General features: G+C 36.1%; 1 protein-coding gene across 1 annotated transcript; it reads right to left on the reverse strand.

The window, feature by feature from the left end:
* Positions 1-12,985: 12,985 nt before the first annotated feature.
* LOC131876693 (uncharacterized) lies at positions 12,986-53,290 on the reverse strand. The gene is made up of 3 exons (XM_059222149.1): positions 52,942-53,290; positions 20,504-20,796; positions 12,986-13,117 (listed from the first exon to the last, which is right to left on the reverse strand). The coding sequence occupies exons 1-3, from the start codon at positions 53,288-53,290 to the stop codon at positions 12,986-12,988; spliced, it is 774 nt and encodes a 257-aa protein (XP_059078132.1).
* Positions 53,291-72,089: the final 18,799 nt, after the last annotated feature.

Consider the following 72,089-nt stretch of genomic DNA (forward strand, 5'->3'; position numbering starts at 1 on the left):
ACTCTATTCCGAATCTCCACAGTGAGGTTTTGTATTTCATCGCATAGCTTCCTGGAGTCTATAATATATTTTTCACCATCTCTGATCACTCCTTCAATCCATTTCTGTATGGCCCCTATGATGCTCTTAGCTCGCTGAACTTGATTCACTAGTTTCTTGTTCTCTGGTGAAGCAGGGTCAAAACTTTCTGAAGCATGCGATATGGGAAGTGCTCCAAAATAGCCTATGCTATCAATGAATTGAGCTAGAATCTTTATATGTCATTTCAGTTCTCTTTTCTCTTGTCCATCTTTTTATGACCTAGTGAGCATCTTCTTAGCTGTCACATTGAAAAGGTGGTTATCAGAGTCCCTACTCATGTTTCCAAGATCCACTTTGGTGACATCAAAATCCTCTACATTTATTTCCTTATTCTCATCCTTGGGCTTATAGGAAGCAATTTCAGCAATCCACCTCCTGGTTTTTTCATTAGCATCCAATCTGGTAGTCATTTTGAACTTCTTCTGTTTGGGACCTTTCTCCATGTATTTGACCACCATGTCTTGAATTGGGATGCACACTGGGATTGAGCTCTGTTTCATGCTTACTGAAGTAGTTAACCATTTGGGAGTTGTACTTGAACTGGCCATTCCTCTGGTTACTTTAGGTGGCGGTGTCATGGCTACAGTGATTGCATGAGAATCCATGGTGTTGACAATGTCACTATCAAGGTCCTCAACCTCAAAAATCTGAGTATCAAGGATCTCATTTTTTACCTCTGTGTCTTTGACCTGGTCCATTTTCTTCTCTACAACACTCCGTGACCTTGTATATCAAGGAGCAGAAAAGTTCAAAGTAGGATTAAGCTCGTGCTTGGTGTGAGATGACTTCATATTTTTACCTGCATGAACAGGCATAGAAGTGGGGTTAGCAAAACGTTTTGGGGAACATAGAGAAACCACATTATCTCCTCCAGGATCAATCTTGATGCCTAATTTCATTGCTCTTTTCTTATTAACCCAATCGGCGGTTCTCTCCAAGACTCTTTTTGTTCTGAGTTGTATATCATCCTCTTCTTCCACATCCCAATTAATACAAGATGTTTTGGGTTCAATTTGGTCTAGATATCCAAGTTCAAACAACTCTAGATAATCCTCTTCGATCTCACTTATATCAAGTTTCACTTGCAGTGAAACTACCTGTTCCAGAACCATTCTCATATTTGCTCTTTTGAACACTTCAAGCTCATCACAATAATCTTCCTAAAAGTTTTCCAGGTGTGGGATAGGAAGGTGTGGCATCAAACCAAGACTCTGTGAGAAACCTTTATTATCAAAACCCTTCCTTTCATGATATAGTGGAAAATAAAAATTCTTCAAGTCAGCTCCTATGCTCAACGCATCTGACGTTGAACTACAAGATAAAATGCCCAATTCAACAAAAAAATGATCCTCCCATTTATCTCTGGGTTGAGCTTTCTTAATTATGGTAGACAACTGCCTACAGATCTCAGCAAGGACAAAACAATCTAAACAAAAATGAGGAAGTCTGAAAGGCTTTTCTTCAAAGCAACCTACCCTTATATAACAGAAATGAGGAAACTGAACAAAGAAACTACCATATCTTTTCACTAAGCCCTGGTCATCTTTAGACATCCTTTTAGATTTCATGTTCTTCAATTCATAACACAAGTCTCCTAGGAAAGCATTATGTACTCTCTTAAAATCTTGCAATGCATTATTGTTTTGCAACATGGGGTAAAAGTCGTATACATAAACATCCCCTTCAGCAAGTTGCCTATGAATTCCCATTACTTCTTTGACACATGCCAGGCAATATATCAAATATGAGGACATAGAGAAATTTTTCTTGAACTTCTTTGCCATGCTCAGTTGTTCCCTCATGGAGTCAGGAATAAGCTCTACCCAGTCAAGGTACTACTTTCCTTCCAACACCAATTGCACATAATAGTAAATCTAGTCATCAAAGTTGTAGGCCTTAGCTGAACCTCTAACTCGGTGTAACAATAACATAACATCATGGATGTGGGGAAGCATGTGATTTTTGTTGGGATATTTAGGTAACCTGGAGCCACCCCTTTGAGGAACTTTCAACCAATGCTTCGCTATATTGTTCCAGTGTCTAGTTTTATCTACATTGAACTATGTGACTGATTTGGCAGGGGAAAAATTTGAGAACTTATAATCAAGCAATTTGAAAATAGAAGAAATGACTTCCTTGTTAATCGCGAGGAGGGTTTCACCATTATCTCTCTTGATAGTTTCAAAAATATGATCATATCTCACAATGCACTCCTTAACTAATTTTAGGCAAGGAATAGCAGGAGGAAAGGCTACCGCCTTTATGAGACCACTACTTAGAATTTCTAAACCAAAAGAACCATCAATTCCTTTAAACACACTTGCCTTCAAGACCTCTAAATTCTCTCCTTCAAGGTCTGTGTCATTGACAATGGGTTCTGTGCAAGCAAGATTGAAAATATTTCGGAAAAGGTGCAAAGTGGACTTCATAGTTCATAAAGAACAACCCTTATTTCTCCCAGAAAATTCTACTATGAGAGAGAAAAACAACTAAAAATCACTGGAGAAGATAGGAATCAAAACTCACCTTCACAGTTGAGACCAATCGAACAATTACCAGCAGACAAACCTTCTATCAAACACTTCGCAACAATGAAGAACAAGTTTCAAAAATTAATCACTTCATACCTTATAGCAAATGAAGTTATAAAAGTTCATTTAGTGCATTAATTTCGACTGTCAACTCAAATGTACCAAGCATTGGGATTTGACATCACACGTGTGTATTGAATGCATAGCGGCGCTTTTGGGGTAACCGCCAATTCCCAAAAATGATTACTTGCCTTGAAAAATTGGCTAGTTGATGTCACCCGAGGTATGGTAAGATCTTCATCACACTTAGCAATAAGTGCACCATCATGTCATTTAGTCCATGGGACCCACTTGATTTGAACATGCATGAACAATTTGAACTGACTTCATGAGGGTTCAGGTAGTTCAAAGCGTACGCTGCGCCAAGGAAATTTCCTTTGAAAAGATTAACTTTGTTAATCGCCATTGGCCTTTTGAACTTCATCGAACATGTTGAACATCAATGAATTGTTTGAACTAGGTTCAAATGGTTCATAGTTTGGAGAAAGAGGATATGAAACATCATCCATGACCGTGAAATAGAACTATTGCAAAACACTTGAGTGAATGTTAGCCTTAAAACATCTTAGACACAACTTAGAACCTGCGGTACCTAAATGAACATTATGAACTCTTTTCAAGATGGTTCAAGGGGTTCATGAGGTTCATACAAACAATTGAAACGTAACGCTACGGATTAAGAGATGATTTACAAGTGGATTAAGGATTGAACCAAGGAATTTTTAACAAGATAAAGTCTCAAATAAAATTTTGCAAGGCAACTTACTCTTGTTATGAGGGACGAATGACAAGGTAACATTGGCTCTGATTGGGGATTGTATTTTGTGAAAAATGCAAAGAAATCTAAATCTCTAGTTTCGCACAACAAAAATAGAAAAGAAAGGGGACAAAAGGACACACACCAAAAAGACACAAAAAAACCAACTAATCTACTATGTACAAGAACTCTTGATCGTATATTTCAAAGTTTATAGAGCTTCAGGTCTTGCCCATTATAGGTATAGGGCATAACCATTCCATCAGGATAATTTAGTTTGAATGCATTCGGTCCCACTACTTCATGGATCTTGAACGAACCTTTCCACAATGAATCAAATTTTCCATGGGCACCCTTTGCTTCTCTTCTCTCGTCCCACAACAGTACTTCATTGCCTTTTAGGAACCCTCTTGGTTGAGCTCTCATATCGAAGATTTTCTTCACCCTGTTATGATGTTCAGTAATTTTGTCCACTAACATTTCTCTTTCCTCGTCCAACTTCATCAAATACATGACTCTCTTTTCTAGAGCATTATGGAAGGAGTCCTCAATTACGGTTTGAAGCCTCACTGCTACCAATTCTAGAGGTAAAGAAACCTTTGCACCAATCCATACACCAGCTCATAAGGTGCCATTCCAATTGCTCTTTTAGGGGTAATTCTATCTGCCCATAAGGCTTCATATAACTTTTTATGCCAATTCTGGGCATTATCATCAACTAACTTCTTCATGATTGCTACCAAGTTCTTGTTGCTCGATTCTGCCAACCCATTACCTTGCAGGAAGTAATCAGAGGAGTGTGAAAGAGTAATTTGATGTTGATAACAGAACATGGTCAATTCCTCAGAAGAGAAATATGATGCATTATTTGTGACAATCTTATGAGGGACCCCAAAACGGACTAAAATGCAATCTTTGAGAAAATTACATACTACCTTTGAGTTCGCCTTCTTAGTGGGGACAACCTCCACCCACTTAGTAAAATAATCTGTTACTGTCAGAATATACATATGGCCAACACTGGAATGAGGATTTATTGGACCAACGAAATCAATACCCCATTGTTTGAAAGGTTCATCCACTACCACAGGCCTTAAAGGTAGAGCAACTAATTGTGGTTTTCTAGAAAAGAGTTGACATTTTTCACATCCCTTAACATAAGTATATGCATCCCAAAACATACCGGGCCAATAAAAATAATTTCTTAAAATATTAAAAGCGGTTACTGAGGATGAGAAATGTCCACCACAGGCTTCATCATGATAAACTTCTAGAAGCTTCCGCTATTGAGGCTTATCTACACATCTCAAATAGGTACCGTCCAAACCTTTTTTGTACAAAACATCTTTCCAAATAACATACTTAGTTGCTTTTAATTTGAGATTCCTTTGTTCTTTAGTTGACAAATGACCCGGGCAACTACCGTAGGTCAAGTAATAAGCTACATCAAAAAACCATGTATCTTGCAACCCAATGAATAGAGTCAATGGTAGCTCTTTTTCTGTCTCCATCTTATTCTCTGCTATCAATTTGCATAAGCCCCATCCTTTAACCGTATTTGTAGGATGAATATCTAGATCATATTCCTGAATTTTGGTTGCCCATGTCGCTCTTTTATTGAGTCCAACTTCCTGCTGAGTCAAAATACTTTTCACTACAGAATTTGGAACAAACACCATAGAGTGAGAATGTAGAGTATAATACCTAAATTGTTTAACTGCTTTAACCATGACAAAGGCTTGTTTTTCTGAGAGTGAGTACTTAAGCTTGTGTTTCTTAAGAGGGACACTCATGAATGCTATAGGTGCTTCAGTCCCAGATTCATCTACTTGTAATAATATTCCCGACATTGTATGTTTTGGGGCATAACAGTATAAGACAAAATCCTTTTTAAAATCTGGATTGATGAGGGTTGGCGCATTGGCAATTGAACTCTTGATCTTTTCAAAAGATTCTTTGGCTTCATCGGTCCATTTAAAAGGATACCTCTCACTCAACAAGCTAATGATGTGCTTAGTAGTTTCTACAAATTGAGGTACAAACCTTCTCAAGAAATTTACTTGACCAAAAAATGACCTTACTCCAATCCAATTTGAAGGCAAGCTGAGATGTTGGATTGCATTGACTCTTTCTGGATCAATCTTGACACCTTCTTTCGAAATGATGTGCCCCAATAATTTGCCTTCAGTTACACAAAAAACTGACTTTTTTGGATTCAAGGAGATATCATGCTCTCGACAATGGTGTAGAACTGCTCTCAGATCTTTGAGATGATTCCTCCTATCTTTAAAAAACATGATCAAGTCATCTAGGTAAACAACAATAATTTTGTCACAAAAATCCCTAAAAGAAGAATCTAGGGCCCTTTGAAAAGTTACTCCGACATTAATCAAACCAAAAGGCATACGATTATATGCAAACGTTCCCCAAGGGGTGATAAATGTTGTCTTTTGTTGTTCATTTTCTGCAACACTAATTTGATTGTAGCCAGAAAAACCATCTAACATTGACATCATTTCTAATCCAGCTACTGTCTGCAAAATATGGTCCATATTGGGTAAGGCATAGTTATCCTTAAGACTTGCTTAGTTCAGATTGCGAAAATCTACACAAATCTGAATTTCTACATTTTTCTTCCTTACAGGTACTATATTGGCCACCCAAGTGGAGTGATGAATTGGATATATAATTATGGCTTTTAGCATTTTATCTACCTCCTTACAAATTGCTTCTGCCATCATGGGATTGAAATTTCTCAGTTTTTGTCTAAAAGAAGAAACACCAGGCTTCAACAGAATTTGATGTTGAAACTGACCATTCCTAAATCCCTTCAAATCATCATAAGACCAAGTGAACACATCAATGTATTCTTTCAATAACTCAGTGAGCATTCATTTCTCCTTAGAAGAACAACATTTGCCGATTGTTATCATTCTACGGTTAGATTCATCACCAAGATTGATCTTTTCACAACCCACCTTATTGTCATTATCAAGAACTTTCTGACCAGTGAACATATCATTACGGGTGGAAAACCTCTCTAGAGTCACCAAACCTTTCAGGATTTTATTTCCCTTAAGCTGAATGAAACTCTTATCATAATCAATACCGGGATCTGGGCAAAATTCTTTACACACATCTTCAGAACCCTCAAAATATGATTAGACAAAGGAATGGCTACACTCCATGAAATCTTTAATCTGAGCATCTGTATCAAATACTTGCCAATGATTCACATTGTTAGGGACACTAGGCCTGCAAATCATTTCAATCCTATAAGAATCATTCTTAAAGTCTGGGTGTGGTAACAAGAGAGAAGCTGAAATGGCCAATGAATCTGCCCTAGTGTTTTGCTCTCTTGGGATAGCTTCAATTGAGAAAGCATCAAAAAACTCTATCTCATCCCAAACTCTATTTCTATAATGTTTTAGTCTATCATTCTTAATAGAATTGTAGACATCTAAAAATGGTCAACGCTTGCGGAGTCATACTTTAACATTGGTGCATTGCCTTATTTTAGGTATTTTTTGCGTCACATTAACATTTCTTCTATGTCGCGCACTTGGTCTTTATCATTTGCAAGCATTGAGTCCTTCTTCTGCATTCTTCATTTGTCTCGCTTTCAAATTAGGTCTTGTCGATAACAATTTTCAGTCATGATTTTGGTCGATCCTTATCAACTTGTCAATCTTGTCATTTTGCGATCGATTTGTCATCGATCGTCGTCCTTCTCAATCATATCAATTTGGATCAATTAGTCATTGTTCCTCATCAATTGGCACATTTATCAATCAAATCATTTATCAACATTGATCCTCTGCCAATTAAAATCATGATTGAATCGACATCAATCAATCTTACATCAAGACCCAATTATTGTCCTTGCATTTCTAATTTATCTTCTAGGGTTTCATGATTTATTCATTTAACCTTGTTTGTCATTTTCTCTCCATTTTCTCTTTAGGATAAATGATTTATTTATTTATCCTAAGTCTTCTTGTCACAATTAAATGTTTATTTAATTGGCTAATTAATTCCTCCTATTTTTGTAAATTAATTAATGAATGAGAAATTATTAATTAATTTACCTAATTTTCATCAATTTCCTAATTTCCAAGTCATCATTTCTAACCTAATTTTCTGATTTCTCCTAAATTCCTAAATGTCTATTTCTATTTCAAATTCTTGTCATAAATCCTTGCATAGCAATTTGTCACAAATTGTCATAAATCCTTGCATAGCAATTTGTCATACACTTGTCATAATTTTGCTATTCTTGATTTGAATTTCTATTCGAATCACTTTCATGCTAATCTGATCTTTTCTCCAATTTGTCTATAAATTGGATGAATTTCTTTAATCAAAGCCCCTGGTTGAATCAATCACGCTTCTAGTACCCTTATGCTGTCGTCTTGTCTTATCAATTTTGCTTTCATCTCATGCTTATGCACTTGAAGGTGAGATCCACAAACAAAGCTATTTGAAGGAGAAAGAAGGACAATGGAGCCGCATGAAGGAGACATCTGCATTTGGTTTGCTTAGTTTTCAATCTTGAATGTCTTGTTTTCATTGAGTGTTTTTAGGATTCTTGTCATTGCAATTGAGTTTTCGTGATTGAGCTATTCCAATTTGCTATTTGCTTTGATGATTTCCGAATTCCTATATACAAGAATAAACATTTCTTACCTGTTTAACAATCAGCTCAACATCACCTTTTACCCTAAGCAATTTTATGCCCTTATATTTGGCTTCATTCAACCCTAAAAGTAATGCCTCATATTTCGCTGTGTTATTTGTATTCTTGAAATCTAATTTAAAGGAAAAAGGAAAAACATTACCGTTAAGCGAAAGCAGAATTACCCCTGCTCCTGAACCAGAGTTGGCACAACTTCCTTCAAATTTCATTTGCCACAATTTGTCTTGTTTATCAACTGCTTCTTCTAATTCTTTTTTATCAGGTGCAAGAATGAGATAATTTCCAAATTCACATTCTTGGAACATAATCTGGGCTTTGGGATTATCACAAGGAAAGAATGTATATTTATTTTTCAGTTCAGGTTCAAGTTTGATCTTTTTCTTTCCTAGTGGAATCATAGCTTTTGACCAGTCCATCTTGATTTCACCTCCAAGATCTCTACAAAAAGTCCTACTTACAAGAATCCCATAACTTGCAGGAATGTCACCAACCAAAATGGTCAGTTTAACCCTTTTATCAGGACATGCTGCAAGCATTGCTTGAGCATCCTTTACCTGCCCAATGAGAGGGACCTTCTTCTCATCCATCGAGTAACATCTCCCAAATGTCTTAGTAAGTGTTAAACCTAAAGCTCTAGCAACAGATGATGGCATTATGTTATCTGACGCCCCTGAATCCATAATACAATTGCTAAGCTTTTGACCGTTCAGGAGGAGGGAGATATAAAAAGGTTCGGGCTTCAGAACTTCAGTGTCAAGCTTATCTTTAGCATTGTGAAAGACACAGGGATTAATCGAATCAGTGGGAGGGCAAGAAGCAGATGTAGGTTTTTTAGCGGCAAACAAATCATTATCAACCACAAGCTTATGCACTGAAGACTTTGAGGTAGGATCTCCTTTTACATATTTGACCAACTTGTCTAATTCTCTTGGGTTCAGTTTCAAATATTCGGCAGTGGAAAGTTGAACAATTGAAGTTTTGCAAAATTCAATTATGTCAAAGCAGGGAGAAGGAGAAGAATTATTTTTACATTCAATATTCCTTTGTAAAATCTTAACTTTAGGAGTCTTTGCATGAAAGGAAGAATCATTACTTGCTAGACCCTTACCCTTGAAATTAGTTCTAGTAGAGTTTGCCAAAGGAGCAGGTTGGGAGGTTCATTGATTCCTTGTAAGGATTGCACATGTAGGGTCTTCAAGAGTTACCAAAATATTACCACCTCTTTCTGAATTTGATTCATATTCAAGGTAAAATGATCTAGAGTCACCAGGTACTTCTTGAATCTTCTCTGCTCCAATGAATTCCCTGAGTTCATCCTTTGTGCTTCCCATTTGGATATGCCTTATCATATCAGGACAAGAATTCCCATCATGATTTGAGGTAAGATGAAAAGAGCACATAACACCTTTATCAGGAGGAGCCTCTATTTGCAATCATTGCGGGGCAGTAGGAAGTTGCAAAGTTCACCCATAATTATACTGGTTTGGTTGTTTTCTACTTATATCTTGATATGGTTGTGGGTAAGAACCTCTAGTTTTTAGAATTTGCCTTTTCAAGGCAATCATATCATTGACTAATCTTTGGACAACTAGATCAGTCAAAGAAGCAGAAGCTTGAGATTGACCTTAAGGAATTTGCACATCTTTTCTCCACTTCCCTGCTATTATTAAATCATCTTCAAGCTCTATAGCCTGGTTTTGTGCAATATCAAGATCAGCTGGCCTATTCCTTCTAAGATGGAAACCAACATCAGGAGGCATAGAGTTGATAAAGATACATTGTTGGTTATCAGCAGTTGGTCTTTTAGCCTGGGGAATTTTATGAATAGTCTTATTATACCTAGCCACATAATCTCTCATTGGCTCATGAATCTCCTTCTTCATTTGTGTGAGCTGAGCCAAAAGTGAGTGCTCATTATCAACCCTCTTGAACTATTTCTCAAAAGTAGTTTTCATTGTTTGCCAGTTAGTTATAGATCCTGCCTGTAGATGACTGAACCAATTTGCTGCTCCCTCGGTAAGAGTTTGAGCAAAAAGCCTACTAGCCACATCTTTGTGCTGCACTGCTAGTATCCCAGTAGCTACATTAAAGGAGTTCAAATGTTCTTCAACTGATATTTTCCCATCTCCATTGAACTTAGGTAAAACATCCCTAGCCCCTTTCGGAAGAGAATTATGAGCACCAAGAGCAAGAGGCCTGATTGCGGCACCCCATGGTTGGGCCATGATGAAAACAGGGTAAATAGTTACAAGAGGAGGAGCTTGAATTCTAGAAAGCATTAATGCTTGCCAGTGGCTAGAAGAGAGAGGTACTTTGGGAGTAGTTTTAGTAGGAGAAGAAGGTCTACTTTTAGCGTTCCTCTTGGGAGTGAAATTTGTGGAAAATGATAACCCTTGCAATTCTTCAAAAAAATTATCTACAACTCCCTCTCTCCTTTGTGATCTGGTATAAGGACCAGAATCCAGTGTTATTTCTTCTAGGATATCTAAACAACTCTTTCAACCATAACAACTTTCTTGGGTTATGGGAATTGTTAGAATATTTAATCTTTACTTAGCTTAGGTTTATTTTTATTTAATTTAGGATATTCCTTTGGAATTCCTACATGTAATTTGTCCTCTAGTACATGTGTGAGGACAAGTCATTTCTTTTATTTTCATTTATTAAGGAATATTAGATTTCCTCCATAAGAGGATGTGAACACATGGCACACACATTTTATGAATGGTGGCATTCATAGATTTGGAGTTACTTTGTAACTCCTCTCCTCATCTCTATTTAAGAGATGCCTCCTCTCTCATTTCTTCTTAATGACAATATTGTAAAGAGCTTCTTGCTCTCTCTCTCTCTCTTTCATTTTTAGGCATTGCCTCATTCATAATATCACAAGGGGTTTTTCTTTGCTTTTCCCCTTTCAAAAGTTCTTGTGCCTCCTTCTTCACATTTGGGTGATGCTCCAAGTTTATTGCTTTTCTCATGGTAACAATTACTTCATCATAAACTTTCTTGGATTAATTTTCCTTTCCTTGCTCTTTCATTTCCTTTCATGGTATCAGAGCAGGTTTCTAATCTTGTTTTAAGTTAACATTGATGAAGGTTACCATTCAGTGGAGTTCACCTTGTTGGAGGCATTCTTGAGAGGAGAAGAAGTTCTTTTACTAATATTTTCTATTGTGCAGGTTTTGGTTTCAAATTTTAACTTTTTTTTCAAACTTGTTAACAAGTTTGCCTGCAGGTTTAATCTCCTATTCTAGTTAGTTTTTTATTAAAAAGGGCTTTGGAAGGCTTGCCGCCAAAGTTCCTTCTTTCTAGTTCAAATTTAATTATTTTTAAAGTTTTGGAAGGCTTGCCGCCAAAACTCAGGTGCTAACTTCTTTTCCTGCATATTTTAGATTTCATATTCATTTAGTTTGGAAGGTTTACCGCCAAACTTAGTCTTCTTAATTTATTTGGTCGGCTTGCCGCCAAAACTAATTTATTATTAAATTTCATTTCTGATTCACTTGCAGATTTTAACTCTTTTTCTTGCTTACAACTATTCTGATTCAATTTGTTTAGATCTGCCATTCAGTCCTAACATCTTTATTTGCAGGTGTTATTGATAAATAAAAAGGATAATCTTTATTCAAACTTAAATTTGTTCTTCTTGTATGGTAGTATCTGTTTTGATTAAATTTTCAAACTTTATATAAAACTTCTCAATACAACGGCATCAATATATTTGATAGTACTGACCCAGTTCTATCCAGAAAATTATACACTGCAGAAATCTCAAATACTTTATCAGATGCTTTCAGAAAGTCTTAGCATTCCTCTCATTATTTTTTTTGTAAGGTTTGATAGAAAAGAAAGATTTAAATAAAGGAAACTTTAAAAACAAGAAGATTAAAAACCTCTGTAAAGGGAGCCCAAAACCAGTTACTGTGGCATTGTTGTTTAATCAACAAATTTGTTAAACTTATATCTTTGTCTTTGTCTCTGTAACCTGCAAAATAAACAGACATCAGTAACTGCTGATCAGTTGGATAAGAACTTTTATTTCCTTATTTCCTTACATCTACAAGCTCTATTTGATTTTGGATTAATAAACTATCTTCTGATTTAGCTATGATATATTGTATTTAGGTTTTAAGTTTTATTAATTTTAACTATATGATGTTTTCCATGTAAATTCTTCATAGCTATTCCAACAATTATTATAGCGATGGAACAACAGCTTTGCCTCTCACGATAGCACGCACAGAGTCCAGTAAAACTGTTTTGTATTAATATAAAAAAACTGTTTTGTATTCTTCATACCCTTCAAGCATTAGATATTCTGTTTAACGCATTTTAAAATTGTAAATAGATTGGGGATTGCCGAGCCTGAGTCATAATCCTTTGGGTGGTAAGGAGACAACCGCACTATTGCAGAGCCTGAGTCATAATCCTTTGGGTGGATTGCAAGATAGTGGTAATAGGAAAAACTAATATAAAAGCTCTCGCCAACCCTCATTACAAAACGCAAAACAAGATTACAGGTATAGCTTAAAAACTTCTCACATTGACTTGAGAATAAAGGAAAATAAAAGACCTCTCACATTGACCTCACGTTGCAGTAAAGCAGCTTATGCTCTCTTAATCAATCACCTCACGCTGCATTCACCCCAGGTTTAAGCGTAAGTTATCGCCTCCCCACAAAGGCGATGCATTATATGTCCATAAAATTTGCGGTCTAGTGGTTGCCTCCATTGTTCACTTAGAATCCAGAGGTTTAAGCGTAAGATATTGACATTGCTTAACCCGCAGGATCAAGCATAATAAAAAGATAAGAAGTTAAGGTCTGATTTACCAAGCTGAGTCATTCACCGTTACACCAAGTCATAAGTTCTCTCCTTGCAATCTCGAGCTGTTTTCATTAACACTGTGCGCTGCAAAATCATCATAATCTGTTACTTCTCTGTGCTGCACTGTGTATTCCCTGCAATTCATCATAATCTGTCTTTCTGTCACCTGTGCAGTAACGCCTCTGTCAATTTTTGTCATTCATTGCATGCAGGAGCCATTATTATTTTATTTTTTTGACTTTAACATTTCACGTTGAGTAGCTAAGTTTTATAATTTAAGTTTAAATTTTCTTTAATTTTAAAGTTTCCTATTCATATAAGTTTTACCTTACTTTATTTTAAATAAAAGTTTAAGTTTCTTTTAAGTAAAATCTATTTAAAATAAACTAAACTACAATTTAGTTTAGTTAAATATTAATTTATTTTTAAAAAAAAAAAGTTTATAAGTTTTTTAATAAAGCTTTCTCTCTTTAAAAAGTTTTTTTTTTCAATAATTTTATTTTATTATTAATTAAGATTTAAAGTTTTTTAATATAAAGTTTTTTAACTGAAATTAAAGTTTTATTAAAACTTTGAAAATTGCAATTTTTTTTGGTATACAAAAATTGTTATTTAAAAATATATATATTATTCAAATTTAGTTAGTTTTTTTAAATCAAGGAGGTTAAAGTTTTTTATTTTGTTTATCCAAGAGGGCATTTTTTTTATTAAGCATAATTTGTTCATTATTTTGCTATCATGTCTACATTAATTCCAGAAATTAAATTAAATAGTTCCAATTATCATTCTTGGAAAACACATATCTCGTTTATTTTTCGTTTCAAACACCTTTTGGATGTTGCGACTGATAAGACATTTGAACCCGCTACATCTGCTCCTCAAGCCGACCTAGATAGATGGAAGGCTCAAAATGAGGAAGCACTTGGTTTAATTGGTATTTCAATGGTTCCTGATTTGTATGTTTTAATTGGACATTGTACAAAAGCGCATGAAGCTTGGGAAATTTTAAAAACTACTTATGATAGCTCAAATGAATCCCGAAAAATTCAACTTCAAGATCAACTTGAAGATCTAAGGTATACAGATTTTAAAACTATGGATGAATTCTTATTAAAGTTTGATTCTGTTAATAGTCAATTAACTGGTTTAGGAGTTACTCTAGCTGATTTACGTTTAATTCATCTTATTCTTAAAAAATGTCTTCCTCGTCAATTTCAACAATTTATTACGAATATTCATGCTCAACTTGCTATTCCTAGCTTAGCTACTCAATTAACATATGATATTTTTCGTAATTTATTGCGTCAAGAGGAAGCTAAATTAATTCAATTTGGTACTCTTAAAAGTAGCGAACATGCCTTTATGTCTAAAAATCAAAATCATAATAATCACTTTAGATCCAACAATAATAAACATAATCATAATCATAATAATAATCATCATAACAATCACAAATCTTCTAATTATCAATCTCATTCTAAATCCTATCATAATAATTCTCATAATAATAATCATAATAATAATCACAATAATCAAAGGAATAATCCTCAAACAAGACCCCATTGCACATATTGTGGGAAAGATGGACATATTACTAATAATTGTTTTAAGAAACAAAATGGTAAAAAGCCCATGAATCAAAATAATCAAAATAATCAACATAAACCTCATTATAAGAAGGGTAATAATAATAATGGTAATTCATCTCGTCATGCATTTACATGTACTTATAATGTTTCTCAACCACTTGAGTGGATTATTGATTCTGGTGCATCTCAACATGTTACTTCTCATAAAGAATGTTTTGAATCTTTGCATCCCGATACTTCTAATATTCCTGTTCAATTAGCTAATAATCATAGTTGTAAAGTTGAAGCTATTGGTGATGTGAATGTTCCTAATGGGAAATTACATGATGTTCTTTATGTTCCTGAATTAAAATCAAATTTGATTTCAGTTCCTAAACTTTGTCAAGATTATAAGATTAACTTTTATAGGGGCGTATGTTATATCATTGATCCAAACACTAATCATGTTATTGCTACTGCTAAAATGGATAGTGATAACTTATTCAAGTTCTATGAATTTGCTCCTCCAAAGTATTCTTTGCTTACTACTGTTGATTTTACTATATGGCATGAAAGACTTGGCCATCTCAATTCTGATTATATTTCATTGATGCAAAAAGCAAATATGGTTGATGGATTGCCTACTATTGTTCCTTCTCAAATTGTTTGCAATGGTTGCATGAGTGGTAAGATGCATAGGGAACCCTTTCCTCATGGTCAATCTTGGAGGGCATACACTAAATTGCACCTCGTTCATAGTGATCTCTTGGGTCCCATGGAGAATCCCTCCATCCAAGGTTCAAGGTATGCACTTACCTTTGTTGATGATTTTTCCAGAAGAACATGGATATATTTCCTTCATAGTAAGGATCAAGTGCTTGATGTTTTTACTGAATTTCATATGTTTGTAGAAAGGCAATTTGGTTCTAAAATTAAGATTCTTCGTACTGACAATTGAAGAGAATATGTCAATAATGCATTTAATGCTTATTTAAAATCTCTTGGAATAAAACATGAGCTTACCGTTCCTTATACACCACAACAAAATGGTGTGGCAGAACGGAAGCATAGGACAATTGTTGAAATGGCTAGATGTTTATTGCATGCTAAAAATATGGATTACAAGTTTTGGGCTGAAGCTATGGCTTGTGCAACATATTTAATTAATAGAACACCTACCAAAGCCTTAAAGGATAAAACTCCTGAAGAAGCTTGGTCTGGTAGAAAGCCTAACTTGCAGAATTTAAGAATTTTTGGTTCCATAGCTTATGTTCACAAACCTAAGGAGAAAAGAAAAAAATTAGATGCTAAATCTTCTCCTTTTATTTTTGTTGGTTATGATGAAAATACTAAAGGTTATAGAGTTTACAATCCTATTACTAACAAGGTAAAAGTTGCAAGAGATGTTTGTATTGCAGAAAAAGGCATTCATGATTGTTCTAAAGTGAAGGATGATGAACTTGGTCAAACCAAAGTTGTGCTTGTGGAGGACCAACCTCCTTCTCTTAACCCTACTCCTAATGCATCTCTTTCTATTCCTTCTAGTGATAGTGATGATGATAATAATAACTCTACTCCTCATGACTCTTCTTCTAGTGATGAATCCATTACTTCTAAAAGAGTACCTAAATGGTTTAAATCTTTAATTCAAGATAGTGATGAATACTTAGCTAGAATGGATAAACTTCAAGCTAGGAGAGTTAATTATTGTAATTATGCTTTAATGACTACTATTATGAATTCTAATGATCCTAAAACATTTGATCAAGCTAACAATCAACCACATTGGCAAAAAGCAATGAAGGAAGAATATGATACTCTAATTTCTAACAAAACTTGGGATTTAGTTCCCTTGCCTCATGGAAAAAATCTTGTTTCTTGCAAGTGGCTTTATAAAACTAAATTGAATGCTAATAATCAAGTTAGTAAATTTAAAGCTAGATTAGTTGCTAGAGGTTTTTCTCAAATTGAAGGCTTAGATTATAATGAAACTTTTGCTCCTGTTGCTAAAATGCCTACAATTAAACTTGTGCTTGCATTAGCTTCTAGAATGAATTGGCCTATTCACCAAATGGATGTTAAAAGTGCTTTTCTTAATGGTGATTTACATGAGGAAATTTATATGTCTCAACCTCCTGGTTTTATTAAAGAAGGTAATGCACACTTAGTTTGTAAATTAAAGAAATCAATTTATGGATTAAAGCAATCTCCTAGGGAGTGGTATTCAAAGATTAATGAATTCTTTCTTTCTCAAGGCTTTATTAGAAGTAAAAATGATCCTAACTTGTATATTAAACATAGTGAAGATGATATTATAATTATTATCTTGTATGTAGATGATTTGATTCTTACTTCAAGTTCCAATACTTTGATTTCTGATATTAAGTTTCAACTTAATCAAAAATTTCAAATGACTGATTTAGGTCTTTTACATTATTTCTTAGGAATGCAAATTTGGCAAACCTCTAAAGGAATTTTCTTATCTCAAAGTAAATATGCTAAAGATCTCATAGATAAGTTTAAAATGAATGATGCTCATCATGTTTCAATTCCTATTGAATTAGGCACTAAGTTAATGCTTGATATGCAAACTCCTCTTGTTGATGCTACTTTGTATAGACAATTAGTTGGAAGTTTAAATTATTTAACTCTTACTAGGCCCGATATTGCTTATAGTGTTGGTTTGGTTTCAAGATTTATGTCTAAACCTCAACAAACACACTTTAAAGTTGCTAAAAGAATTTTAAGATATATTAAAGGAACAATTAATGTAGGTTTGTTTTATGATGCAAATTCTGATTTTACTTTAAAAGGTTTTACTGATTCCGATCTAGGTGGAGATCCCAATGATGGGAAATCTACTTGTGGTTATTGTTTCTTTGTTGGTTCAGGAGCAATTTCTTGGAATAGTAAAAAGCAACAATCTACCTCTCTTGGATCCACTGAAGCTGAGTACAAAGGATGCACTAATGCTTCCAAAGAAGTCTTGTGGCTTAGAAGATTACTTGAAGATTTGGGTCTACCTCAACACGAACCAACTCCCTTGTATTGTGACAACCAAAGTGCCATTGCCTTAGCTAAAAATCCAGTTTTCCATGCAAGGACAAAACACATTGCTCTCCAACACCACTTTATTAGAGAACAAATTGAAGACAAGCAAGTTTCACTCCTCTATTGCAAGGGGGAAGACCAAGTTGCAGATATTTTGACCAAGCCAATTTGTAAAGAAAAATTCCAATTTCATTGTAAAAATCTTGGATTACAACCCATTGAAGGGTTTGATGTAAGCTCCCCAAGTAAAGCTTAAGGGGGGGTGTTAGAATATTTAATCTTTACTTAGCTTAGGTTTATTTTTATTTAATTTAGGATATTCCTTTGGAATTCCTACATGTAATTTGTCCTCTAGTACATGTGTGAGGACAAGTCATTTCTTTTATTTTCCTTTATTAAGGAATATTAGATTTCCTCCATAAGAGGATGTGAACACATGGCACACACATTTTATGAATGGTGGCATTCATAGATTTGGAGTTACTTTGTAACTCCTCTCCTCATCTCTATTTAAGAGATGCCTCCTCTCTCATTTCTTCTTAATGACAATATTGTAAAGAGCTTCTTGCTCTCTCTCTCTCTCTTTCATTTTTAGGCATTGCCTCATTCATAATATCACAAGGGGTTTTTCTTTGCTTTTCCCCTTTCAAAAGTTCTTGTGCCTCCTTCTTCACATTTGGGTGATGCTTCAAGTTTATTGCTTTTCTCATGGTAACAATTACTTCATCATAAAATTTCTTGGATTAATTTTCCTTTCCTTGCTCTTTCATTTCCTTTCAGGAATTCTTCTCAACCGTTCACCTATTTCTTCTTCTCTTTCCAAAACCAAGCAATCTTGTTGATACTGATCTATTGAATGTTGACGCTCCCTAGTAGAGTCACCAAAAATCTGTTAGTGAACAGATTTTGTTTTTTGTTAAATTGAATTAATTCCAAGCTCTGTTACCCTCTTCAAAAAACAAAAGTTCAACTAAACAGTTGGGTAAGTGTAACATACATAATTTCCCTCTGAATTTTAGATAGGTACAACTCCCTCCATTAGTTATTTAGAGAATAATCTAACTAAATAAAATTGATATGCTTTTAACCTGAAAGCACGTAACGCTGCCTACTTCATTCTTAGATGAGAGGTCGATAATGCGCAAATATTTCAAAAAAAAAACTTTCTTCAAGATGCTTCTCCACGAAAATCAGAAGTAATCAAAGCAAAGTTCAATAACATTGATTTCAACACTTCATAAAATAAACAAGAGGAACAAAGCCTCTTTTCAACCAAATAGCTTTCTAAACAACATGGAAGGAAGTTCCAGAAAAATAATAACATTCACCATCAGAAAGATAACCACAGACAATTTGACAAGATTAATATTTGCAAAGAAACATTACTCCATGGATTCAAACTCAAAGGTTTAAAACCTCAAAATGCATATGATTTTTATATGTATATTCCATGCGACACAGACAAAAAGATACACACATAAGTTCCTTCCAATTTCAGATTCAGGAAAAACTGATCACTTCCTTCAGACAAAACCAAAATTTTCTAATCTCTAAGTCTACTATTCTAACCCTTTCTCCATCTATGTTCATCTAATTTATAGTAGTTTCTTAAAGAACACAGGAGGTCTCCCTGAAAACCCAACCTCCTCTGAAATAATTATAAAAACCAACAAAGTATTTAGGGGATAGATGTCCCGAAGTCATTGCAAGGTTATGAAAAGCATATAAAAATAAAAACAAAGCATAAGCCTCACGTTATGCCTCATCTCTATCGTCATCCTCTCCTCCACTTTTCTAGGCGTCGTGGGTGGTTACAAGCTCCTGAATTATAGATTGACTTGGATTCTTCATAGCATTGATCTTTGCTTTTGCGGCTTCCTTTTCCCATCTGTGTTTCACCATTTTCTCGGCATGCTTAGGTAACTGATCATTACCAATGAATGTCATGGACTCAATTCGGGTGATCTGTGTTATATCTTCAGAAGTAAAGTTGTCTTTGGCCTTAACTTTCTCCATGTGCAGCTTAAATGCCTTTACCATGTCGTGTGTATTCAGCCCACAAAGTCCTAGTTGCCAATCATGGTTGGGGTTAACCACTTTATTGTCATTGCTATGCTAGACTGAAGTTCCTAAAGTTCTTAAATAGAGGCCCTGGCATCAGAAATCATAGACTTGAATGTAATTACCCACCACGCTATAGTTTTCTTCAACATGAAGAACTGGCATTCATCGGTTACCAATTTAATTAAATTTTCTACTAAAAACTTTGTGGCTCCATATTTTTCTATCTTGGTGAACATGGGTAATACATTTTCCCATTTATGCTATTCCTTTTCCCATGGCACAATCTGATTTTGAATCTCCACAGTGAGGTTTTGCATTTCATCGCATAGTTTCCTGGAGTCTGTAATATATTTTTCGCCATCTCTGATCACTCCTCCAATCCATTTCTCTATGGCCCCTATGATGCCCTTGGCTCACTGAACTTGATTCATCAGTTTCTTGTTCTCTGGTGAAGTAGGGTAAAAACTTTCTGAAGCATGCGATATGGGAAGTGCTCCAAAATAGCCTATGCTATCAATGAATTGAGCTAGAATATTGATATGCCGTTTCAATTCTCTTTTCTCTTGTCCATCTTTTTCTAACCTAGTGAGCATCTTCTTAGCCATCATATTGAAAAGTTGGTAATCAGAGTCCCTGCTCATGTTTCCAAGATCCACTTTGGTGACCTCAAAATCCTCTACATTTATTTCCTTATTCTCATCCTTGGGCTTATAGGAAGCAATTTCAGCAACCCACCTCCCCGTTTTTTCATCAACGTCCAATTCGGTAGTCATTTTGAACTTCTTCTGTTTGGGACCTTTCTCCATTTATTTGACCACCATATCTTGAATTGGGATGGACACTAGGATTGAGCTCCATTTCTTGCTTACTAAAGTAGTTAACCATTTGGGAGTTGTACTTGAACTCGCTGTTCCTCTGGTTACTTTAGGTGGTGGTGTCATGGCTATAGTGATTGCATGAGAATCCATGGTGTTGACAATGTCACTATCAAGGTCCTTGACCTCAAAAATTTGAGTATCAAGGATGTTGTCTTTTACCTCTATGTCTTTGACCTGGTCCATTTTTTTCTGTGCAACACTCCGTGACCTTGTATATCGAGGAGCAGAAAAGTTCAAAGCAGGATTAGGCTCGTGCTTGGTGTGAGATGACTTCTTATTTTTACCTGCATGAACATGCATAAAAGGGTTAGAAAAACATTTCGGGGAACGTAGAGAAACCACATTATCTCTTGCAGGATCAATCTTGATGCCTAATTTCATTGCTTCTTTCTTATTAACCCAATCCGTGGTTCTCTCCAAGTCTCTTTTTGTTCTAAGTTGTATATCATCCTCTTCTTCCACATCCCAATTAATACAGGATGTTTCGGGTTCAGTTTGGTCTAGATATCCTAGTTCAAATAGCTCCAGATAATCCTCTTAGATCCCACTTATATCAAGTTTCACTTGTAGTGAAACTACCTGTTCCAGAACCATTCTCATATTTTCTCTTTTGAACACTTCAAGCTCATCACAACAATCTTCCGAAAAGTCCTCTAGGTATGGGATAGGAAGGTGTGGTATCAAACAAAGACTTCATGAGAAACCTTTATTATCAAAATCCTTCCTTTCATGATACAGTGGAAAATTAAAGTTCTTCAAGTCAGCTCCTATGCCCAACGCATCTGACATTGAACTACAAGATAAAATGCCCAATTGAACAGGAAAATGATCCTCCCATTTATCTCTAGGTTGAGCTTTCTTAATTACGGTAGACAACTGCCTACAGATCTCAGCAAGGACAAAACAATCTGAACAAAAATGAGGAAGTCTGAAAGGCTTTTCTTCAAAACCACCTACCCTTATATAACAGAAATGAGGGAACTGAACAAAGAAACTACCATATCTTTTCACTAAGGCTTGGGCATCTTCAAACATCCTTTTAGATTTCATGTTCTTCAATTCATAACACAAGTCTCCCAGGAAAGCATTATGTACTCTCCTAAAATCTTGCAATGCATTATCTTTTTGCAACATGGGGTAAAAGTCGTATATAGAAACATCCCCTTTAGCAAGTTGCCTAGCAATTCCCGTTACTTGTTTGACACATGCCAGACAATATATCAAATACAAAGACATAAAGAAATTTTGCTTGAACTTCTTCACCATGCTCAACTGTTCCCTCATGGAGTCAGCAATAAGCTCTGCCCAATCAAGGTACTGCTTTCCTTCCAACACCAGTTGCACATAATAGTAAATCCAGTCAGCAATGTTGTAGGCCTCAGCTGAACCTCTAACTCAGTGTAACAATAACATAACATCATGGATGTAGGGAAACATGTGATTTTTGTTGGGATATTTAGGTAACCTAGAGCCACCCCTCTGAGGAAATTTCAACCAATGCTTCGCTATATTGTTCCAGTGTCTAGTTTTATCTGCATTGAACTCAGTGACTGATTGGGCAGGGGAAAAATTTGAGAACTTATAATCAAGCAATTTGAAAATAGAAGAAATGACTTCCCTATTAATTGCGAGGAGGGTTTCACCATTATCTCTCTTGATAGTTTCAGAAATAGGATCATATCTCGCAATGCACTCCCTAACTAATTCTGGGCAAGGAATAGCAGGAGGAAAGGCTACCCCCTCTATGAGGCCACTACTTAGAATTTCTAAACCAAAAGAACCGTCAATTCCTTTAAACACCCTTTCCTTCAAGACCTCCAAATTCTCTCCTTTCAGGTCTGTGTCACTGACAATGGGTTATGTGCAAGCAAGATTGAAAATATTTCCGAAAAGGTGTAGAGTGGACTTCATAATTCATAAACAACAACCCTTCTTTCTCCCAGCAAATTCTACTACGAGAGAGAAAAACAACTAAAAATAACTGGAGAAGATAGGAATCAAAACTCACCTTCATAGTTGAGACCAATCAAACAATTACTAGCAGACAAACCTTCTATCAAACACTCCGCAGTAATGAAGAACAAGTTTAAAAAATTAATCACTTCATACCTTATAGCAAAAGAAGTGATAAAAGTTCATTTAGTGCATTAATTTCAGCCAACTCAAATGTGTTGAGCATTGGGATTTGACATCATGTGTGTGTATTGAATGCATGGCAACACTTTCGGGGTAACCACCAATTCCCAAAAATGATTACTTGCCTTCAAAAATCGACTAGTTGACATCACTTGAGATATGGTCAGATCTTCATCACACTTAGCAATAAGTGCACCATCATGTTGTTTAGTCCATGGGACCCACCTGATTTGAACATGCATGAACAATTTGAACTAACCTCATGAGGGTTCAGGTAGTTCAAAGCGTATGTCGCGCCAAGGAAATTTCCTTTGAAAAAATTAACTTTGTTAATTGCCGCTAGCCTTTTGAACTTCATCGAACATGTTGAACATCACTGAACTGTTTGAGCTAGGTTCAAACAGTTCACAGTCTGGAGAAATAGGATATGAAACATCATCCGTGACCATGAAATAGAAGTGCTACAAAACACTTGAGTGAACGTTAGCCTAAAAACATCTTAGACATAACTTAGAACCTGCGGTACCTAAATGAACATTATGAGCTCTTTTCAAGATTGTTCAAGGGGTTCATGAGGTTCAAACAAACCATTAAAACTTAACACTATGAATTAAGAGATGATTTACAAGTGGATTAAGGATTGAACCAAGGAATTTTTAACAAGATAAAGACTCAAATAAAATTTTGCAAGGCGACTTACTCTTGTTATGAGGGATGAATGACAAGGTAACAATTTGTAATTAATTTTATTGTAATATATTTTAGTGAGCTGACCTATTCAATTGGTCTTAGGTTATGGTATAAATGTAAAATCTCATTTGTGAGATTGATATGCGATTGGAAAAAGGATTGTAATAGGGTATATGCAAAAATAAGAATTGCTATACACACAGACATCATTCGAAGGTTGAAGGGTTTTGTGAAGGCAATCATAACTAAACCGGTACTGAATCCAGCATATGAAGATGTTATTTTAAGAAGTACATTATCATTGGATTTAACCATCCAATTGTAGTCAGTGTGACTCTCATTTTGTGATTGAGCAGTGCGCTCTAGGCAGCTGGCCTTTCTGCATGTGCAGAATCCATATTATACACACATACTATCTGCAGTAGTATCATTTGATTGTGGGTAAGGCTTCCCACCGTGGTTTTTCCCCTTACATGGTTTCCACGTAGAAATATTTGTGTTATGTTTTGTGGATGTTATTTTCTTTCTGATTCATGCATTAATCTTTACCGGTATTGTAATTAAATGATAAACTATCTACCGACATAAAGTTTGGTTTATCGACATTAAGCATTATGTTTTGGTTAAGTCAATTTTGGTTGAATTTATTGGAGAACTGATTCACCCCCCCCCTCTCAGTTGCCTCCAGGACCTAACAATTGGTATCAGAGCTAAGTTCTCTTTTTTGCAGAAGTTTAACAGCTTGAGGAGATCCAATGTCTTCTAACTATTTCAGGACGGATAGTCTGAAACTTGATGGAACTAACTATGGGATATGGAAGATCAAGATGGAGACACATTTGAATTGCATTGGAAAGGACATATGGGATGTTACAAAGAATGGCTATACTGCTCCTACTCAAGGTCAACATAATCCACCTAACTTGGCTAAAGATGAGGAAAATGATTGCAAAGCAACATAAGCACTTTTGAGCGCATTATCAGATCAGCAAGTCATGGGATTGTTAGACAGATCTACTACTAAAGCTATTTGGGACAAACTAGAAACATTAAATGAAGGAGATTCCATGGTCAAAATTGTAAATGCTTCCGAGTCAAGTATGAAAATCTGAAAATGGAAGAAGATGAAAGAATTTCTGCTTTTATGGAAAGAGTAAATGAAATTATTTTGGGTATACAATGTTGTGGAGGAACCTTAAGTGAAGATGAGATTGTTTCTAAAGTTTTAAGAGCTTTTCCACCGGTATATAAAATAAAAGTTACTGTGATAAATGAATTGAGAAAAATGCCTAATGCATCAGTATCTAGAGACACCTTGGTTTGAACTTGAGGAACTTGGTCTTGTTGCTACTATTAAGACAGATCTAGCTTTCAAAGAATCATCATCATCTATATCATCATCATCATCTGAGAAATCTGATTGGAAAGTCTTCTATGCAAGAGAACTTGAAGAAAGCATGAGAGAAAATGAAGAACTTGAAGCACTATTTGCAAGAAAAATGCCTAAAAGTCCAATTGGAAGTAAGTATGAAGGTAAAACACCCTTTAAATGTTTTAATTGTAATAAGATTGGTCATATGGCTTCTAGATGTCTTGATAGACATGCAAGACTAAGAGAAGAAGCTAAGAGAACATACAAGCCTAACCCTGATTATCAGAAATACAAGTTTAAGAAGAATAGAGACAAATATTATTATTATGCTGATGAAGGAGTTACTGATGATTCTGATGAGGATTCCACAGACAATGGATGGGCTTTTGTTGCTATAACAAAATATTAACTGACACCTACTATTCAATCGATAGAGCAGACCCTGGCAACTAAAGTTGAAGATAAGGATGAATGGATTATTCATTCAGGATGTTCATGTCACATGACTGGTGATAAGAGTAAATTCTTAACTTTTCAGGAATACAATGGAGGTCTAGTAAGATTTGGACATGATAAAGTGTGTTTGATCAAAGGAATGGGCACTATATCTTTTGATGGTAAGAACAATACTGATAATGTTTACTATGTTGAAGTTTTGAAGCATAATCTTTTGAGTGTTGGTCAGTTAGTTGAAAAAGGATTTCAGTTACAATTCAAGAATGGTAAATACAAAATCTTGAACAAAACTGATTTGGAAATTGCAACTAGTAATCAGACTAGAGGTAATATCTTTCATTTGAATAATAATGAGAAAGCATGTTTGATTGCACTTATTGATGAAATTTGGTTATGGCATAAGAGACTTTGTCATGTAAATTTTGATTGCATTATGAAAATCAGTACAACTAAGGCAGTAAGAGATTTACCTAAGATTGTTAAACCCCACAATCTGGTATGTAAGGAATGTCAATTTGGAAAGCAAGTTAGAGCAACTTTCAAGAGTATTCCAGAGAAGTCTAACAATGTTCTTGATTTAATTCATACTGATTTATGTGGTCCAACAAGAACTAGAAGTATACTCCTACTCTTAAATATTTCAGAATATTTGGAAGTAAATGCTATATTAGAAGAGATGAGTATATTGGAAAATTTGATCCTAGAAGTGATGAAGGAATATTTCTTGGTTATTCATCTAGGAGCAAGGCATATAGATGTTTTAACAAGAGATTGCAGAAAATTATTGAGAGTGCAACTGTGAAGATTGATGAACAGTTTAGAAGGTACACAGACTCTGAACCGACAATAGAGACAATCACAAATGAACCTACTGTGAATACACTGGTACAAAATGGTAATCTAGTTACACTGGAATCATCTGAGGATTCAATAGACACTGAAGAACAACAACAAGTAAAAACACCCCGGTATATGTAAGATTGAATAATTATAAAGATCAGATAATTGGAAACAAATTTTAAGGAGTTATGACCAGAGGAAGATTGGAAAATGAAGAGGTATGTCTTATTTCTCAAATTGAACCTACATCAATTAATGAGGCATGTGAAGATAAATATTGGATTAAAGCTATGGAAGATGAATTGGAACAAATTGAAAGGAATGACACTTGGTCATTAGTTCCCCAGCCTAAAGACAAAAATGTAATTGGAACTAAATGGGTTTTCAGAAATAAACTTAATGAAGATGGTAAGGTAATTAAAAAAAAGCAAGATTAGTGTGTAAGGGATATTCATAGAAAGAAGGAATTGATTACAATGAAACCTTTGCACTGGTAGTCAGAATTGAGGCAGTCAAACTTTTATTGGCTTTTGTAGCACACAAGAACTATAAAGTATATCAAATGGATGTTAAATGTGCATTTCTGAATGGAGATCTTGAAGAAGAAGTTTATATTGAACAACCTGATGGATTTTCTTTGACAGATAACAAAGACATGGTTTGCAGGTTAAGGAAAGCTTTATATGGACTAAAACAAGCTCCTAGAGCTTGGTATGCTAGATTGGACAAATATCTTTTGAAGCTTGGATACACTAAAGGTAATGTTGACAACAATCTATACTACAAAGTGACTAATGATGACATCTTGGTTATTGAAGTTTTTGTTGATGATATAATCTTTGGAGGAGAAGATGGATTGTGTAAAGACTTTTCTAACAAAATGCAACAAGAATTTGAATTGTCTATGATTGGGGAGATAAAATTCTTTTTAGGATTGCAGATTTCACAAACTAATAAAGGTATATTCCTATGTCAATCTAAGTACTTGAAGGAATTACTAAATAAATTTGGCATGGAAAACTCTAAACTGGTAAGCACACCTATGACTACAACTAATAAATTATCTTTGAAGGATGAATCAACACCTGCTAATCCAACTAGATACAAGTCTATAATAGGAGGTTTACTGTATTTGACACAAACAAGACCTAATATTATGAATGCAGTATGTATTGTTTCAATATTTCAGAGTAATCCTAAAGAAAATCATGAATCAGCAGTGAAAAGGATTTTCTGGTACCTACAAGGCACTACAAATCTTGGTTTATGGTATCCTAGAGATGAAAATTTTGATTTATGTGCATACACAGATTCTAATTGGGTAGGAGATGTAGATGACAGAAAAAGAACCATCGGCGGAGCATTTTTTCTTGGTAGCAGACTAATTTCATGGTTGAGCAAGAAGCAAAGCTGTACAAGTCTATCAGCAACAACTAATTGTACACAGGTATTATGGATCAAACAAATGTTGAAGGACATAAAGGTAAAATGCAAGGAACCTATAAATATTTACTGTGATAATATGGCAGCAATTGATATATCAAAGAACCCAGTATTTCACTCTAAGACTAAACATGTTTCTATCAAATTCAATTTTCTAAAAGAGAATGTTGAAGAGTGAAATTGGTTTATGTGAATACTAAAGAGAAAATTGCAGATATTTTTACTAAGCCTTTGCCTAAGGAGACTTTTGAATATCTCAAAGAGAAACTTGGAGTCCTACCCTCACCGGTAGAGACTTAGACAGTTGATGTTTGTCATCAACTGACAGAATTAACAGAGAAATCTTTTATTCCAACTCTAATGAGGAGAGCTACTTCTCAGAGGGAGTAGTTGGTATTTTGTATTTGAATCTGGTTTTTGTATTGCTTTGACATTTGATGTCAAAGGGGGAGAGATATTATGAACAAATATTTGTGGGGAGAGATATCTTCGGGGAGAGATTATTCCTAGGGGAGAGACATTATGTATTTTGATTTCTAGTTAATGATCTCTTTGGGAGATTCTTAGTTTTTGGTTTTTGGCATTTCTGTTTTGACACTTTGATGGTTTTTCCATCTTGTGTTGCCATCAATGCCAAAGGGGGAGATTGTTGGTATTTTGGATATGTTGATATGGTTTTGTCATTGATGTCAACACCTGTCATCACTTGTCAACACTTATCAGCACTTGGAGATCTTTGTTTTGTTCACCGGCAAGTTAGAGACTTATGCACAGTCACCGGTATTTGGTTCACCGACACTTGGAATGACTTGGAGACTACTTGATTATGTCAAAGATATTATTTGATCACTTGGTTTTGGTGATTTGGTTATTGGTTTATTCAGGTTTGCATATTTGCTGTTACTAGCAAATAGGTCCAGGACATACACTGATAGGCATATCTATTCCAAATCAGCACGACACATTATGGAGATGATTTATTATTATTTTAAATGCATTGAGCCAACATCATGCATCGGATATCGATTTATTTGTAATTAATTTTATTGTAATATCTTTTAGTGAGTCGACCTATTCAATTGGTCTTAGGTTATGGTATAAATGTAAAATCTCATTTGTGAGATTGATATGCGATTGGAAAAAGGATTGTAATAGGGTATATATGAAAATAAGCAAAGTTATACATGCAGACATCATTCGAAGGTTGAAGGAAGGTTTTTGTGAAGGTAATTAGAACTAAACTGGTACTAAATCCAGCATATGAAGATGTTATTTTAAGCAGTACATTATCATTGGATTTAACCATCCAATTGTAGTCAGTGTGACTCTCATTTTGTGATTGAGTAGTGAGCTCTAGGCAGCTGGCCTTTCTGTATGTGCAGAATCCATATTGTACACACATACTATCTGTAGTAGTATCATTTGATTGTGGGTAAGGCTTCCCACCATGGTTTTTCCCCTTACAGGGTTTCCACGTAGAAATATTTGTGTTATGTGTTGTGGATGTTATTATCTTTCTGATTCATGCATTAATCTTTACCGACACTGCAATTAACTGATAAACTGTGTACCAGGATAAAGTTTGGTTTACTAGTATTAAGCATTAAGTTTTGGTTAAGTTAATTTTGGCTGAATTTATTGGACAACTGATTCAGCCCCCCCTCTCAGTTGCCTCCGAGACCTAACATAAAGATCCTTAGCATCCTATATGACTAGCTACATGGATTATTCTAACTTCAAAAGCATCTTGAATAGATCCTCGCTGCCAACAAGCCTTGAGAGCTTCGACAAGGTTATAGACTGTAATATCTCAAATATTGCTCCATTGCCAATAGGCATTCATAGCCCTGATGGAGTTACTTGTATGTTCCCATAGTCAAGCTTTTTATCGCATTTGTATGCATGATATTTCAGTTATATATCATTGCTTTTTTGCCTTAAGATGGATATTTGGCATAGCTCTTTTTCGTTTTATTTTTTTGCCTTGACTTGTAAGTAATGAAACATACTTGGGTATGACAATTACAGTGGTGCTGAAGTAGAATTTTAGATTTTTCACTAGTCATATGATCAACTAGGTGTCTCAAGTGAATTAGAGATTTATTGTGTTTGAGATATAGCAATTGATAGATTGCGGGTTAACAAGTCTCAAATAGTGAAATCACTCCCCAACCATAAGTAAAGCGTCATAAGAGGGTAATTTTGAAAATGAATGACCTTAGAACCTCAAAGAATTCATGTCTGAATATCTAAGAAGGGAGATGACCCTTGTTTCTCTTGAATGCAAACGGATGATAAACTTGAACAATTGCCTTGTTTTATTGATACTGCTATGTGAAAATACCGAAACTTTTGATAATGTGATGCATTTGAAAAAGAAATTATATGTAAAGTAGTATTTTGAATGATATGATATGCAATGCGGAAAGTAAAACCTAAACTACACAGCCCTTAGGTATAATATCATTTAAGGTGCATGTTGTTCATAGGGTCAAAGAGTGGATCTCCCTCTATGGTAGCCAAATTTTATGCTCCATTGCCTATAACCCTTGTTATGATGAAAGGACCTAGCCAGTTAGGTTTGAATTTCCCTGGCCTTTCTCATTCCATTAGGTTCCTTTGGTTCTCTTTAAGTACTAGATCTCCCACTTGAAAAGTTCATGGGTGGACTCTTTTATTATAACTTCGTCTCAGTCTGTTTTGATATCTTTGTAGATGATTGAACGTTGTTTGTCTTTTTTAATCAAGGGTCTCGAGTTCTTGTAACCTTTCTATCCTTTGGTCTTCCTTTGATATGATGTTCTATAAGTAAACTCTTAGAGATGATATTTCTATTTCAATGGCGAGTATTGCTTCTGTACCATAGACCAATGAATATGGTGTTGCTCCTATAGGTGTGCGGACTCCTGTTCTATAAGCCCAAAGAGCGGGATTTAACTAGAGATGCCAGTCCTGTCCTGTGTCAGTGACAACTTTCTTAAGAATTTTTAGTATTATTTTATTTGTAGCCTCTACTTGTCCATTACTTTGTGGATAATATGGTGTGGCAAATCTCTGTTGTATGTGAAATTTGTCACACAATTCTTTCACTTCTTGGTTTTGAATGGACATCCATTATCTGTCATGAAGCACATTGGAACTCCGTATCTGCATATAATGTAGTGGAGTTTGAATTTTGATATCTACTTTCTAGTGGTGTATGTAAGAGGAATTTCCTCAACCCATTTGGTAAATTACTCAGTGGCTGTTAAGATGAACTTGTGCCCATTGGAAGAAGTAGGGTTGATTTTACCCACTAGATCTAATCCCCATTGTGAAAATGGCCATGGTGATGTAATGGGTTGAAGATATTATGCTGGTGCATGAATGAGGTCTCCATGCATTTGGCATTGTTTACACTTTTGTACATACTTGTAAGCGTCCTTTTCCATAGTTGGCTAGTAATAACCTATTCTCAATAATTTCTTTGACAATGATGGACCACTTTGGTGAGCCCCACAAATTCCATCATGGACTTCCTTTAAAGAAAGATGTGCTTCATTCTCATCCAGACATCGAAGAAGAGTTCCATCAAAACCATTTCTATACAAAGTATTAGCTATAATGGTGTATCTAGATACCTGCCTAATAAAGGTCTTCTTTTGATTTCTAGATAGATCCGGTGACATGTATTGGGTGTGTAAATATGTATATATTTAATTGTACCAAGGTGATTCTGGACCCACAATTGCACATATATGTTCTGCTGAAGGAGTCACATAAGCCAGTAGAATCAACTGTTCTATGATAAACTCAAACTTAGTTTCATTAGCAGGCATATTCAGAAGAGATCCTATGGTGGCCATTGCACCTACTGCCTTGTTTTGTATTCTTGGGATCTATTCAAAGGTGAGTTTTCTGAAATTCTCTTTGTAATCTTCCACTATCATCTTATAAGGCATGAGTTTGTCATCCTTTGTGTTATAATCATCATTGGCCTAGTTTACAATCAATTGTGAATCCCCATAGACCTGTAATTCTTGTATTCTCTATTGTATAGCTATACGAAGTCCTATGAGCAGAGCTTCAAATTCAACTATATTGTTTGTGCATGGAAAATTTATCCTAAATGATTTAGGTATAGAATCCCCTTGAGGAGTAATGAAGAGAATTATTGCTCTAGACCCATGACTTGTATATGACCCGTAAAAGTATAATTTCCATATTGGAGATGTTGTCAATGTAAACACTGATTCATCTGGAAAGTCTATGAGCAGTGGGTGACTATCTTGTAAAGGAGCCTCTGCTAACTGATCTCCTATAGCTTATCCTTTAATGGCCTTTTGACTATGTATTCTACGTCAAACTCACTCAAGATCATGACCCACTTAGCCAATCGCCCGGTCGATGTTGCTCTACTCAATAGGTACTTGAGTGGATCAAAGCGTGCAATGAGTTGTGCCTTATGACTTAGCATGTAATGTCTGAGATTTTGAGATGCAAAGATTACTGCTAAGCATGCTTTGTCTATAGGAGTATAATTAAGCTCACAACCAATTAGAGTCCTACTTATGTAATAAATGACTCTTTCTTTTCCTTGGTCATCATGCTGTTCCAATAGAGCTCCCAAAGCTGAGTTTGTTGCTGATATGTATAACAATAGAGGTTTTCCTGGAGTAGGCGATACTAACACTGGTGTGTTTCCAAGATAATCTTTTAGAACTTGGAAAGCTTCCTGGCATTTTTCTGTCCATTTAAAAGTAACTCCTTTCCTAAGTAAATGCTGGAATGGGTGACACTTATCTACCAACTGTGCTATGAATCTCCTTATGAACTGTAGTCTTCCCTGTAACCCTCTGAGATGTTTAAGTGTTGATGGAGGTTGCATATTAATGATTGCCTTGACCTTGGTAGGATCTACTTCAATTCCTCTGTTTGATTATATGAACCCTAATAGTTTACTTGCTGTTACACCAAACACACACTTCTTTGGGTTTAATCTGACATTATACTACTCCAATCGATCAAATATCTATGCAAGGACTGTGAGGTGACCTTCTCTTGTTTGTGATTTAGCCAATATGTCATCCATATAATCTTCCATTATATTGTGGATCATGTCATGAAACAACATTGTCATAGCTCTCTGGTATGTTGCTCTGACATTTTTAAGACCAAATGGCATCACATTCTAGCAGTATGTTCCCCATGGGCATGTAAAGGTCATTTTATGTTGATCTTCTGGTGCAATTTTAATCTGGTTATACCCTGAGAAACCATCCATTAAGTGTAAGGAAGTTAAGTAGCGGAAACAACTTCCTACACTAACCTTGAGAGGAGGGTAATACAAAACTTCTTCAGATCGTTACAACAGTTACAGAAAATAGAAATAGATATAATAGCATTCATACCACAACACAATGATTTACGTGGGGAAAACCCTTTCGGGAGAAAAACCCCACCCTCCAAAAGCAGCTCAATATTTTATTCAGCAATCAAAAATAGATTACAAAATACTTGCAGAGCAAGCTCTTCGCAGGAGTAGCACTAATCAGAGATTCAGAGGCAACTCAATAGCCATAAGACTCTTACACACAACCTCTATCTCACACACCTCATAAATAGGAGATACAATACAAGAAACCATCAAACGGTATTACAAAACCATGGGCTAAAACCACCCAATAAGGTGTAGCCGACCTTATCTCCCTTCTATGACATGTTAAAGCACACATCAACACGTGTCGCTCCCTTTTACATCTCATTTATGTATCCGATACAAATTATTTTTCCTATTTCAGGAGTACAAACTTTCGGAGGCCATAACTTGAGAACCGGGTGTCCGATTGACGAACCGTTTGAAGCACCGGAAAGCTCGCGAAGTGCTCTATCACCTCGTAACCCGCTTCACTAGTTACGGCCACTTTTCAGGGTGTTTCGGAGCCTCTAAAGTCCCCAAAATTAAGTTTAAACATTTTATTGCACCCCTCCAAGATGAAAACTTTAATATTTTCAAAACTAGCTGTGACCTTGCGACGCAACTTTACCGAAATGCTTATCTAACCAACCAGAAGCTTCAGGGAGAGTTTCGCACCATTTCGTGCTCAAATGAAAACTTACTATAAATAGTAACCTCACATAAATGCAAGGTTGAGACACCATTTTTCCCAACAAATCTCCCACTTGTCGAACACCTTGCATGAGCGGAAGGGAATGTCAACACAATGAATCAATTGCTAGGGGCCATAAGGCCCATAGACTCTGAACACCATCTAAACTTCTCTGTGCTCACAGCCTTAGTTAAAGCATCTGCAACATTCATCAAAGTTTCCACCTTAACCAGCTTCACCCTACCATCTTCGACCATATCTCTAACAAAATGATACTGAACATCAATATGTTTGGTCCGGGCATGAAATGTCGGGTTCTTAGCTAGGCTAATTGCACTCTGACTGTCACAGTAAATTGTCACTGTACCTTGTTTTATTCCAATATCCGAACATAGTCTCTTAAGCCAAATGGCCTCTTTACAAGCATGAGTAGCTGCCATATACTCTGCTTCAGTAGTGGATAGAGCAACCACAGCCTGTCGCTTACTCATCCAACTAATTGCACCACCAAACAAAGTAAACACATAAGCACTGGTGGATCTTCTTCTATCAATATCACCTGCCCAATCTGAATCCACATAACCATGGATATCAAGGGAAGTCATGTCTCCAACTGAATTACCATGATAACACAAAGAATACTCTGAAGTACCCTTCAAATATCTGAAGACTCTTTTGACTGCATCCCAATGAACTCTACCAGGATTAGACATATATCTAGAAAGTACTCCCACTGCTTGGGCAATGTCTGGTCTAGTACAGACCATAGCATACATCAAGCTTCCAACCGCACTCTGGTAAGGCACTCTGCTCATGTCTTCCATCTCCAATGGGGATGTAGGACAATCTGAAATGGATAGTTTCATTCCAACTGTAAAAGGAACACTCAATGGTCTACAATTCTGCATGTTGAACCTCTGTAACACTGAATTCACATACTTACTCTGGCCTAGCCATAGCTTTCTGTTCACCCTATCTCTTCTAATTTCCATCCCAAGAATGTGCTTTGCTGCACCAAGATCTTTCATTTCAAATTTAGCAGCGAGCTGAGACTTCAGTTCTGAAATCATACCTTTCCCTTTACCAATGAATAACATATCATCAACATACAATGCAATGAATAAGAAATGATCACCATAAGATTTATAATAAACACAGTGATCTGATTTAGAACGTTCAAATCCCAAACTCAACACATATGTATCAAATTTCTGGTACCACATCCTAGGACTTTGTTTGAGGCCATACAAAGATTTCTTCAATTTACAGACCAAATTACTTTTGCCTTTCACCACATAGTGCTCCGGCTGTGTCATATAAATATCTTCCTCCAAATCACCATGAAGGAAAGCAGTTTTCACATCCATTTGCTCAACCTCTAAATCATAAGCAGTAGCAATAGAAAGCAAAAATCTAATGGATGTCATTTTTGCAATAGGAGAAAATATCTCACCGTAATCAACACCCTCAACCTGAGAGTAGCCTTTTGCAACCAACCTTGCTTTATACTTCTCAATGCTTCCATCTGAACCAATCTTTTTCTTGAACACCCATTTACAACCAACAGGTTTTCGTCCTTCAGGCAATGGTACAAGATCCCATGTATCATTCTTTTTCAAAGCTGCCATTTCTTCCTCCATAGCAATCTTCCAGGATTCTGCATCATTCATACCTAATGCCTCTTCTACAGATTTCGGTTCATCCACACTAGTATTCAAAGCAAAAATACATCTCCAATCATCAGGTGAATACCTTTCAGGTGGTTGTCTATGTCTTGTAGACCTTCGAACAAGCTGAGTTGGAGGTTCTTCCTCTTCTTCTGAAGATTCAGAGCTAGACGAGCTCTCCTCAAATTCTTGCCTATCTAGGGGTCTCGATTCAACTCTTTCAGGTGTAGAAGGAAGTTGAATCACATCTTCCTTTTTAGTCTGTTCTGGCTGCAGTGTAATAGAAGGAGACTTAATTTCTCTAAAAATAACACTTCTACTGTGAATTACCTTTTGTGCAACAGGGTCCCAAAGCTTGTATCCTTTCACACCATAACTATACCCGATGAAGATACATTTCACAGCCTTGTTCTCCAACTTTGTTCACTTCTCCTTTGGCACATGTGCATATGCCTCGCAACCAAAAACTCTAAGATGTCTCAATGAAGGCTTGTGACCTGACCATGCTTCCATAGGTGTTTTATCAACAAGAGCTGATGTAGGAGACCTGTTAATCAGGTAGCAAGTAGTGGCAATAGCTTCAGCCCAAAACTTTTGTTCGAGACCAGCACCACTCAACATACTCCTAGCCTTCTCCATCAGTGTCCTGTTCATTCTTTCTGCAACTCCATTCTGCTGTGGAGAATACGGAGTTGTCTTATGCCTGTTAATTCCACAGTCTTTACAGAATCTATCAAAATCATTAGAGCAAAACTCACCGCCATTATCAGTTCTCAAACATTTTATTTTCTTTCCAGTCTGCAACTCAACCATTGCTTTAAATTCTTTAAAATGACTAAAAACTTCAGATTTACTCTTTAGAAAATATACCCATGTCCTTCTATTAAAATCATCAATAAATGAAACATAATATGTGGATTTTCCAATCGAAGAGACATCTACTGGACCAAACACATCAGAATGGATAAGATCCAAAACACCACAAGTTTTATGAGAACTCGAGTAAAACTGAACGCGGTTTTGTTTTCCATAAATGCAATGCTCACAGAAATCAAAGTCAAGATTACAATCATTCAAACCTTCAACAAGATTTTTATTTTTCAAGGTCCTTAGACCCTTTTCTCCAATGTGGCCAAGTCTCTGGTGCCATAACATAGTCTTCTCTGCAGGTAACTTTGCTTCAGACGAAAGAGCACCCTTAGGTACCCAAAAACCATTTCCATCTGCTGAAGGTGAAACCTTCAAATCTTCTAGTGAAGTATCCGCAAATTTGCTTTTTACAGAAGTGCTATTACATTCAACAGTGTATGCTTCAAGCTTATACAAAGTGCCAAACCTGACACCTTTAGCAACTACCATAGCACCCTTAATCATCTTACATTCTGCTTCAGAAAAAACTACCTGCACACCTGCATCTATCAGTTTGCTCACAGATAACAGGTTTCATTTTAATCCAGGGATATGCAGCACACCATTAATCCTTTTTATTCTACCATCAAAAAACCTGATTCTAACTTTACCTCGACCAACAATGTCTAGTTGTGAATCATCACCCAAGTACACCTTACCTCCATTAAATCCTTCATATTCAGAAAACCAATCTCTATTGGAAGTCATATGAAAATATGCACCTGAGTCAATTAGCCAGGCATCATTACCTGCATGAGTCACCAAAGCCGCAATAAATGCATCGCCATCTTCCTTGTCGGACTCAGAATCAGAATCGAACTTTTTCTTTTTCTTCTTCTTTTCTTCTTTGCAGTCCTTACGGATGTGACCCGGTTTACCGCAATTCCAGCAAATGACTTTGGACTTTCCAGGAGATTTCGATCTCCCTTTGGATTTGGACTTGCCGCACTTCTCATTCTTCTTGCCTTTCTCCTTAGGTCTTCCACGAACGGTTAGGGCTTCCTTTGAACTGATGGATACCTTCCTTCGCATCTCTTCACCGAGCAGGGCACCCACCACGTCTTCAGATTTCAAAACAACAGAAGTACTACCGATAGCCATAACAAGAGAATCCCACGAATCAGGCAAAGAACAAAGCAAGATCTGACATTTCTCCTCCTCATCCATCTTAACACCGACGGATACTAATTGAGCCACAATCATATTGAATGCTTCTAGGTGGTCTGCAATTCGTCCACCCTCTTCCATCTTCAAGGAATACAATTTCTTTCTTAAGAAAATTTGATTTAATAAAGATTTCACTTAATACATCTCACCAAGCTTAGTCCATAGCTTCTTTGCAGAGTTTTCTTCATGGACATTGATTAGAACAGAGTCTGCCAGGCACAGTCTGATTAGACCCTTGGCTTTTCGGTCCATAACATCATACTGAGCTATTGCAGTAGGATCTGAGGGTCTTTGGACATTCGCATCAACAGCATCCCAAAGATCTCGATCTATTAGCAGATCTTCCATCTTCAGCTTCCACATCTCAAAATTACTTCCATTAAATTTCTCCACCTCTATTCTCCCTGACGAACTCGCCATCTGAAAATTCCTGCAACAAGATCAAAAAGTGTCTTCTGCACAAGCTCCCACTCAAATCTGGATTAGTTCAAAAAACCCAACTGCCCACAATTGAAACCAAAGGTGATCAGGCTCTAATACCACTTGTAAGGAAGTTAAGTAGCGGAAACAACTTCCTACATTAACCTTGAGAGGAGGGTAATGCAAAACTTCTTCAGATCGTTACAACAGTTACAGAAAATAGAAATAGATATAATAGCATTCATACCACAACACAATGATTTACGTGGGGAAAACCCTTTCGGGAGAAAAACCCCACCCTCCAAAAGCAGCTCAATATTTTATTCAGCAATCAAAAACAGATTACAAAATACTTGCAGAGCAAGCTCTTCGCAGGAGTAGCACTAATCAGAGATTCAGAGGCAACTCAATAGCCATAAGACTCTTACACACAACCTCTATCTCACACACCTCATAAATAGGAGATACAATACAAGAAACCATCAAACGGTATTACAAAACCATGGGCTAAAACCACCCAATAAGGTGTAGCCGACCTTATCTCCCTTCTATGACATGTTAAAGCACACATCAACACGTGTCGCTCCCTTTTACAGCTCATTTATGTATCCGATACGAATTATTTTTCCTATTTCAGGAGTACAAACTTCCGGAGGCCATAACTTGAGAACCGGGTGTCCGATTGACAAACCGTTTGAAGCGCTGGAAAGCTCGCGGAGTGCTCTATCACCTCGTAACCCGCTTCACCGGTTATGGCCACTTTTCAGGGTGTTTCTAAGCCTCTAAACTCCCCAAAATTAAGTTTAAACATTTTATTGCACCCCTCCAAGATGAAAACTTTAATATCTTCAAAACTAGCTGTGACCTTGCGACGCAACTTTACCGAAATGCTTATCTAACCAACCAGAACCTTCAGGGAGAGTTTCGCACCATTTCGTGCTCAAATGAAAACTTACTATAAATAGTAACCTCACATAAATGCAAGGTTGAGACACCATTTTTCCCAACATTAAGGATAGCATTTCATTTCCAGTTGTCAGGTCAACTATCATGTCGATATTGGGTAGCGGGAAGTCATCCTTAGGACAAGCTTTATTTAGATCTCGGAAGTCAATACAAATTCTTATTCCTCATGTGGGCTTAGTCACAGGTACCAGGTTGGATATCCATTCTGCATTATCAATAGGTCCAATGAAACCTACATCCAACAACTTTTGTAGTTATATTTTAACCAGTAGTGTAATACTTGGATGCATTTTTCTCAATTTTTGCTTGTAAGGTTTTACTCTTGGTATCAGAGGTAAATGATGCAACACTAATTCAGAGTCTAAGCCTAACATATCTGAATAGGACCAAGCAAATTTGATATGTCATTTCTTGAAAAAAAGAATGAATCTATCTTTTTCTTCTTTTCTTAGTGATTTTTCCAGATGAATGTTGTGTGTAACCTCCCCTTTTGCTATGTTTACTTCTTCTATTTCCTCCTTAAGTAATGTTGAACTTTCTCTTTCAATAGGAAGGTTACCCAACTTACTCTTTCCATTATGGGTAGTTTGATCCTTATCTTCTGTTGTAGAAGTACTTTCTTCTCCAAAGTATGCCATTCTATCCAGGTCTATAGAAAACCCTGCTTTATGGTCACCTTGTGGAAATCCCTCTTTGACTCCGAGAAATTCTGTAATTGCTTCATCATTTTCAAACCAATCCAGCATTGGTTTTCCTTCTTGCCCCCAATCAATCAAGTGTGAATGTAGTAGGGGTAAATCATTACTCCCTTCTTTAGTAGACTCTGATAACATGAAGACTTGATTGTTTAAATGACTTTGTGTATTATCATCATCTATAAGCTTTATTTGATACCTTAACATTATACTTTCTGGTGGGTTGGAATCATGGAGTTATAAGAACTTGTAGTCATGAGAGTCTGTCTCACTTCACTATATGTTTCATCATGTGAGCTATCATCACTTATTTTTTCTTGTTCCTGCCTTTGACTCTGGTGTAGATTGACTGGTCTTTTGTGTACAGTAGTTACCCTTTTTAAGCTTGGTATAAGCCTTTGCAATCTTTCTTCATCCAATTCATTTGGTTGAGCCTCAATTATTTATCATGGTAGAAGTAGTGACAATAACCATGGATGAGATTCAGGTGGTGGTGGTAAAGCTACATTTATTGCTACATTAGCCTGTACTATTGTGTCAATAATTGCATCATTTTGTAACTCAGTACTGGGTTCTTGCAGGAGTTTTCTCATGTCTTCTCCATCTAATTCTGCACTAGGTGATGTGGGTACCTGATTACTTGTTTGAGATGAAGATGGAATCACTTGCATGGACAAATCCCTTTGTGGTATGTAGTATGACGACTTGCTTGGTTGATTTAATATATCAAGGGTACGTTGTCTTGCTTCTGTGATATGTTGTACATGCTTATATCCCAATCCTTGATTCCTTAGATTATCATTAGGAACAATAGGCTCTAGCCTTCCTTGTTTCTATAACCCTAGGCCTATGGTACCATCATATCCATGTCTCTGAAGCATTTTGAATCCATTTCCATACTGATTTGTGGGTATTCTAGGTATTATCATATGATCTTCTTCTCTATCTATCCAGTGGTTAATATCTTCATTCAAGGAGTCTGTGTATCTAACAATTTCTTTTCCTTTGTCTTGTTTTTGCACTGTAGTGTGAGGCTTCCCAAAGGACTTAGGAGAAAGAGACAACTATCTCCCACTTAAAGTATTTGCAATAGAGTTCTCTCCACAACCCATATCTTTTATTTGTAAGGAGGATGTTGTAGGCATATCCTTTTTTGTTTCTGTGATTTTTAATGCCTCCAGTTGTGTAGTGAGAGGTGTTGCCTGATTGATAGGTACTTGATTATCTACACTTTCTTTCAAGTAATTGCAATGTTGGAAGGGATTTGGATCACCCCTTATGGTGATTTCAATACCATTGTATGGGAATTTGACGCACTAATGAAATGTGGATGGTACTGCTTGCATGGTGTGGATCAATGGATGACCCAATAACATGTTATATCCCAGTTCTCTATCCAAGATTTGAAAAGTGACCTCTGTTGTTATGGGTCCCACTTGTATGAGTAATGTTACAATTCCTTTTGATGGACGTTCTTCATCATCATATGCCTTGATGTTTATCCTCTTGGAAGAATCAATGTGAAGTTCAAAATATCCTAGTGCCTTAATCAGTTTTAAAGTACAATTGTTGAGACTAGCTCCTCCATCTATGAGTACTCTTCTGATTCTTCTCTTATGAATGTAAGCTTCTAGATGTAGTGGGTCACTATGAAGTAGTTTATCACTAGGAATATCTTGTTCTGTGAATGCAATATGTGTGCCTTGTGTCAAATTGCCTACCATAGTCTGGAAGGCATTTTCATCTATATCCTTGTCCATTACTGAATCTTGAAGTGCTTTATCCAATATAGCTCCGTGAGTAGGTGAAATATGCAAAAGTTCAAATAATGATATTTGTGCTAGAGTTTTCTTAAGTTGTTCAACAACATTGTAGGTCCCTACTGCTTGTGGATGATTTGGTGGTATCCCTTGTAAAGTTACCTTTGATCTGCAAGTAACAACTCCACAGTCTCTATCTGTGGGAGTTATGGTGATTGTAGCGACTGTATCGTTGACTTACAAGATTTTTCTGTATCATAGGCTATTTTATCAAGATTTATGTTGAATCCCTCTTCATAGTCTTTATGTGTATGTTTGATATCCATGATGTGTTCTATGAGTTCATCTTCAAACCAACCTGAGTGAGATGGTTGATCATGCCCCCAGTCTTTGAGACAAAGATTTTGTCATCATCATACTTTGGTGCCTCTGATATCATGCAAATTTGGTTATCATCTATGTGAGTGTCTTGATATTTCTCATCTTGATTAAGTGTTTCTTGTGAATCATTACTTGCTATATCTCTTGAGCTAATGGCATGAATAGTGTAGTCATATGAGACTTTTGTGTAGTTAGCTGTATTGTCTTGGGTACCTGATGTGGTAGCTTTCCCTTTGTCATGCTTAACAAAAGGATCCTTAAAAATTGTATGATTTGTGTTTGTTGAGGTTTTATCAGTATCAATTGTGATGTCTCCTTGGTCTATCATATCTTGGACCAAGTTTTTCAATTTGTAACAACTTGATATTTTGTGACCTTTAGTCCATGATAATCACAGAAATCATTATCGTTCCACCGTGTGGGTTTGAAAGGACCTAGTTCGTATACTCTGACTTTAGGTAGAGTGATCATGTTTGTCTATGTTAACTTTTTGAGCACTGACTCAATAGGTCCTCCTAGAGGTGTATAATTTCTTCTTGGAGCATTTACCCTGGGGTATCTTGTGTTTATGTTTTGTGTAGCATTTACATTTGTGGAGGTTGTGTTGTTCCCTATATGTGGATTAGATGACTGAGTCATTCCCAAAGATAAAACAGGTTGAGTTCTGTTTATTGTTCTGGCATCTACAATACCATCATTGGTCACATTTTTGTTTTTCGACCAAAAATTAGATTTGTCATTGTTGTTGGTGTTGCCATACTTAATAAGACCTTGTTATATTAGTCCCTTCTCACATTTGAGATCTTTTTCCGTGATTTGTTTGAATGTGGTTAAACATTGCATTTGTATCGGATATTTAATCTTGGGAATCAAGTTTTCTATGAACATATCTACTTGTTCTATTTTTGGGATAAGTGTCTTGCACCTCCTATAGAGAGCCCTCCATCATTGTATGAAGCATGCAAATGTTTCATTCTTATATTGTTTAGTGGCACACAAGTCCATCAAAGTAACCGGGGTGTCAATGTTGTGCGAGAAGTTTGCAATAAATTGTTCAACTAATTCTCCCCATGATGTGATGGTTGGTGGTAAATGTGAAAACCACTCTAAAGCTGAACCTCCCAAACTTTTAGGAAATAGTCTCATTAGATAAGTATCTTCTAAGGTGACCTCTATACATGCCATAAAAAATTCTCTGATATGATCTCTAGGATCACCCTTCCCTCGATATCTATCAAATTTAAGCATTTCAAAATGTTGTGGGAAAGGTGGCATGTATAATGTGTGATCGAATGGATAAGGATGTAAGTCCTGAATAGTGTAGCTCTTTTTATCGTTACCAGTTTGCATGGTCATCATTTGTTGTTGTAAATTTTGTATTTGTTGTGTTTGAATATTTGTTTGTGTCAAAGGTATACCTTGTGTTTGTGTATGTCCCACAAAAGGATTTGTGGTTGCATAACTAGGAGGTTGTTGGAAGGTACCAAGATTATAAATTTGTGTGTTGTGTGTTCCACTAGGTACTGTGAAATAGGTGATATGTGAACCCATGTTTGGTTGAGTTGTACTTGTTGTATTGGCAAGACCTAGATTTGCATTTTGATGACTATATGTTGATCCTATAGAATAGGAAAGTGGAGGTTGATTTGCACTTGTTGCTTGTGTTTAAATAGGTGTTGAGACACTTGATATTATTGGTATGCTTTGTGATGGTATACTAGCATTGATCTCCAAGGATGACACACTTGTTTGAAAGTTTGCATTTGTGTTGACATTTGTTTGGATAGGTACATTTTGAGGAAAAATGGAGGTCGTTGCTTGTATTTGTGTCAAGGGTGGTGTTTGATTGTTATCTTGACCTAAAGTTTTTCCTGGTGGTAAGATCTTTGTGACATCAAAATCCTCAAGTAGTTTTGTCCCATTTTGTATTAACGAGAGATACTTGTCCCTATCACTATGTATAAGTGCATCTAGGATCATAAGGACATGCGGATCTTATTGAGCTGACTCAATTTCTTCTTTTGTTAGATGCTGCTGTAATTCATTTAGGGTAGACATTGTCTGAGTACTTGAGTGTTGACCCATTGACATTTCCATATTCCAAGTAGGGTTTACAAATTGTGTGTTGTTCGGGTCCATTATGCCTTTCACTTTTTGTGACCTTGTGACAGGCATCTAAGACTACTAGATGAGGGTGGTTCTATGCAAGATGATGAATTAACACTAGACTATAGATGCAAATATGAGGTATGCAAGACTATACTAGACTCTCTATTGAGGATTTTGATGTGAGACCTGTTGAGCATTTCTAGATTTGTCTAACGCAAGTCTTTCCATTTCTTGACTAAGTTGTTCAGCCTCGATCTCTCTATCAATTCTACAAGAAATATTAGACTCAATGTTTATCTCATTTATGACTCCTATATATTGAGGTGCACTTCTTCTTAAGTCCTAAGCTAAGTTAGCTAGACCATCAATGATTTCTCATTGACCACCATTTGGAACTAGATAGGTTGCTCGAAGGGGAGCAAACCATCACCTGTGAGACCCATGAAGGCACATGCTATGAATTTATAACTGACAATGGACATAGACATATATGAGGTCCAGATGATGATGTATATGATAATGTAGGACTATGTAACTAATATGGATGATAATGCAAAAGACTGAGGATGAAAATGAGGACGTAAGTGGAACTATGCAAAAGACGTAGGACGATAATGAGGACGTAAGTGGGACTATGCAAAAGATGTTGGATGATAATGAGGATGTAAGTGGGACTATGCAAAAGATGTAGGATGATAACAAGGACGTAAGTGGGATTATGCAAAAGATGTAGGATGATAATGAGGATGTAAGTGAGACTATGCAAATGTAAAAGATTGCCTAGGGTCACAAGTATGTAAGGAATTTAAGTTTTTGGTTTCAAAATGTACTTTGTTTTTGGTAACTTCATGTATATGACAAGTTTTGTAGTTTTCTAAATTTGAAAACAATTACTAGGAGGTATGTATAGCTAACTGACTCAATTTTCATACAATCTCAGAAAATTAGGAGATACGTGGGATAGGGCCTGAAATAGCTCAAGGGACTGACTCAATACTGGTCTAGCACAATGATACATAAAAAATGATGGAGTACAATCTTAGGCTGGATAGTGGAAACTATTCAGTGAGGCCCTTATGAAATACTGAGACAAAATGAACAAATAGAGAGTCTGGCAGCACTGACTCCACTCCACGACACACACTTCTCAGGCATGCCAGTCTCTCTTACCCTGAAGATCTAAAGATCTTATAGCCAAGGGATTTCTATATCATAGTGTAAGGTACATGAAGGGTATCTATGGGGTACAATCCGCACTCCCAAAATCACTGAATGTAGGATTTTTGGCAACTAAATTTGTTCATAGTATTAGGTTTCGAGGGGTCCCGATCCAATGACGGATTCTCAGAGCAATCCACTTAAGACTTTAGTTTAGCTTATTGGTGCAGGGAAGGCCCCCACATACGTCAAATTCACTCAACACTCTAGCCACCTGACCAATATATTTATATAGCAGCTCAAAAAACCCACTTGAGAGTACGCTAGGAGAGATGATATCCCCAATGCATCCCAATTCAAAGTACCTCTATGGGGTGATGAAATCCCCAGTCAAAGATACCCCTCACTACGTAGAATAAAAAAAAAAGGATGTTGTTGTCACCTCCTTCCTTTCTCCCAAGACCCCGAAGGTAGGTGGAAAGTCAGTTAATGCAATAGTAGGTCCACCCCAAACATGATAAAAATTATTTACCTTAAGAAAAAGAAAAATGATTTAATCTAATGCAGCTTGATTCACGTTCATTTTATAGCCCCAAATTTAGGTGTTGAATACGCATGTGCATGTCCATTTTAAACACCAAATCAAAATATGAAAGCATACATGTCAATTTTAACCATTTATTTATTTTAAGAACCAAAAGACAATGTGTGAGATACATGCATGTGAATTTTAGCCCATGTTTATTTTAAGCACCAAACAATGAAGTGTGAGAATATCCAAGCATGTCCATTTTAACTGTTGTTGATTTTAAGCACCAAAAGATGAAGTGTTAGGTGATGCATGCAAAAATACTTATCTAATCCTTTCTGTAAATCTGCCATAGGCTATAAACAGGAGATTAGTAGTAAAATCTAACTAACAGAAAATATAAACTCAAAACTTGATAGAAGCGAATGCGTAACTTTACCTACGCGATTGTGTGATACTTACAGATCGAATGCGTAATTCTAACAGAGCGAATGCGTAATTCTGACAGAGCAGATGTGTGATGATACCTGATTGATTACGTAGCACTAACAGGTCGATTGCATGACAGACAGGCAGACAACAAAAAAAATAAATAAATAAAAGAAAACTAAACCCGATCAGAAACCTGCAAAACCAATTGGGAAGCCCTAGCCAAATCTCTAATCATCCATTCAATATTGATTAGATCATATTTCACTTGATAAAAAAGAACTAAGCTATTACATCTATCAAAGGCCAGTTGCTCTTCCGAATCTTGTATCAATTTTTATGCCTGGAGAACCTTTTGATAGCGTTTGGCTTCTCTTCTTTGTTGTTTCATCCTTCTTGCACCTGAAATCCTAAATTGTACTTTTCTTGCCATAAACTGTTATAATCAAATCATGAAATAGAAGCAATTTGATGCCAGATTAACCCAATTTTAGACAGAATTAGACAGATCAAATAACAAACAGAATAAAAAATTAAACAACAATTTTTCCTGTGAATGTGTAATCCAGAAAGGGCGATTGTGTGATCTGGGCAGAGCGATTGAATAACCCTGTTAGAGAGAATGCGTGACCTCGAGGGGTTGAATGTGTAGCATTGTCTATGTGATTGTGTGATGATGTAAGCATGATTGTATGATGGAAAATCTTGTCTCAAAATTCATGCAACCTGCAAAAAATTAAAAAATCCATACAATCTACAAAATCACACAGAAAATAGAGAAGGTTAATTAGCTGTTGTTCACGTCGGGTTCACCAAAATGTCATCTGTAAAATTCATCTTATTCAAATATCAAATATCAAATATCAATTAGAAACAAAGGGAAATCATGAATCCCTATCTAATCAAAGAATCTTAACAAACTAACAATGGAATAACACAATCAAGTAAATAGGAATCAAAATAATTCAAATCAAACTCCCTATTCCAAGCTTGCATATAGCTTCCATTGCTCTTCTCTTCTTTGTGGTATGATGGCTCTAAGATATTGCGCTGGTAACCTGCAAGTGACACAAAGATTCAAAGTTTGTGATTATTAAGAATGGAGATTGGATGCTCAATTTATAGATTTTTGGAGAAGATTGATTGAAAGGTGGAATAGATTGATCAAGAGGTGGAACTCAGGTGAGCTCACATGAAAATTGATAGTTGAACTGTTGATTGTAGGAGTGAAACTCAATAGATTGAATAGATTAATTGAGTTAACTGATTGAGAAAAAGTTGACTGAAGGAAGAAAAAGAATGATTGGAGGAAATAAAGAAGATGACAAAGAAAGCTTAATTTATAAAAAGCTAACTGAAAGATAGAAATAGAGACTGGAGAGATAAATGATTTAATTAATTAATTAATTTAGCATGTGCTTGCATTTAGATTTAGATTTTCAATTTAATCTTTGCATGATATTTAATTCAATTTAGTATTTGAATATATTTAGAACTTGACTTTGATTTTCAATTTGGTTTTTGAAATCATGCACATGTAATTGAATTTGGAAGAAATTAGAAGAAATAAGAAATTAAATAAAATTATAACTTACAGATTTGGAAATAGAAGAATTAATTAGTTAATTAAATAATTTAAAGAAACTATTTAATTATGCTAGAAATGGACTTTAATTAAATAATAAAGATGATTTAATTTAAAGGATTAAAATTATAATTAATTAAATAATAAATATTTAATTAATATTTAGAAGAGGGTTGAATGATTAGATGATTAGAGATAGAAATTTATAATTAATTTATTTAAATAACAAAGATTATTTAAATTGGGGAATTAATCAGAATTAATTAAATAATAAATATTTAATTAATATTTAGAAAATGGATAAAATGATAAAATGATGATAGAATAAGAAATAGAATAATTAGTAAGATTATGAGGAAATACGAAATAGAAGAATAAGACTAGTTAAATTAATTAAATAATTAAAGAATTATTTAATCAATTAGAGGAATAATTAGTACATGATCAATAAGACATTTTTAGGTGTCTACACAAAGCTTTATGCAGTTTGCATACCATATCCTTGTCTTGAGTCAATGCAAACCCATCCGATTGTTCAATATAAACCTCTTCTTCTAGGATTCCATTAAAAAATGCAGACTTAACATCCATTTGGCAAACCTTGAATCCTTTAAATGTTTAACATACAAGTAGCATTCTAACTCTTTCAAGTCTAGCAACCGGTGCAAAGGTTTCTCCATAATCTCCACCTTCTTCTTGTGCATAGCCTTTGTAAACTAGTCTTTCCTTGTTCCTAACCACTTCACCATCTTCATTTAGTTTGTTTCTAAACACCCACTTAGTGCCAATCACATTTTTATCAGCTGGGCTGGGTAAAGTGACCAAGTGTTGTTATTCTCTATTTGACCAAGCTCTTCATTCATACCCTTTATCTAATCATCATCCTTGAGAGATTCTCTTACTGTCTTTGGTTCAATTGTGGAAATTAGACAATCAATTTCTCTGATCTTTCTTCTTGTTTGTACTCTAGAATTCTTGTCACCAATTATCTGATTTGCTGAGTGATTCAACTTAACATATCTAGGTATAACCGGTTCCGGTATAGAAGTTTCTTCTTGTTCATCATCTTCATATTCTTCATCTATTGGTTGAGCAGTATCCTCCACACTGTTATGCTCAACATCAATCTGAATCTTTAGTTGAATGATCATTATCTTCTATTTCTCAACTGCATCAGACTTACTGGTATTGATGAATACTAAGAGGGAGGGGTGAATTACTATACCCAATAAGCTTAACAAACACTTAAGCAGTTTAACTATAGACTGGTGTAGCAGGTTAAAAAATAAACTGATTAGAACATTAACAAGCCAAATAGCAAATAAAGAATTCACCCACAAAAGTGCAATCACCATAACACAAGATGTTTTGACATGTAAAACCAAATGGGAAAACCCACGGTGAGTAAAACTCACAAGTCAAGTATCTGCAGAATAGTAACTAGACCGATTAACGTCTTACAATGTTCTTCACCAGAACAGATCCTGATAGGAATCTAGATCTTTGTTAGGAGATAAGTCCTATTAGAGACTACCATGTTAAAGGATTTCAGATTCACAACTGTGAACCACCTTGTTAGAGGATTTACAATAGGCTTGGCTGGGTCTACCCGGTTAAGGGTTTTAGACTTGTTGAAGATATTAGTAATCAACAAGTGAATGATCCAGATAGTAGCATAGAATGCTTGATTAGATCCTTGACAACTCCTTGTTAATGCATTCAAGAATTAATTCAGTCTTCTATGTTTTGCACTCTCAATATCAGTCACAAGATACCTTTTCTCGATCAGACCTAATCTTCTCTCAAAAACTTCACACACATCAACTTCACTTCTATATTGAAAACCCTAGACATGATGTCCTTATATAGGAACTTGATTTCATGTCGGTCCAATAAGATTAGACTACAATTTCCTAGGTATAGTGCATCTAGACACATTTGGTAATACAGTACAGAAACACCGCCATAGTATCGGTGGATGATAACTCATCACACATTACATGTATACCGGTTAACTAAATATATTGATCATCGGTTAACAAGTGAAGATTGGAAAACTGGAACATAGTGCTCTAATCAAAAGATTAACTACCGCTTGGGGACTTCGTTCAGCTTGAGATCTTCATACTGCTTGGGGTCTTTGGTCATACTAAGACCGGTAAACATTTTCTGCACAACACCGATAGTCTTCAACAAACAAAGACTATACATACAATACCGGTTAGAATAGCTACAGGTTGAGAATAATTCATACATCAAATAAGTGTGTGTCCATCAATGATAATCACAATTAAGCATCATCAAAATACCAAAAATCTCCCCCTTTGGCATTGATGACAACACTTAGGAAATTTTTTCACATCTAAGTGCTTTTGCAAAACAAAAATAGATGCCATACGCATAATTACTCCCTCTAAGCATATACACTACTCCCTTTGCAAAAATTACAAGTATGTGCAGGAATTTGTAATACTCACCAAAATTTTAAGATACACTAATCCCCCCTTGCCAACAATGAAAAAGTAATGCAAAATATTGCCATTTACATAATATAAAAATAGAGTATGTGTTCATTACAATAAAGAATAAAACTTCTCAAAAATAGATTTAAAGTTTTGCATGAAATTCTTCATGTCTGAAGACAATGACTCAAGAAGCGAGGCAGAAATTTCACTCTCGATCTTCATCTAGAAGGCTAATTCTTCCATCGCATCTATGGTGCTCAACTCCTATGTCACAGTGATAGCCTCTAAGTTCAGGAAGCACTTCTGAAGAACCTGCAATATTGGTAATAGGAGCAACTGAAGCTCCTGCAGATCTCAAGTCCGATTGCAAATCTCTGAGTCAAGCTTTGCAATTTGATGGTGATAATGATGAACAGTGTGTCCATAGGTTGTGAATAGATCATAGGGTAGTTTGAAGTTGCCGATGTACTTCTGTAACTCCATCTATAATAGTGTCTTTTATTTCAGAGCATCTTCACAAAATAGGTGAGGTTGGCAGATTTTACTCAAGAGTAGGTGACCTTCACCCATAGCTAAACTTATATCACCTTTTTGTTTAAGCAATTTTGCCTGGTCTTTATTCATGTGTTGTACTAAGGCAACTGCTTATGGACCTATATTAGGTCCTGGTTGATCTAGACTATGTACCGGCTTAATGTAGCATGTGGATTTGACCTCTCGATGTGTTTCCAGGATGTCTTATGAGTTCGATATTATTTGTTTGGTATAAGGCCGACATGTTTTGTAATTATATAATTGGTTTATTGTCTAGTGGTCGACCTATTTATTTATGGTCAAGGGTTTGTATATATATGATGTAAGATCTCATTGTAGATGATATCAGGATATAGGAAAGAGAAATGGGTATGTAATGTGCGAATAATGTAATATCATTCAGGTAGAGGATTTGGTCGATCATTAGAGATAGAATTGGATTTATGTAAGAGGATCTAGTCCTCTAGTATTGAGCTTGACAAGAATTGTATTCAGGCATAGGAGATGATATCTTTGTAGTTCATTCCTTCTTTCAGATTGTAATCTGGATTTCTATGTAGTCAGTGAGACTCTTTTTGTGATGAGCAGTGCAATCTAGGCTATTGGCCTTCGTACAAGTGCAGGCCCCTCAATTGTAATTCACATACTTACTGCAGAAGTATTATCTGACTATGGGTAGGATTCACACCATGGTTTTTCCCTTCATCGGGTTTTCCACATATAAATCTTGGTGTTATGTCAATGGTATTTATTCTTTGATTATTGTTTATGCTTAATTAATTTATCTTCTATTCTGATATTAATGTTTTGGGTTCTAGTATTAAATTTTAAATTGCTTATGGTTTCGGTAATTTGTGACAATTGATTCACCCCCCCCTCTTAGTTGTCTTCCGGTTATTTGAATTGTCTAACAACTTTTGTTGTAGACTAAGAAATGCAACTTTGTTTCTTACTGGTCCAAGATACCACTCTTCCTTGTAGAAAGAATGCACCACCGATTGTTCTCTTCAGGTCATCTACATTACCTACCCAATTAGCATCAGTGAATACCTACAAAGAGAAATTTTCTTTGTTTGGATACCATAATCCATAACTAATAATCCCTCTAAGATATCTGAAAAATTCTCTTCACTACCACTATGTGAGTCTCCTTAGGAGTTTTCTAAAATCTTGCCACAATACCAACTGCATGAGAAATATCTGCTATGAACAACATATTGCATTTTTCCAATCAAATATCTATACTTAGATTCATCTACTGGATCTGAATCATCTTGTTTTGATAATCTGTAACCTGTAACCATGGGAGCTCCAACCGGTTTAGAGTTTTCCATCCCAACATTTTCAGTACCTCCTTCACATACTTGGACTGACTGATAAAGATACCACCTTTCATTTTTTGTACCTGCAAACCAATGAAAAATTTAATCTCACCTATCAAAGACATCTCAAACTCCTTTTTCATCTCTTATGCAAAGTTTACTCATATCATCATCTCCTCCAAATATGATATCATCTACAAATACTTGTGCAATCAATAACTTATCTCCTTGTGTCTTCAAGTAAATATTGTTGTCCTCATTAGTTCTCTGAAATCCAATCTTTATCATATGTGAATTAATTCTCTCATACCAAGTCCTTGGAGCTTTCTTTAATCCATACAAAGCTTTATGCATTTTGCATACCATATCCTTGTCTTCAATCAATGCAAACCCATCCAGTTGTTCAATATAAACCTCTTCTTCTAGGATTCCATTCAAAAATTTAGACTTAACATCCATTTGGTAAACCTTGAATCCTTTAAATGCTGAAAATGCAAGTAGCATTCTAACTCCTTAAAGTCTAGCAACCGGTGCAAAGGTTTCTCCATAATATTCACCTTCTTCTTGTGCATATCCTTTGTAAACTAGTCTTTCCTTGTTCCTAACCACTTCACCATCTTCATTCAGGTTTTTTCTAAACACCCACTTAGTACCAATCATATTTTTATCAGTTGGTCTGGGGACGAGTGACCAAGTGTTGTTCTTCTCTATTTGATCAAGCTCTTCATTCATACCATTTATCCAATCATCATCCTTGAGTTCTTCTCTTATTGTCTTCGGTTCATTTATGGAAATCAAACAAGCACTTTTTCTGATCTTTCTTCTTGTTTGTACTCCATCATTTTTGTCAGCAATTATTTGATCGGTTGAGTGATTCAACTTTACATATCTAGGTATAACCGGTTTTGGTATAGAAGTTTCTTCCAATTAATCATCTTCATTTTCTTCATCTACCCGTTGAGCAGTATCCTCCATATTGTTCTCCTCAACATCTATTTGAATCTCTAGTTCAAAGATCACTATCTTATGTTTCTCAACTGCATCAGACTTGCTGGTATCATCGGATTTGTCAGAATACTCATCAACTTTTACATTGACACTTTCCACAATTTTCTTAGTTCTTTTATTAAAGCACTTGAATGCTTTGATCTTAGTTGAATACCCAAGGAAAGTTCCTTCACCACTCTTAGGATCAAACTTACCTGTATACTCATCTCTTTTTATGTAACACCTTCTGCCAAAGACTTTGAAATAACTGACATTAGGAGTATGACCATGCCATAATTCATAGGGTGTTTTATCATAACCTTTTTTAACCAATACCCAGTTCATTGTGTATACTGCAATGCTAAAAACTTCTCTAGAAAACATTTTAGGTACATCTCCTTGTATCAACATTGTTCTAGCTGCCTCAACTATAATTTGGTTCCTCCTTTCTGCAATTCCATTCTCCTGTGGTGTCCTTGGTGCGGACAGTTGTCTCTTCATTCCATGCTCATAACAGTATTTCACAAATTTTGTAGATATGAATTCTCCAACCCAGTCAGATCTCAGGCACTTAAGATTCTTACCAGTTTCTTTCTCCGCTAAGGATTTGAATGCCTTAAACTTGCTGAAAGCTTCAAACGTTTCCTTCAAGAATGTAACCCAAATCATTCTTGAGTAATCATCAGTAAATATCATGAAATTCCTGTCACCTTGAAAACTTCTAGTCCTCATAGGACCACATAAATCAGTGTGCACTAAATCTAAAATATTCTCAGAAGAAAATGATTTTCTCTTAAAGAAGAAGTAGTCATCTTACCCAACCGACATTCTTTACAATTCACATTGCCTGGTTTAACTAGTTGTGGCATACCTCTTACCATATTTGACTTGCTAACCTCAACCACATTATGAAAATTCACATGGAAAAATCTTCTATGCCATAACCAACTGTCTTCAACTTTAGCAACCAAACAAATGTTAACATTAGTATTTAGATGAAATAAGTTACCTTTTGTTTGTTTACTCATAGCAATCAGTTCTCCTTTGTATCTTAAAATCTTGCACACTCCATTCTTAAACTCAAGATGATAACCTTTAACATTCAACTGACCAACAATCAAAAAGTTATGTTTTAATCCTTCAACCCAATATACATCACTAACATTACTTTTCCCATTTAGAGAAATAGAACGTTTACCTTTTACCAAACATGGTGAATTGTTTCCAAATATTACTACTCCACCATCAAATTCTTCAAGTGAAATGAACTTGTTCTTTTCACTGGTTATGTGGTGTGAGAAACCACTATCAATAAACCACTTATCACTGCTATCAATATGAGATACTAAGGCCTTCTTATTAGAAAGATCTTTTGTTACTGCTACAAAAACAATCTCCTCATTGTCTTCATCCTCAGATTCCTCATCGGTAACACCTTCATCAACTGCAACATAGCATTGTTTCTTTCATTTTCCTTTATACTTTCTAAAATTTTCTTTTTGATGACTGTTAGGACAATTAGCAACAATATGCCGTATCTTATTACATGAGAAAAATTTAAGAGGAAGCTTTCCTTTGTACTTACCGGTGCCTCTAGGAAGTCTCTAAGCTAGTAAAGCTTCAAAGTCCATCTGGTTGCTTTCATCATCCATTCCCTCATTATCACCACCATGGTGACTTGACCTATACACATCCTTTCTTTTTCTTATTGGTGCATTAGATACAGATGCTTTGAAAGGAGATTCTTCTTTAGGTACACTATTATCAAAGCTATTTAACTCAAAAGTAGTGAGCTTGCCTATCAAAGAATCAACTGTAACTTTATCTTTGCTGACTGATCTTAATTCTTGGATAGAAGATACTCTAATAGCATAACCAGGCAATAAAGTTCTAAGCATTTTACTCACTGTTGGATAATTGTTGCCAAAGGGGGAGATTGTTGGATATGATAGCATTTGATGAACCAATATGTTGATACGATGATAATGTATGTTGTCATTGATGTCAATAAGTGTGAGAGAATCGGTATGCAAATTGAAGAGATGTAGTGAAACGGTGTCGGGGTTTCACTAAGTGTGACTACCAGTTGATAGTCTCAGCTCTATGGTTTTGCGATCTAGCTTGTGCAATGCAACTGATGATACTCTGTGATGGGTTAGCTAAGAGATGGGAATGAGATCGAGGTGCCACATCAGCCTTGTGCGCGTAAAGGATTGAGGTATGAGGAGATCGACTATGTTTGAAGTATACCTCGGGAATAATCATTCTTCTTAGTGGAATGAGAAGAGAGCATGATGGGTTACTAATTCCCATGTGTGGTGAAGAATGAACGATGGAGATTGTCTTGTGATTTATTTGAAATTGTAATACTCTATGCAATGTGTTTGGACGGTCAGGATTGGACTGCCTGTGTTGCAAAACTAAGATGCTTAGGGTTTAGGGTTTATGCTACCGACCTATCTGTTGTCTATAAGGTTGATGATGTTGGTTATTGTAAATTTGTTGGCAAATGTTGTGTGTGTGTATCTGAGTAAAGAGATACTTGATACTTGCTAGACCAGTAAGAGGGAAATTGCAAAGTGTGATTGAAGAGTAGAGGATATGAAAAGGATCTGCCTTGGCATTTAGTGTTATTATCAGATCAGAGTTTTACCTGTTATCTTCTAATCATTTCAACAGTTGGAAAATCCCTTTACCGGGTAGCTTTAACAGGATTATTGTAAAACTTGTAACCAAGTGACTCAAGATCATTGAATTCTTCAAATCCTCTAGCGAGGTAACCTTTAATAGGGTTTCAACCTTTAACAAGGTATATAGCCATCCCTTAACCGGGTGATCTCTAATAGGATCGGTTCCTAGTAGAACCTTATTGTAAAGTCTTTAACCAGACTAGGCTCCTAACAGGGCAAACTTCGAAAGAGTTCAAAACAAGCTTGTGGGTATTCATCCCCACCGTGGTTTTTCCTATTTGGGTTTCCACGTGAAAAATCTATGTGTTATGTGTTATGCATTTTTCATGTGATGCTTATGAATTATTTATTTAAAAGAGTATGCATGCAGAGGCAATAGGTTATGGTATTACTAGTATACCACATGCATATTTTTATGGATGAAGTTGATGTCGAGTATTGGTCGTATTTGAAGTGTTCAAAATTATCAATTTATGGTGTCTGGTGTCTTACTGTGTTTAACCAGTATTGTTGTGGTTAAGTCCAGTAATGGTGATAACCATTTACATTGTTTTAACTAGAAAAGTTGTTGAGAAAGTTTTTATCTGTACTGATTCAACCCCCCTCTCAGTATCAGTTGGGGTATCTATTGTTTATCATTACTCATCAATTGGTATCAGAGAAACTCCAGGTCCTCGATAACATAAGCTTAACCGCTTGAGGTAAAATATCCTACTGTAATGATGAAGAGGGAAGGTCCTATGTTCAACAAAGATAACTTTAAGATATGGAAGGACATAATGAAAATTTACATCAAGAGTATGGGTGCTCAACACTGGAGCTATGTTGAGAATGACTTTGTTACTCCCACTGGCACTCTGACTGATGATCAAAAGAGAGAAATCCAGGAAAATGGGCAAGTCATGGAAGCTCTTATCAGTAGCCTATCATATATTGATTTTATTGACGTTCAAGACAAGGACACACCTAAGGATGTATGGGATGCATTGGAAAACATCTATGGTGGTGATGATTATGTAAAGCAAGCTAAGGAAGAAAGCCTTAGAGGTAAATTTGAGGATATGAGGATGGTTGAAGGTGAAACCATTCAACAGTATGGTATTAGGATTAAGACTATGGTTAGAGATATCAAAAACATTGGTGGAACTATTGATGATACCACTGTTGTTAGTAAAGTCCTTAGATCATTATTACCAATCTATGCAATCAGAGTTGTTGTTATCTAGGAACTAAGGTCTATTGATAAAACCAAGGTATCCTTAGATTCTATCATTGCAAAGTTAACTGCATATGAGTTGAATAGCTATGATGGTAGTGTTCAAAAGACTGAGTTAGCTTTTAAAGCATCTACTGTACCATCTAGAAAAGAAAAAGAAACTAGTACCAGTTATGAGTCTAGACAACGCAAAGATATGGATGATGAAGAGATTATAATGGAGTTTGAAGCTCTTCTTGCTAAAATACTTCCGAAGGGAACTGGGAAGTATATAGGTAAACTTCCTTTAAAATGTTTTTCCTACAACAAGATAGGACATATAGCTATTAACTGTCCTAACAATGATAATAAGGATAAACCGGAGAGGTTCAGAAAATATAAAGGAGGAAACAAAAGAAATTGTCTAGTTGCTGTGGATGAAGGTGTCATTGATGAAGAATCAGAGGATGAAGAAAATGAAGACATAGTGTTTGTAGTAGTGAAGGAAGAAGTGTCAGACAAGAAAGCTCTTGTCTCTTGCATTGACAACTCCAATGAGTGGATAATTGATAGTGGTTGTTCTCATCACATGACTGGTGACCAAAGAAAGTTTCTGTCTCTAGAGGAATATGATGGAGGTGTTGTCAGATTTGGCAATGACGCACCATGCTTGGTGAAAGGAAAAGGATCCATCTCACTGAATGGAAAGAGTAGTGCAAATGATGTCTACTGGGTAGAAGGTCTTAAGCATAACCTATTGAGTGTTGCTCAACTAAATGGCAAAGGACTAGTTCTGGAATTCAAAGGTGGAATTTGCAATGTAATTGGGAAGAGGTGGTGAAGTTATTGCGACTGGTAAGAAAACCAGAGGTAACCTATTTCAGTTGAATGCCAAGATAAGTCGTTTTCTAGTGGCTAAGTTTGATGATAGTTGGATATGGCATAGAAGACTTTATCATATGAACTTTGACAACATTGTTAAAGCTGGAAGATCAAGGCGGTAAGAGGATTACCTTTGCTGAACAAACCTGAGAATTCTTTGTGTAGAGAATGTCAACTTGGGAAGATGTCTTCCTCAACTTTTAAAGGTAAGTATTTTTCAGTAGAAAATTTACTTGATCTTCTGCATACTGATTTATGTGGTCCTATGAAAACTAGAAGTATTCAGGGAGATAGGTATTTTATGATTCTTACTGATGACTACTCAAGAATGATGTGGGTCACATTATTGAAAGACAAATATGAAGCATTTGGAAAATTCAAAGCTTTTAGAGCATTAGTAGAGAAAGAAAGTGGTAAAAAGATAAAGTGCCTAAGAACTGATCAAGGAGGAGAATTCACCTCTAATGAATTCAATAAGTACTATGAAGATAATGGTAACAAGAGGCAGTTGTCTACCCCAAGGACACCTCAATAGAATGGCATAGCAGAAAGAAATAATAGGACTGTAGTTGAAGTGGCTAGAACAATGTTGATCCAAGGAAAGGTTGCTCACACTTTTTGGAGGGAAACGGTGAGCACTGCAATCTACACTATGAACTGGGTACTCATCAAGAAAGGTAAAGATAAAAATACTTATGAGTATTGGACTGGGAAAACTCCCATTGTAAGTTACTTTAAAGTGTTTGGTAGTAAGTGCTATATCAAGAGAAGTGAATAATTGAGCAAATTTGATGCAAAATGCGATGAAGGTATATTTTTGGGATATTCCACTAAGAGCAAAGCTCTCAAGTGCTATAACAATAGAACACAAAATATTGTTGAAAGTATCAATGTTAGGGTTGATGAATCCCCTAAGGAACCTGAGGAAACATGCAGCGATACTCACTAGAAGAAAGAAACTTGTAAAGATCTCAGTGTTCCTGTATCTGTAGAAGCTGCAGTAAGAGAAGAAGAAGTTAGTAAAGAAGAAGAAGAAAAGCTAGTAGACTAGGCTAGAATCATTCCTAGATATGTGAAGCTGCATCATGATCCAAATAAAATCATAGGAGATAAAGATGCAGGGATACTCACTAGAAGAAAAGTGAAGGAGAACTCTTGCATGATTTCTAAATTTGAACCCAAGACTTCAAGAGAAGCTCTTATAGATGAAGACTGGATTAAAGAAATGGAAGAAGAGCTAGATCAGATAGAAAAGAATGCAACATGGTCTTTGGTGCCCAGACCCGAACATAAAAATGTCATAGGTACCAAATGGGTCTTTAGGAATAAGTTGAATGAAGAAGGCACAATTGTCAGAAACAAGGCTAGGCTTGTATGTAAGGGATATGCTCAGGAGGAGGGAGAAGACTATGGAGAAACCTTTTCTCCTGTGGCTAGACTAGAAGGTGTTTGAATGCTACTTGCATTTGCAACATTTAAGGGATTTAAGGTTTATCAGATGGATATGAAATCTGCTTTTCTGAATGGAATCCTAGAAGAGGAAGTGTATATAGAGCAACCAGAAGGGTTTGCCTTATTAGAAGATAGTGACATGGTTTGTAGATTATGCAAAGCCCTGTATGGATTGAAACAAGAACCTAGGGCATGGTATGATAGACTACACTCTCATCTTGTGAAGATAACAACATCTACTTGAAATCAGACGATGATCAGATTCTGATTTGTGAATTGTTTGTGGATGACATAATCTTTGGAGGAGATGATAAAATGAGTCATGCATTTGCAAATGAAATGAAGAAAGAATTTGAGATGTCTTTTATAGGAGAAATAAAGTTCTTCATTGGTTTACAGATTCAACAAATGAAAGAGGGTATCTTTATTACTTAGTCTAAGTATGTCAAAGAGGTATTGAAGACTTTTGGCATGGAGGAAAGAAAACCAGTTGGTACACCGATGGTAACTGGCTGTAAACTAACTAAAGAAGATGATTCAGCACTAGTAAATGAAAGGGAGTATCGGTCAATGATCAGTAAGCTACACTATGTGGTGCATAGAAGACCTAATATTGCTCATGCAGTGGGCATAGTAGCTTGTTTTCAGAAATGTCCAAGAGAATACCACTTGATAGCTGTCAAAAGGATTCTTAGATATTTAAAAGGAACAGTTGATTATGGATTGTGGTATCCATATAATGGTGACTATAGTCTCAAGGTATATACTGATGCTGATTGGGGAAGAAATGTGGATGATCGGAAGAGCACAACCAGTGGAGCGTTCTTTCTTGGTGGAAGATTAGTATCATGGACAAGTAAGAAGCAGAGTTGTACTTCTCAATCTACAGCTGAAGCAGAATATGTGGCAGCATTTATGAACTGCACTCAAGCAATTTGAATGAAGCATGTATTGGAAGGTTTGAAGGTACCTGTATTTGAACTGGTGAATATATTTTGTGATAATACAAGTGCAATAAATATTTCCAAGAATTCAGTATTGCATGTTAGAACTAAACATATTGAGCTTAAATATCACTTTTTGAGAGAAAAAGTTTAGAATAAGGAGGTTGTACTACAACATGTTTCCAATAAGGAGCAGCTAGCAGACATATTCACTAAGCCCTTACCGAAGACTAAATTAACCTATTTGAGAGGTGAACTAGGGGTTCTGCCCTTCATGAAATCAATTAAAGATGTGTGCTCCGCATCAGTCAAGTACTAAAGTGTCAAATCTTTCAGGATTGATGTGTTGAAGGATGCTACTCCTTAGGGGGAGCAACATAGTAGATTTTGGAAGCTTATGCCTCCACTTTGGCATTGTTGCCAAAGGGGGAGATGTTTTCAATAAGAAATGCTAACTGATTATTGTCATCAATGCCAAAGGGGGAGATTGTTGGATAATTGTTGCCAAAAGGGGAGATTGTTGGATAATTGTTGGCATAGGGGGAGATTGTTGGATATGATAGCATTTGATGAACCGGTATGTTGATATGATGATAATGTATGTTGTCGTTGATGTCAATAAGTCTAAGTGAACCGGTATGCAGATTGAAGATGTCATGCCCAGACTTTTGGGCAAAAATGGAACAACAATTTTTTTTTAACAACCTAATAAAACTAATTATGCTAAAATTAAGGTGCAATAGTAAAGTCTTGTCTTAACTATGTTTAAACTCTGGAAATCAAAAGAGTTATTTACTATAGCTAAACTAATTAACTTAATCAAGCATGTGAAATTAAACTCAATGTGGAAAATAACTCTCCAAGAGAATCATTATTATTTCATTTATTAATAAATTAATTTAAACAAGAAGCTCTAACCAAAAATGACAAGAGATGTTATTAACCTCAAATACCCTTTTAATTGCTCTAGGAATTAATTAAATTAATTCTAACATTTAGATTATTAAAATTTAATAATCAAATGAGCAATAAATATAATGTCTCAAATTTGACTAAAGGGGCTAAGTTAATTCTTAATAAAATTTGCCCTATAAACCTTAATTAATGATGGCCAAATAAATAGACCCCTAAGGTCTAATTATTAATTAAACGTTTATTAATATTTATTAATAAAATAAAATCGAATAGGTTTCAACATAAACCAAATAAATATGGGGTTCGAGTTTCCCCCCCCTACATTTTAATTAATTTAATACTACAACTTACACATAAACCCTAAATTTATTTTATAAAAACTAACTATCCCTTTCTTTTTTTAAAATCTTATTACTCATGTTTTGCCCTAATATTTTATTCTTACCAAATGCTAACCCTAACCCGAATATGGGATAGGGTTGCATTTATTATCTTCTCTCTTTTATTTATATATGCTAACCCTAACCTGAATATGAGTTAGGGTTGCATATTTTATTATTTTGGGTTCCTTGCTCCCCTTCTTTTTTGAATGTGTGTGTGCAGGGTTTTGCAGGAGGTGGTGCCGATGGAGGCAGAGCAGCGTGTTCGAAGGGGGGGCTGCGGGGGAGGACATAGTGGGTGGTGGTGAGGTGGCAGAGCCACCCACAGTGGTACCGTGTGTAGGTCCCGAGGACAACTGAGAGGGGCGGGGGTGAATCAGTTGTCTAATAAATTCAAACCAAAATCTTATTAACCAACCTAATGCTTAGTACTGGTAAGATAGTTAAGTATGCCAGTAAACAGTGTTAACAGAAAATTGCTATACCGGTAAGAATTAATGGATGAAACATAAACATAAAGTCATCCACAACACATGACACCAATATTTGTATGTGGAAACCTTGTAAGGGGAAAAACCACGGTGGGAAACCTTACCCACAATCAGATGATACTACTGCAGATAGTAAGTGTACAAAGAGGGGTCTGCACATGCAGAAAGGCCAACAGCCTAGAGCTCACTGGTCAATCACAAATGGGAGTCACACTGACTACAGTTGGATGGTTAAATCCAATGAGAATGTACTACACAAAATAGAATCTTCATATGCTGGATTCAGTACCGGTGTAATGCTGATATGCTTTTGCAAATACCTAACTTCACCTTCAAATGATGTCTTCGTGTATAGCTCTGCTTGATCTCGCATATACCCTTCCTAAAAATATTTTTCGCATTCCACTCTTGATCTTACAAATAAGATCTTACATTTATACCATACCCTAAGACCAATTTTAGTAGGTCGGCTCTACAAGATATTACAATAAAACATTTTACAAATAATACAATAGCCGATGCAATAACCGATTGCACATGTCGGCTTAATGTATGTACAACAATAATAAATCATCTCCATAGTGTGCCATGTTGATTTGGAAAAGATAAACCTACCGGTGTAACCCTAGATAACCTGGACCTATTTGCCGGTAAAAGCAAATATGCAAATAAGAATATGCTAATGATTATTACTTGAAAGAAAAGTGTCCACATGATGTCCTCGATATTACCAAGTGTCTTCCATGTCAATGTAGGTACCGGTGAACATTATATCCTACTGGATAACCATATACCGGTGACTATTTTGAATAATTTACTGATTGCCAGTGAATGTTGTTGGATCTCCAAAGTAGGTGTATTTAGTAGGTGTTGACATCAATGACAAAACCATACCAAAATACCAACAATCTCCCCCTTTGGCATTGATGGCAACACAAGATGGAAAAACCATCAAAGTGCCAAAATAGAAATGCCAAGTACAAAAATCAACAATCTCCATTTCTCCCCCTGAGAGTAACATGTGTTTATTCAAAGATTTATTTTCAATACCAATCTCTCCTCAAAAAGATAATGCATTTTTCAATATATCTTTCCTTAATGTTTTTTCATATATCACTCCCCCTTTGACATCAAATGCCAAAGTCACAAAAAGTCAAGTTCATACAAAATACCAACCAATTCAATATACCAACTACTCCCCGTGAGAAGTAGCTTCCTCATCAAATATCAGAATAAAAGATTTGTCCATTTAATTCTGCCAGTTGATGACAATCATCAACTATCTAAGTCTCTACCGATGGAGGTAAGACTCTGAGCTGATCTTTGAGATACTAAAAAGTTTCCTTAGGCAAAGGTTTTGTAAAAATATCGGCAAGCTGTTCTTTAGTATTCACATAAACCAGTTTTATTTCCTTTTCTTCAACTTTTTCCCTTAGAAAATTTAGTTTGATAGAAACATGTTTTGTTTTAGAATGTAATACTAGATTCTTAGATATATCAATTGCTGCAGTGTTATCACAATATATAGTAATAGGTTCCTTGCATTTTACCTTTATGTCAGTCAACATTTGCTTAAGCCAAAGTACCTATGTACAGTTTGTTGCTACTGCAACATATTCTAATTCTACTATTGATAAAGATGTACAACTCTGTTTCTTACTTAACCAAGAAACTAATCTCTTTCCAAGAAAGAATGCTCCTCTAGTGGTGCTTTTTCTATCATCCACATCTGCTGCCCAATTTGCATCTGTGTATGCATATAGATCAAAATTTTCATCTTTAGGATACCATAATCCAAGATTTGTTGTGCCTTTTATGTACCGAAAAATCCTTTTTACTGTTGATTCATGATTTTCCTTAGGATTACTCTGAAATCTAGAAACTATACATACTGCATTCATAATATCAGGTCTGGTTTGTGTCAAATACAGTAAACCTCCTATCATAGATTTGTATCTAGTTGGATTGACAGGTGTAGATTCATTCCTTTGAGATAATTTGTCATTTGTAGTCATAGGTGTGCTTACCAGTTTAGAGTTTCCCATCCCAAATTTCTTAAGTAGTTCTTTCAAGTACTTAGATTGACTCAAAAATATGCCTTTATCAGTCTGTAAAATCTGCAATCCTAAAAAGAATTTTATTTCTCCAATCATAGGCATTTCAAATTCATGTTGCAATTTAAGAGAAAATTCTTTGCATAATCCATCTTCTCCTCCAAAGATTATATCATCAACAAATACTTCCATAATCAAGATGTCATCATTAGTTACTTTGTAATATAAATTGCTATCTGCGTTTCCTTTAGTAAAACCAATTTTTAAAAGATACTAATCCAATCTTGCATACCAGGCTCTTGGAGCTTGTTTTAGTCCATATGGAGCTTTTCTTAATCTGCAAACCATATCATTGTCATCTGTCAAAGAAAATCCATCAGGTTGTTCAATATAAACTTCCTCTTCAAGATCTCCATTAAAAAATGCACATTTAATATCCATTTGATAAACTTTGTAATCATTGTGAGCTGCAAAGGCCAAGAATAATCTAACTGCCTCAATTTTGGCTATCGGTGCAAAGGTTTCATTGTAATCAATTCCTTTATGAGAATATCCCTTACACACTAGTCTTGCTTTATTCCTGACAACCTTACCATCTCCATTGAGTTTGTTTCTAAATACCCATTTGGTTCCAATTACATTTTTATTTTCATGCCGGGGAACTAATGTCCAAGTATTATTTTTCTCAATTTGTCCTAATTCTTCTTCCATAGCTCTGATACCAATTGTAGGTCCCTGGGACAACTGAGGGGGGGGGGGGGGGGGGTGAATCAGTTGTCTAATAAATTCAAACCAAAATTTTATTAACCAACTTAATGCTTAGTACCGGTAAGACAATTAAGTATGCCGGTAAACAGTGTTAACAGAAAATTGCTATATCGGTAAGAATTAATGCATGAAACATAAACATAAAGTCATCCACAACACATGACACAAATATTTGTATGTGGAAACCCTGTAAGGGGAAAAACCACGGTGGGAAACCTTACCCATAATTAGATGATACTAATGCAGATAGTAAGTGTACAAAAAGGGGTCTGCACATGCAGAAAGGCCAACAGCCTAGAGCTCACTGCTCAATCACAGATGGGAGTCACACTGACTATAGTTGGATGGTTAAATCTAATGAGAATGTACTGCACAAAATAGCATCTTCATATGCTAGATTCAGTACCGGTGTAATGGTGATATGCTTTTGCAAAAACCTAACTTCACCTTCAAATGATGTCTTCATGTATATCTCTGCTGGATCTCACATATACCCTTCCTAAAAATCTTTTTTGCATTCCACTCTTGATCTTACAAATAAGATCTTACATTTATACCATACCCTAAGACCAATTTTAGTAGGTCAGCTCTACAAGATATTACAATAAAACATTTTACAAATAATACAATATCCGATGCAATAACCGATTGACCATGTCGGCTTAATGTATTTACAACAATAATAAATCATCTCCATAGCGTGCCATGCTGATCTGGAAAAGATAAACCTGCCGGTGTAACCCTAGATAACCTGGACCTATTTGTCGATAAAAGAAAATATGCAAATAAGAATATGCCAATGATTATTACTTGAAAGAAAAGTGTCCACATGATGTCTTCGATATTACCAAGTGTCTTCCATGTCAATGCAGGTACCAGTGAACATTATATCCTGCCGGTTAACCATATACTGGTAACTATTTTGAACAGTTTACTGATTGCCAGTGAATGTTGCTAGATCTCCAAAGTAGGTGTATTTAGCAGGTGTTGATATCAATGACAAAACCATACCAAAATACCAACAATCTCCCCCTTTGGCATTGTTGGCAACACAAGATGGAAAAACCATCAAAGTGCAAAAATAGAAATGCCAAGTACAAAAATCAACAATCTCCATTTCTCCTCCTGAGAGTAACATGTGTTTATTCAAAGATTTATTTTCAATACCAATCTCTCCTCAAAAAGATAATGCATTTTTCAATATATCTTTCCTTAATGTTTTTCCATATATCTCTCCCCCTTTGACATCAAATGCCAAAGTCACAAAAAGTCAAGTTCATACAAAATACCAACCAATTCAATATACCAACTACTCCCCCTGAGAAGTAGCTTCCTCATCAAATACCAGAATAAAAGATTTGTCCATTTAATTCCGCCGGTTGATGACAATCATCAACTGTCTAAGTCTCTACCGGTGGAGGTAAGACTTCGAGTTGATCTCTGAGATACTCAAAAGTTTCCTTAGGCAAAGGTTTTGTAAAAATATCTGCAAGTTGTTCTTTAGTATTCACATAAACCAGTTTTATTTCCTTTTCTTCAACTTTTTCCCTTAGAAAATTTAGTTTGATAGAAACATGTTTTGTTTTAGAATGTAATACTGGATTCTTAGATATATCAATTGCTGCAGTGTTATCACAATATATAGTAATAGGTTCCTTGTATTTTACCTTTATGTCTTTCAACATTTGCTTAAGCCAAAGTACCTCTGTACAGTTTGTTGCTACTGCAACATATTCTGATTCTGCTGTTGATAAAGATGTACAACTCTGTTTGTTACTTAACCAAGAAACTAATCTCTTTCCAAGAAAGAATGCTCCTCTAGTGGTGCTTTTTCTATCATCCACATCTCCTGCCCAATTTGCATCTATGTATGCATATAGATCAAAATTTTCATCTTTAGGATACCATAATCCAAGATTTGTTGTGCCTTGTAAGTACCGAAAAATCCTTTTTACTACTGATTCATGATTTTCCTTAGGATTACTCTGAAATCTAGAAACTATACATACTGCATTCATAACATCAGGTCCTAGTATTATTTTTCTCAATTTGTCCTAATTCTTCTTCCATAGCTCTGATACCAATTGTAGGTCCCGGGGACAACTGAGAGGGGGGGGGGTGAATCAGTTGTCCTATAAATTCAAACCAAAATCTTATTAACCAACTTAATGCTTAGTACTGATAAGACAGTTAAGTATGTCGGTAAATAGTGTTAACAGAAAATTGCTATACCGGTAAGAATTAATGCATGAAACATAAACATAAAGTCATCCACAACACATGACACAAATATTTGTACGTGGAAACCCTGTAAGGGGAAAAACCACTGTGGGAAACCTTGCCCACAATCAGATGATACTACTGTAGATAGTAAGTGTACAAAGAGGGGTCTGCACCTGCAGAAAGGCCAACAGCCTAGAGCTCACTGCTCAATCACAGATGGGAGTCACACTGACTACAGTTGAATGGTTAAATCCAATGAGAATGTACTACACAAAATAGCATCTTCATATGCTGGATTTAGTACTGGTGTAATGCTGATATGCTTTTGCAAAAACCTAACTTCACCTTCAAATGATGTCTTTGTGTATATCTCTGCTTGATCTCGCATATACCCTTCCTAAAAATCTTTTTCGCATTCCACACTTGATCTTACAAATAAGATCTTACATTTATACCATACCCTAAGACCAATTTTAGTAGGTCGGCTCTACAAGATATTACAATAAAACATTTTACAAATAATACAATATCTGATGCAATAACCGATTGAACATGTCGGCTTAATGTATTTACAACAATAATAAATCATCTCCATAGTGTGTCATGCTGATCTTGAAAAGATAAACTTGCCGGTGTAACCCTAGATAACCTAGTGTACGTTAGGAAATAGGAAATCATCACAAAACAAGATAAACATAATAGCTCAATCACAAAAGCATTCATTGCAATGAATCTATCCTAAGACACATTCAATAGAGACATGAAACAAAAGCATACAAAACTAGAAATTATGCAAACCGGATGACGATTTGAATGCTCCTTCCATGCGGCTCCATTGTTCTTCTTTCCTCTTCAAATGGTTGTGGATCTCACCTACAAGTGCACATACATGATTGAAAGCAAGATTGACATTGATTATTGACCAAGAGTACTAGAAGCATAAATTCGATAGCCTGATTAAAGATTATTAGTTAAGGGATTTGATTGAAGAAATTCATCCAATTTATAGAAGAATTGGAGAGATGACAAGATTAGCATGATTCAATTCAAATGGAAATTGCAAATCAATTATGTCAATTATGACAAATTATGACAAATTATGCACTTTCTATGCAAAATTTGTTGATTAATAATTTATGACAAATTATGACAACTTCTATGTCAAAATTGATTGATTGTCAATTATGACAAATTTATGACAAATTGACATGTCATTTCCATGAATTTAGGAGAGAAATAGGAGGAAATTGAAATTAGGAAATTAGAAAATTAAGAAATTAGAGAATGAAGAAATTAGAAATTAGGAAATTAGAAAATTAAGAAATTAGAGAATGAGGAATTTAGAAATTAGGAAATTAGGTAAATTAATTAATAATTTGTCATTTATTAATTAATTCACAAAGAGGAATAATTAGCCAATTAAATGAACATTTAATTGCAATGAGAAGACTTAGGATAAATAAACAATTTATTAATCCTAAAGGAAGAAATGACACACACAAGGTTAAATGATTAAATCACGAAACCCTAGAAGATGAATTAGGTCTTGATGAAAGATAATTGACTCGATCATGATTTGATTTTGGATTGATAAATGACCAATGTTGATAAATGATTTATTTGATAAACAATTGAAATTGGTTGACAAATTGACCAATATTGATAAAGAGACTAAATTGATATGCGCCAATTGACATGATTGAAGAGGACAAGGATCGATGACAAATCGATCGCAAAATTGACATTTTTGAGACAAACAACGATCGATGACAAATCGATCGCAAAACGACAAGATCAAACAAGATGACAAGAGTTGATGATAAATTGATCCAAAATGACAAGATTGAAAATGACCACGATCAATGACGAATTGATCGCAAAATGACAAGATCGAACATGACAACGACTGATGACAAATCGATCGTTAAATGACAAGATTGAAGGATTGATGATAAATCGATCGCCAGATGACAAGATTGAAAATGATAAGGATTGATGATAAATCGACAAGATTGATAAGAGGACAACGATCGATGACAAATCGATCGCAAGATTGATAGGACAAAACCCTAATTAGGATTGACAATGTCCAAAATGATGACAAATAAGCACGCACATTGATGCAATGGGATAAAATTGATCAAAATCATGATTGGATAGTATTGTCGACAAGACCAAATTCGAGAGCGAGATAAATGAAGAATGTAGAAGAATGACTCGATGTTCACAAATGATAAAAACCAAGTACGAATCATAGGAGAAATGTTAATGTGACGCAAAAACCTAAAATGAGGCAATGCGCAAATGTTAAAGTATGACTCCGCAAGCGTTGACCATTTTTAGGTGTCTACATTTTGCCCCTCTTTGAGACAATGTGATTTTAAGCGTTGTTTCAAAGAATAGTAATGAAAATGCCCCAGACAATAACAATGACATATGCATGCCCCCTCGAGGAATTGGCCGGAAACATGCAGAAAAGAGGCCAATTGATCGATAAAAAGGAGAGGATCGAACGGACTGACAATCAGAGATCGGATGCATGAAGGACAAGCACTTGAAGATGCAAAAGCCTATGACCAACATAAGATGGAGAGAGTGCATGTCCATCTATGCACTGACAAAGATCTATAAATGAGACCAAGAGAGGGAAAATTGCTCATTTGCACTAGACAAGGAGGAGAATTTGTTGCTCTGGACAAGGACACTTGCAGATAGATGGTGAAAATTCCAATGGCGGATCACCTCGGGGAACGCATACGCACATTCAGATGACCGGACGACGCAGGAGCAGCGGTATGGATCTCAAATACCCATGTTTTCAATTTCATGAATTTTGATTGCTTGCGGGACATTACGGGGCCCACAGGGGATGCAGAAACTGACTTCTGCAATTGTGTAGGGCGAATCCTGCGCTTGTGTAGGGTCTTTTGTGCTTGTGTAGGGAGACACAAGCGCAGGTTACCTGACACAGGCGCAGGTTCCTGGACACAGGCGCAAGTGTGAATGGGAAACCCTAATTTTGATCAAAACGACATGCAAATGCTTCGGAAAGGGGGGAGAAGGATAGGATAGGTCAAATGAGATGAAAAACACCCTGATTAGACATGAAAATGAGGAAATGCAACCCGTAGGAGCAAACCCTAAAACTGACAAAATTTGCCCCAATTGTGATGCAGAGTCGACAGTATCCGTTGATCACATGGGAGAACCGACCGGATTGCTTCATGCTATGAAATAGACTCAAGAGCACAGAGAGAGATACCTTAGCAAGACTTGGGATATACTATGTCACGTTCATGCCCGAGATTAGGGAAAACACAGGACTGCTTACCGCATTGGCAGAGCGATGGCATTCAGAGACTTCCTCCTTCCATCTGGCGACTGGAGAGGCGACGGTGACACTGGAGGATGTATGGCGTATCCTCCGCATTCTGATTCATGGAGAGATGATAGAGTATGACCCAGTGATAGGGAGAGACGCATTGTGTAGATTGTTTGAGTGCAACGCAGATGATCTAGATATTGTTGAGAGAGAGATTGGCTGGGAGACTATGGCATCGGAGTATGATCGACGATACATGGTGATAGCATATCTACTGGCAGGAGACAGACGAGGACATGGATTCCCTATTGGATGGGGAAGAGTGCTAGAGCGGATGGCGACAGAGGGGATAGTGTACGCATGGGGACCATGTGTACTAGCTATGCTCTATTTTTAGCTGCATCAGATAGCATATCAGGGAGTGTAGACATTGAGCTGTGGAGTCACATTGCTACAGGTATGGGCATTTGAGCACATAGCCATATGTCGACCGATCACAGATAGATAGGTAGTACCACACCGACCATATGTGTATTGCTATGGGGGAGCATTGAGACAGGGTCCTTTTGGATATATACTATATTGGCGACATGAGCTAGACAGATTGAGAGAGTTCACATGGAGGCCATATCGTGATTGCCTAGGATGGTCAGATGACAGTGAGGAGTTACCATATTGTAGACAGGAGAGGTACCTGATTGGGCGACTAGTGAATCACTAGAGAGTGATTGAGTTGTACCTGCCAGAGAGAGTCAAATGACAGTTTGGAGAGAGGCAGGATGTACCCAGGAGGACTGCACACTTTGCCCAATCTCACAGAGAGACAAGTTAGTGGGGGAGTATGATTCAGCCACACATAGCATATGCGGACTTCTCATAGCTACAGCAGAGATAGTGGGATTGGAGATCAGATGTGGCAGACGCCAGGATGACATATGAGTATGATAGATGGTTTGCACGACGACGACCAGTGCCATTGACAGATCCAGATATTCTAGTACCGAGGCAACAGGAGGACTTCCCACTCATAGGAGAGGAGGAGGGAGATGATGAGGATGAGGAGGATGAGGATGAGGATGAGGATGATGGAGGGGATGAGGATAGAGATGAGGATGGTGGGGATGAGGATGGGGATGAGGAGGACAGAGATGAGGATGGGGAGCAGGAGGCATTACAGGACATACCCATAGAGCCAGAGATAGCTAGGACAAAGGAGATGGAGATATACAGGGCTACCATAGCGAGTCAGCAGGATCACATTGAGACTTTAGAGAGAGAGCATGATTAGTTCAGAGCGGAGATAGCTAGACTCACAGCGGCTCGAGATGCAGCAATTGCTCAGGCACAACGAGAGGAACAGAGAGTCACTGAGTATATTGGGTCGATTCAGGATGCCAGTGTATGGGAGCTAGGACAGATGCTGGTAGAGACCGGAGAGGAGATACGCCATTGGAAGACACTATATGAGAGTGCAGTTCCACTAGAGCAGAGAGCACCTTCATATCGGGCACGATCGAGGACAGAGAGTAGGGCACGCTCTCGGAGGTCATTGAGCAGCATGGGGGTGAGTGGACCAATGAGACCACCACAGCCAGGACCAGGAGGAACATCATCCGCGAGACATGGAAGGGATGAGGAGGACCAAGGGAGCACCCAGTGATAGAGGTACGTGCTCCTTAGACAGACAGTGGACATTATGTAGTTTGAAATTTTGTAGTCAGCCTGCGGGCCATACTTAGGACAGTCAGTCCAATTTTTTACTCCGATATTATTATGACAGATGATATGATATGCATCGATATGATGAGATGCAAATGACTTATGTTATTTTCCATGTATGGATGACTCATGCATTGTTTATGTACCTTTGTGGAATATGTATGGATATGTATATTTTTTTGCTTATGCGTTTTTGATGCATTTATAATATGAAATGGATAAGATGCTTGATGTGATGCAAATGTACTAACCAAATGGATGTAGGAGGTAGCATATGTGTGCGGGGAAATCGGAGCACGAAACCAAACTGACTATCCGAATTGACGGAAGATATGTTAGTAAGAAGAAAATGAGACAGAAGACAGTTAAAGATGAAGAAAAATTGCTTTCAGTAATGCACTTTGTAGGTGAGAACCTTTATTTTTATGTAGCA

The sequence above is a fragment of the Cryptomeria japonica genome, chromosome 6, assembly GCF_030272615.1.
Source record: "Cryptomeria japonica chromosome 6, Sugi_1.0, whole genome shotgun sequence".
NCBI lineage: Eukaryota > Viridiplantae > Streptophyta > Pinopsida > Cupressales > Cupressaceae > Cryptomeria > Cryptomeria japonica.

Excerpts from the sequence above, each read along its gene's own strand:
- LOC131876693 (XM_059222149.1), bottom strand. The coding sequence starts at position 53,290 with ATGATTTGGGTTACATTCTTGAAGGAAACGTTTGAAGCTTTCAGCAAG. Across the intron at positions 20,797-52,941 it reads CTGGGTATTGGTTAAAAAAG|GTAAAAATAAGAAGTCATCT; the intron begins GTTATGATAAAA and ends ATGTTCATGCAG. Across the intron at positions 13,118-20,503 it reads CCAAATGGTTAACTACTTTA|GTGACAGAAAGACAGATTAT; the intron begins GTAAGCAAGAAA and ends GTTACTGCACAG.